Source organism: Lolium rigidum, chromosome 6 (genome assembly GCF_022539505.1).
Source record: "Lolium rigidum isolate FL_2022 chromosome 6, APGP_CSIRO_Lrig_0.1, whole genome shotgun sequence".
Classification (NCBI taxonomy): domain Eukaryota; kingdom Viridiplantae; phylum Streptophyta; class Magnoliopsida; order Poales; family Poaceae; genus Lolium; species Lolium rigidum.
Window position 1 is genome coordinate 91,376,116 of NC_061513.1, and position 72,089 is coordinate 91,448,204.

Below are 72,089 nucleotides of genomic sequence, written 5' to 3' on the forward strand. Positions count from 1 at the left end.
TCCACTTGGGACTCCACCCCCACTAGGGTTGGCCGGCCATGGAGGTGGAGTCCCATGTGGACTCCACCTTCCTTGGTGGTTTCTTCCGGACTTTTCTAGAACCTTCTAGAACCTTCCATAGAACCTTCCGAATCATTTTAATTCACATAAAATGACATCCTATATATGAATCTTATTCTCCGGACCATCCCGGAACTCCTCGTGATGTCCGGGATCTCATCCGGGACTCCGAACAAATATTCGAACTCCATTCCATATTCAAGTTCTACCATTTCAACATCCAACTTTAAGTGTGTCACCCTACGGTTCGTGAACTATGCGGACATGGTTGAGTACTCACTCCGACCAATAACCAATAGCGGGATCTGGAGATCCATAATGGCTCCCACATATTCAACGATGACTTTAGTGATCGAATGAACCATTCACATACGATACCAATTCCCTTTGTCACGCGATATTTTACTTGTCCGAGGTTTGATCTTCGGTATCACTCTATACCTTGTTCAACCTCGTCTCCTGACAAGTACTCTTTACTCATACCGTGGTATGTGGTCTCTTATGAACTCATTCATATGCTTGCAAGACATTAGACGACATTCCACCGAGAGGGCCCGGAGTATATCTATCCGTCATCGGGATGGACAAATCCCACTGTTAATCCATATGCCTCAACTCATACTTTCCGGATACTTAATCCCACCTTTATAACCACCCATTTACGCAGTGGTGTTTGGTGTAATCAAAGTACCTTTCCGGTATAAGTGATTTACATGATCTCATGGTCATAAGGACTAGGTAACTATGTATCGAAAGCTTATAGCAAATAACTTAATGACGAGATCTTATGCTACGCTTAATTGGGTGTGTCCATTACATCATTCATATAATGATATAACCTTGTTATTAATAACATCCAATGTTCATGATTATGAAACTAATCATCCATTAATCAACAAGCTAGTTTAAGAGGCATACTAGGGACTTCTTTGTTTGTCTACATATCACACATGTACTAATGTTTCGGTTAATACAATTATAGCATGATATATAAACATTTATCATAAACATAAAGATATAAATAATAACCACTTTATTATTGCCTCTAGGGCATATCTCCTTCAGTCTCCCACTTGCACTAGAGTCAATAATCTAGATTACATTGTAATATACCTAACACCCATGGCATTCTGGTGTTGGTCATGCTTTGCCCTAGGGAGAGCTTTAGTCAACGGATCTTCTACATTCAGATCAGTGTGTACTTTGCAAATCTTTACTTCTCCATCTTCGATGTACTCGCGAATCGAGTGGTAACGCAGCTTGATATGCTTCAGCCTCTTGTGTGACCTTGGCTCTTGTGCATTGGCGATGGCACCCATGTTATCACGATAAATGATTAATGGGTCCAATGCACTAGGAACCACACCGAGCTCTACAATGAACCTCTTCATCCATACCGCTTCCGATGAAGCCTCCGAAGCCGCTATGTACTCGATTCCGTTGAAGACTTCGCCACCGTGCACTTCGCTTCGAGCTTGCCCAGCTTACTTGCAGCACCATTCAATATAAACACGTACCTGCATTGTGACTTAGAGTCATCGGGATCGGTGTTCCAACTTGCATCGGTGTAACCACTTACAACGAGCTCTTGGTCACCTCCATAACAAAGAAACATATCCTTAGTTCTTTTCAAGTACTTCAGGATATTCTTGACCGCTGTCCAGTTGTTCCATTCCCGGATCACTTTGATATCTGCTAGTCAAACTAACGAGCATGTGCTATATCCGGTCTAGTACATAGCATGGCATACATGATAGATCCTACTCGCCGAGGCATAGGGGATATTACTCATCCTTTCTCTTTCTTCTGCCGTAGCCGGTCCTTGAGTCTTACTCAAGACCTTGCCCGGTAACATAGGTAAGAACCCTTTCTTACTTTCGTCCATTCTAAACTTCTTTAGAATCTTGTCCAGATATGTACTCTGTGATAGCCCTATTAGGCGTCTTGATCTATCTCTATAAATCTTGATGCCTAATATATACGATGCTTCACCAAGGTCTTTCATTGAAAAACTATTATTCAAATAACCTTTAATACTGCTTAATAGTTCTATATCATTCCCGATCAATAATATGTCATCTACATATAATATCAGGAATGCTACAGAGCTCCCACTCACTTTCTTGTAAATACAGGCCTCTCCATGACACTGTATAAACCCGAAGTCTTTGATCACCTTATCAAAGCGTCGGTTCCAACTTCTCGATGCTTGCTTCAGTCCATAGATTGAACGCTGAAGCTTGCATACTTTGTCAGCATTTTTAGGATCGACAAAACCTTTGGGTTGTACCATATACAACTCTTCCTCAATGTCTCCATTAAGGAACGCCGTTTTGACATCCATCTGCCAAATCTCATAATCGAAAAATGCAGCAATTGCTAACAAAATCCTCACAGATTTTAGCTTCGCTACAGGTGAGAAAGTCTCATCGTAGTCAACTCCTTGAATTTGTCGGAAACCCTCTGCGGCAAGTTGAGCTTTATAGACAGTAATATTACCATCAGCATCTGTTTTTCTCTTGAAGATCCATTTATTCTCGACAGCCTTTCGGCTATCAGGTAAGTCTACCAAAGTCCATACTTTGTTATCATACATGGATCCCATTTCGGATTTTATGGCTTCTTGCCATTTGTTGGAATCTGGGCTCATCATCGCTTCTTCATACGTCGCAGGGTCCTCATCATTGTTATCTACAATCATGACATTTAGACAAGGATCATACCAATCAGGAGTGGCACGTTCCCTTGTCGATCTGCGAGGTTCGGTAGTTTCCTCGTTCAAAGTTTCATGATCATTATCATTTGCTTCCTCTGTTGCCGGTGTAGGCGGTACAGGTACAACTTCCGGTATCGCGCTACTCCGATCAACGAGTATAGATTCATCAATCTCATCGAGTTCTACTTTTCTTCCGAGTCACTTCTTTAGTGAGAAATTCTTTCTCAAGAAAGGTTCCGTTCTTAGCAACAAAGATTTTGCCTTCGGATTTGTGATAGAAAGTGTACCCTATAGTTTCCTTAGGGTATCCTATGAAGATGCATTTCTCCGCTTTGGGTTCTAGCTTGTCCGGTTGTAACTTCTTTACATAGGCTTCGCAACCCCAAACTTTCAGGAACGACGAGCTTAGGTTTCTTATTAAACCATAATTCATACGGTGTCGTTTCTACGGATTTTGATGGTGCTCTATTTAAAGTGAATGCGGCTGTCTCTAATGCATAAATCCAAAATGATAATGGCAAATCGAGTAAGAGACATCATAGAACGAACCATATCTAAGAGAGTTCGATTACGACGTTCGGACACACCGTTACGTTGTGGTGTTCCCGCGGTGTCAATTGTGAAAGTATTCCGCATTTCTTTAAATGCATGCCAAACTCATAACTCAGATATTCACCTCCACGATCAGATCGTAGAAATTTAATCTTCTTGTTACGTTGATTTTCTACTTCACTTTGGAATTCCTTAAACTTCTCGAAAGTTTCGGATTTATGTTTCATGAAATAGATATACCCATATCTACTCGGATCATCTCGTGAAGGTTAGAACATAACGATAACCACCGCGCGATGCTACGCTCATTGGTCCGCATACATCGGTATGTATGATTTCCAATAAGTCGTAGCTCGCTCCATCATACCGAGAAAATGGAGTCTTAGTCATTTTTCCCATTAGACATGCTTCGCATCTATCAAGTGACTCAAAGTCAAGTGATTCAAGTAATCCATCGGTATGGAGTTTCTTCATGCGTTTCACTCCAATATGACCAAGACGACAAGTGCCACATATAAGTAGAATTATCATTCAATTTAATTCGCTTAGCATCAATGTTATGTATATGCGTATCACTACTATCGAGATCTAACAGAAATAAGCCATTCTTTTGTGGTGCTCGACCATAAAAGATATTATTCATAAAAATAGAACAACCATTATTCTCAGACTTGAATGAATAACCGTCTTGCATTAAACAAGATCCAGATATAATGTTCACGCTCAACGCGGGTACAAAATAACAATTATTTAGGCTTAAAACTAATCCCGAAGGTAGATGTAGAGGAAGTGTGCCGACAGCGATCACATCGACTTTGGATCCATTTCCAACGCGCATCGTCACTTCATCTTTCAGTAGTCTTCGTTTATTCTTTAGTTCCTGTTTCGAGTTACAAATATGAGCAACCGAACCAAGTATCAAATACCCAGGTACTAGAACGAGAACCAGTGAGATAAACATCTATAACATGTATATCATATATACCTTCTTTCTTCTTCTTGACAAGGCCGCTCTTCAGATCAGCCAGATACTTGGAGCAATTACGCTTCCAGTGTCCCTTCTCCTTGCAGTAATAGCACTCAGCATCAGGCTTAGGGCCGTTCTTAGGTTTGATAGGAGACGTGGCAGCTTTCTTGCCACCCTTCTTGAATTTTCCCTTAGACTTGCCCTGTTTCTTGAAACTGGTGGTCTTGTTGACCATCAACACTTGGTGCTCTTTCTTGATCTCAATCTCAGCAGCTTTTAGCATGCCAAAGAGTTCAGGTAACTCCTTGTTCATGTTCTGCATATTGTAGTTCATCACAAAGTTCTTGTAACTTGGTGGCGGTGATTGAAGGACACGATTAATCCCCGGTCCGTTAGGAATCACTATTCCCAAGTCACTGAGTTTCTTCGCATGCCCGGTCATGGCGAGCATGTGCTCACTAACGGAGCTGCCTTCTTACATCATACAGCTGAAGAATTGTTTCGATGCTTCATAGCATTCCACGGCCGCATGAGTCTCGAATATAGCTTTCAGCTCATTCATCAACTCATGAGGATCGTGGTGCTCAAAACGTTTTTGAAGATCGGATTTCAGACTGCACAGGATGGCACACTGAACTTGAGAGTACCGAGTTTTCCGAGTCTCGTAAACAGCTTTTACTTCATCGGTTTCAGTTTCGGCAGGAGGGTCACCTAGCGGTGCATCAAGCACATATTGCAGATTTCCGCCAGAGAGGAAGATCCTCACATGACGGAACCGGTCGGTGAAGTTGCTACCGTTGCTCTTAAGTTTTTCTTTCTCTAGGAACTGGTTAAAATTGATTGGGGACGCCATCTCTACAACATATATTTGCAAAAGTTTAGACTAAGTTTATGACAAATTGAGTTCAAATTTTAATTCAACATAATTAAAAATCTAGATGAACTCCCACTCAAAACAATATCCCTCGCATTGTCTTAGTGATCACACGAACCAAATCCACCGCACCTATGTCCGATCATCACGAGACAAGGTGTGATTTCAATGGCGAACACTCAAAGTGTTCATCATATCAACCATATGATTCATGCTCTACCTTTCGGTATCACGTGTTCCGAGACCATGTCTGTACATGCTAGGCTCGTCAAGGCCACCTTAGTATCCGCATGTGCAAAACTGTCTTGCACCCGTTGTATGCACTTGTTGATTCTATCACACCCGATCATCACGAGATGCTTCGAAACGACAAGTCTTGGCAACGGTGCTACTAAGGATGAACACTTCATTATCTTGAGATTTTAGTGAGGGATCATCTTATAATGCTACCATCGCGATCTAAGCAAAATAAGATGCATAAAAGGATTAACATCACATGCAGTTCATATGTGATATGATATGGCCCTTTTGTCTTTGCGCCTTTGATCTTCATCTCCAAAGCACGGACATGATCTCCATCATCTTCGGGCATGATCTCCATCATCGTCGGCGTAGCGTCAAGGTCAATGGCACCGCCTCCATGATTGTCCTCCATGTAGCAACTATTACAACTACTTTGAAATACTACTCAACATGAAATTTAAAGACAACCATAAGGCTCCTGCCGGTTGCCACAATACAATAATGATCATCTCATACATATTCATCATCACATTATGGCCATATCACATCACCAAACCCTGCAAAAACAAGTTAGACGTCTCTAATTTGGTTTGCATATTTTACGTGGTTTAGGGTTTTCGAGAGAGATCTAATCTACCTACAAACATGAACCACAACGTTGATACTAATGTTTTCAATAGAATAGTAAATTGAATCTTCACTATAGTAGGAGAGACAGACACCCGCAAAGCCTCTTATGCAATACAAGTTGCATGTCGAACGAGGAACAAGTCTCATGAACGCGGTCATGTAAAGTTAGTCCGAGCCGCTTCATCCCACTATGCCACGAAGATGCAAAGTACTCAAACTAAAGATAACAAGAGCATCAACGCCCACAAACCATTGTGTTCTACTCGTGCAACCATCTATGCATAGACACGGCTCTGATACCACTGTAGGATAACGTTGCATAGAAAACAAAAAATTTCCTACCGCGAACACGCAATCCAAGCCAAGATGCAATCTAGAAGACGGTAGCAATGAGGGGGTATCGAGTCTCACCCTTGAAGAGATTCCAAAGCCTACAAGATGAGGCTCTTGTTGCTGCGGTAGACGTTCACTTGCCGCTTGCAAAAGCGCGTAGAAGATCTTGATCATGATCGCTTCCGGCGCCACGAACGGGCAGCACCTCCGTACTCGGTCACACGTTCGGTTGTTGATGAAGACGATGTCCACCTCCCGTTCCAGCGGGCAGCGGAAGTAGTAGCTCCTCTTGAATCCGACAGCACGACGGCGTGGTGTCGGTGGTGGTGGAGAAGTCCGGTGGAGCTTCGCTAAGCGTGCGGGACGTGGTGGAGGAGAGAGGCCGCTAGGGTTTGGGGAGAGGGGGCGCCGGCCACTATAGGGGTGCGGTCACCTTGTGGTTCTTGGGTGGCCGGCCCCCTCCCCTTGGCCCCTCATTATATAGGTGGAACCCCAAGTGTTGGTCTCCAAGTCTTCGAATAAGACCCGAACCAAAAACCTTCCATATGGTGGGGAAACCTACCCAAGCTAGGACTCCCACTAGAGGTGGGAGTTCCACCTCCCATATGGGGGTGGCCGGCCCCCTAAGGGGAGTCCACTTGGGACTCCACCCCCACTAGGGTTGGCCGGCCATGGAGGAGGAGTCCCATGTGGACTCCACCTTCCTTGGTGGTTTCTTCCGGACTTTTCTAGAACCTTCTAGAACCTTCCATAGAACCTTCCGAATCATTTTAATTCACATAAAATGACATCCTATATATGAATCTTATTCTCCGGACCATTCCGGAACTCCTCGTGATGTCCGGGATCTCATCCGGGACTCCAAACAAATATTCGAACTCCATTCCATATTCAAGTTCTACCATTTCAACATCCAACTTTAAGTGTGTCACCCTACGGTTCGTGAACTATGCGGACATGGTTGAGTACTCACTCCGACCAATAACCAATAGCGGGATCCGGAGATCCATAATGGCTCCCACATATTCAACGATGACTTTAGTGATCGAATGAACCATTCACATACGATACCAATTCCCTTTGTCACGCGATATTTTACTTGTCCGAGGTTTGATCTTCGGTATCACTCTATACCTTGTTAAACCTCGTCTCCTGACAAGTACTCTTTACTCGTACCGTGGTATGTGGTCTCTTATGAACTCATTCATATGCTTGCAAGACATTAGACGACATTGCACCGAGAGGGCCCAGAGTATATCTATCCGTCATCGGGATGGACAAATCCCACTGTTAATCCATATGCCTCAACTCATACTTTCCGGATACTTAATCCCACCTTTATAACCACCCATTTACGCAGTGGCGTTTGGTGTAATCAAAGTACCTTTCCGGTATAAGTGATTTACATGATCTCATGGTCATAAGGACTAGGTAACTATGTATCGAAAGCTTATAGCAAATAACTTAATGACAAGATCTTATGCTACGCTTAATTGGGTGTGTCCATTACATCATTCATATAATGATATAACCTTGTTATTAATAACATCCAATGTTCATGATTATGAAACTAATCATCCATTAATCAACAAGCTAGTTTAAGAGGCATATTAGGGACTTCTTTGTTTGTCTACATATCACACATGTACTAATGTTTCGGTTAATACAATTATAGCATGATATATAAACATTTATCATAAACATAAAGATATAAATAATAATCACTTTATTATTGCCTCTAGGGCATATCTCCTTCATCGTGAGCAATGGTGGTGGATACTCGTATAATGCCTCAAAAGGAGACATTTTGATGGCTGTGTGGTAACTGCAATTGTACCACCACTCTGCAGCTGCTAACCAATTCATCCATTTTTTGGGTTCAGAGAAAGTCATGCAGCGGAGGTACTGCTCCAAGCATTGATTCACGCGTTCCGTTTGACCACCGGACTCTAGGTGGTATGCCGTGGAGAAGTGCAACTCAATCTGACGCGATGAGAAGATATCTTTCCATACCTTGCTCTGAAAAATTCTATCCCTATCCGAAGTGATCACTGTCGGGGGACCATGAAGCTTGATTATATTCTTTATAAAAATATCTGCCACTTCCTTCATTGTGTATGGATGAGATAGTGGAATGAAGTGCGAGTACTTGGTGAGCCTATCAACAACAACCAGGATTACATTTTTTCCTTTGGAAGTAGGCAGTCCTTCAACAAAGTCGAGACTAATCTCTGCCCATTTTCTGTGAGGAATTGGGAGTGGATCCAAGAGATCGGGATACGGAACTCGCTCCGTCTTGGATATTTGGCATACTGGACATTCTGCTATCTTGTCCGTGAGGTACTTCTTCATTTTTCGCCAATAAAAGAGTTGTTTGAGGCGGTGATATGTTACTCTGTTCCCTGAGTGTCCTCCAAACGCAGATGAATGGAAAGAGTTGAAGATCTTGGATTTAAGTTCGCCACTTGCGCCTTAATATGCCAGACTGGAGAGAAAAGTCAGTATGGCTTGTACTGTCAACTGCCAGCTCCTGGAGCAACTTTGTGCAATGTTCATCACCAACGTAGGACAGGGTTATGTCATGTGTCCATGTAGGTACAACCATGGTTGTAGCTTGACAGAAATAAGGAGTTGAGTCTTGTTCATCCTTGTCTTGATATTGTCGTGAGAGAGCATCAGCAACTTTGTTTTCGATGCCTTTCTTATATTGTATTGTGAAGTCAAACTCCAACAATTTCAGCATGAGCTTGTGTTGTATTCCTTCCAGCATTTTTTGGCTTGCCAAAAACTTAAGGCTGCTTTGATCAGTCTTGATTATCAGTCTGTTGCCAAGGAAATAATGTCTCCATTTTTTGAGTGCCTGCAGAATTGCCAAGGCCTCTTTTTCATAAATGGATTTTGCATTGGTGTTGGGACCCAAACTCTTGCTGAAGAAGGCAATGGGTCGGGCATGTTGCATCAGTACCGCTCCAATCCCGGTAGCACAAGCATCTGTCTCCAATGTGAATGGGAGAGAGAAATCAAGGAGAGCCAATACTGGAGGAGTGGTCATCACTTTCTTTAGTTCCTCAAAAGCTACTTGTTGTTCTGGACCCCAGAGGAAAGCATTCTTCTTGAGGATGCTATGTAGAGGTTGACATATGTGAGCATAGTTTTTTATGAATCTTCTATAGTAACCAGTCAGTCCGAGGAATCCTCTCAGTTTCTTAATTGTTTCTGGTACTTGCCACTTGATGATATCCTGAATCTTTGATGGATCAGTTTTAACTCCCTGTCCAGAGATGATATGGCCCAAGTATTCCACTTGTTTCTGCCCAAATTGACATTTGCTGAGATTTGCCTTGAGAGAGTGATTTCTGAAGGTTTCCATGACTTGAGTCAAATGTTGTTTGTGTTCCTCTACTGACTTGCTGTAGACTAGGATGTCATCGAAGAAAACTAAGACGAACTTTCTGAGGTATGGAGCAAAAATACAGTTCATGAGTTCCTGGAATGTAGCAGGGGCATTGCACAGGCCGAAGGGCATCACTACATATTCGTAATGATCGAGGTGCGTTGAGAAGGCTGTCTTGTGGATGTCAGACTCTTTCATTCGAATCTGGTGATAGCCAGACCGTAAGTCAAATTTAGAGAAAATAACAGCTCCATGTAACTCATCCAGCAGGTCTTCAATCACCGTAATCGGGAATTTGTTCTTGATTGTCAAGTCATTCAATCCACGGAAATCCACACAGAGTCTCCATGATTTGTCCTTTTTTTCTCACAAGTATTGCTGGGGATGAATAAGGACTAGTGCTAAGTCTGATTTCTGCATTTTTTAGCATTTCCTTAATCAGCTGTTCCACTGCGTCCTTTTGACTATGTGACATTCTGTATGGACGAATGTTTGGTGGTTTGGCGCCTGGTTCAAGAGGAATCTGGTGATCACAAGCTCTATGTGGTGGTAACCCGGAAGGAGCTTGAAAGATATCTTGAAATTGGTGGATAAGGTTGGCAATATCATCTGTGACTGCTTGCTGAACTGTGTCACTTGTTGCAGTGTCAGACTGAGTATAGAACAGAGCATATCCGGAGGCACCTTGCTCCAGCAATTTACTGCATTGCTCCGAGGAAATCAAGATTTTGTTTTTTGGAAACATGTGATCTTGGAAAGTGTGTAATAAGCCATCTTTGCCAAGTGTAAGTTGTCGACCAATAAAATCGAAGGTGACAGGGTTATACCTTTTAAACCAATTCACACCTAGGATTATATCCGATCCTTGCAACTCAAGAATACGGAAGTCAGTAGTGAATTTCTGTCCTTGGATTAAGAAGCTGCAGTTGTGTGCAATTTTGTTGGAAGAAAGAATACCTCCACCTGCCACTTTCACAGATCTGTTGGAGGATTTTGTTAGAGGAATATTGTTCTTGATGGCAAACTGCAGATCCATGAAGGTGTTGGTACTGCCCGTGTCAGCCAGAGCAATGCCATGTGTGTTGCCAATAAGCAGAGCTAACGAGATTGTCGATTCGCTCGGACATCCTCGGTAAGCGGCGGCAGATATGTTCATTAGCTTCTCCTGAGCTTCTTGTATCGCTGCTTGTACATGAGCCTGTGGATCAGCTGCCTGTCTTTGGAGGGTCAGGAGGGAATGCCTTATCTGGAATACAGAGTAATTGCAGTTGTTCTTCATCCAATTCATCATCAGAATAACACTGTGTCTGAATGAGGTTGATGGCTTTCAGCATCTGTGGACATTTGTGTCCCAAGACCCAATTTTCGGAGCAATACCAGCATTTCCTTGGGCCACGAGGCCTGTCATTTGCAGGTCTGTTTCCATTATCTCTTGTAGGAGCAGGTCTGTTAGGCTGGCGCTGGAAAATCCTATTAGGAGGAGGACCTGGTGCTGTCTTTTTGGTAGTAGAGAGGTGTGCCTTCTCATACTGACGAGCATACCAGTAAGCACAGAGGAGACTGTCAGGCTTCTGACATAGAACTGTATGCTTGATAGTATCCTTGAGACCGCTAATGAACCTATCAATGAAAAAGTCCTGGGGAAGATAATCCCTTTCTCTCTTCATTTGCGTCATCCAATTCTCATACTGGTCAATGTAAGCATTAACGGAATTTACTTGCTTAAGCATCTGCAACTGGTCCATTGGATCATTCGTCATAGGGTCAGGAAATCTATCTATCAAGACTTGGCTCAGTTCTGCCCAGGAGATTCTGTGTAGTTTCAGGCCGGCGCTGTTTAGCCAGGTCTTGGCTTGACCCCTGATGTGGGCAATGCCCCACTTTACTCTATTTTCTGGTGGAATCTGCACCAGGTTGAATATGTCTTCACATTCCAATAACCATGCCCGAGGAGCATCACCAGAAAAGGTTGGTAATTCGACATGAGGGGTTCTTAGGTGGGGTTCAGTGTAAGAATTTGTGTTATGGCTGGTATAGTAGTCATTGGGAGGGGGTTGGGTATGGGGAGGAGGCGAGGGTTGTGGATAGTAGGGTGCTGGGTATGGGTTTGGTTGATAAGGAGGTTGGTAATATGGGTAATATGGTGGTGGAGGTGGGTAGTAGGGTGGTTGGTATTGTTGCTGGTATGGGCCAAAGTTGGAAGGTTGATCGGTCATGGTGCTCGCTGGGGTATAGTGGTGCGGATGTGATGTTGGGTTCATGGTTTGTATCCGATGTGAGGTGGAGGCTGCTTGTGGCATGGTGGTGGTGGTGACGACAGCGGTAGTGTATATGGGTTGGGCATTTGTTCGAGCAGGTGGTGGGTGTTTGTGTAATGGTGGCACAGGAAGTTGGGATGGTGTTAATTGACCGAGGTTTGGCGGAAACGGTGGCGGTGGAGCAGGTGGTGTTGCTGCCGGCGTGGTACCCTCGAGGATGGGCGAGAGTGAATGTTGGGGAAGTGGCGGTGGAGTAGAAAAAGACTGGTTTTGGGGTGTGGATGGGGCAGGGGACGCTGCTGTAGGAGGGTCGGAAGGTGCTAAGCGACCAAGGACGGAAAACATCGATGACATCATGTCAGACATGCGTGACATCTCACCTTGGATGGCGTTGATGGCGAGGGAGGTGTCGGCGGCGGTTCTGTCCTGGCGATCCAGGCGATGCCGGAGTGAGCGGACTTCGCGGGGCAGGGCGGCGTGGCGTTGCTCGTCATCCAAGTCATCCTCCGTTGTCGTTGCTGTAGCGCCGTCGACCAGGGCTGTGCCCGATGCGGTTGCCGCTCGTGCCGCGCGCTCGCGCGAGGTGGAGCGAGATCGATCCTCGGGAGGCATGGGCGCGGAGGAGAATTTTGACGGAATACTGAGGGGATGGTGGCGACGGAAGGGGAGGGAGGGAGGATTTGACCAAGAGCGGATTGCTCTGGTACCACCGTGTCAAGACCCGATGGTCTTTGACATGCCGATCTGAGGGAGGAAGGAAGAGGAGCTCCGATGGCTCAATCTAAGCAACTAAGGAAATAAAAGGCAACAGATAAATTTAGGGATTGTATTCTGCGTGCCTCCCAGCCGCCCTCTCCTGCCCTCTTATAACAATAAGGACTCTCCTGCCCTCTTATAACAATAAGGACAGGACCACGCATTATTACAATATTTCATAATAGTTCTTAGTTCACTAATCAACAGAATTTAACAACTAAGAAGAAAGACATCCAGCCATTGAACTGTTACTTGTCATCCAGGCCGTTCACTAACTGACGGAGGAAGAATAGCAGATAGAGTCCTGACAACCGGGGTCTCCAGGAGGGCGCGGATTAAGTGCTGCGGCGCGCGGCCGAGTCGAGGAACTGCCCGCTGACGGCGAGCGGCGAGGGTTAGGTATGTCATGTGGTTGCATTCCCGGCGTGGCTCAGGTACCAACTCGCGCATACTCACATAGTAATACCACCGCGCTTAATTTTGTGATAAATGCTCGGTCTCAGAGGATCTGGTAAAAGGAACAAGTATACATTGATTTGCATCCACAACCTTGGTGGCGGAGTGATTGGGGAATTCTTAAGCAGCAGTGTGTAAGACCACTTGTTTTAGGATTGACAACACTTAAAAAGCACTAGTGGTGGTGACTAAATTGCAGTGTACAAAAACAACCAAATGACAGGCACCGGTAAGCAAAGATAACTTAGTAGGGCATTGGCCTTTCACCGTCCAGATAAGATGCTCATTTCTGACATCCCACCAGTATAACCTGACTGGGAGGTGCTCCCTTCGAGGTTGTTAGCTCCAGATATCATCAGCTGGAACTGCCTTCGAACTTCAGTATCCATGGGGCTCCCAGGTCGAGGGGTTGCAGAAACAGTCTGATTTTCGCTTGAAACTGCTGGCAACAACGCTTTGAGCCTTGACACTACCTCGGTCATGGTCGGCCTGCCGATGGCTGCGTTTTCGACGCAGTTCATGGCAAGGTCTACCACACCTTGCAGGGAATTGGCGTCGTACTGATCCAACAGCCTTTTGTCAACAATATCGTGAATGCTGCCCTTAGCTATCTTTTGGCGCACCCAGTTTGGCAGGTGGACGGTTTGAGGGTCCATGAATACCGGGGGTTGGCCGGTGATGATCTCCAAAAGCACGATGCCGAAGCTGTAAACGTCTGTCTTGACAGTGACTTGGAATGTTGCATGGTACTCAGGGTCGACGTAGCCAACGGTGCCAGCAGCAACAGTAGATATGTGTGTATGAGCATCATTGAAAGCACGAGAAAGCCCAAAATCAGATATTATCCCCACCAGATTCTTGTCCAGAAGGATGTTGGGGGTCTTCACATCTCTATGAACTATTGATGGGGTGCATGACTCATGTAGATACTCCAGTCCTGTAGTTCATTGAAATTACTTTTTCAACACACACATACATACATGACCTAAAGGTAAACACATAACTGAAACACAGACCTTGTGCAGCATCAAGTGCAATATGAAGTCGCTGTTCCCAATTCAAACTATAGTCATGTACTGCAGTAAGACATAATGACTTAATGTAAGTGCCGTTTCATATGTACATGAAAGCACAAATACTATGTTTACAAAGTTTTGAAATTTTTCAAGCTAACAAATGATTGGTACACAACCAATTAATCATAGCATCAATCCAAACCCTGCATACAGGCACTTTGATCTTTGAAAGTTCTTTGCATTTCCTTCTCTTTACTAGAGTGATTTTTATAAATATTTCCAAATCAACAAGAAAACAAAATTATTGTAGTATCCTTGGAATATGCACGTCTCTTGATGTTTATTCTTACTGGCACTGAAGGATGTAGACATTTCTGAATTCTGACTACCATTACATGGCTATGACTTGTAAGAACATGTAGCTCTAGGAATATAACTGTGGTCTTCCTAACTGTTGCCCCGATATCGATAACCATGCCATGGTTATCACAAGAATATGCAGTCTAAAAAAATACAGCTATCGTGGCCTCAGTGTCTCACTTGTTATTCCAATATCTGTACGGAGTAAATTAGGCCCAGCAACTCAACTGTATTGACTAGCAGCAACTATTATAATCTAGGCAATCATCTGAATATTTGACATGAAAATCTAGTTGTAACGAGAAAAAAAATTGTTTACACTAACATGCCAAAACCAGACCAAGTTGATTTTAAATGTTTTTTCTAATACTTTGGACTAGGTCCTCTCAATTTTTTATACCATTCTGAGAGGCACAGTGTATTGGTAAAAATGGAAAGTAGGTGATTCCCAAGTTTTTAATGAAAGCTGTCTGTGTATGGGTCTCTGAGTATTTGTTGGTTTTGTAGGAAATAAACTCTGAATCGTTCAGCTCGTTTCTTGCTGAATAGATTTTTGGCTGCGTTGATTTTATTGAATTACAAGTGCAATTGGGGTCTGTTAAAATTGAAATACAAGTTAGTGATCGTAAAAAACTGCACTATTCCCTATAGAAACTTTGAGAAATTTTTGAGAAAAACCTCCTCTTAACAGTTGTTGAAGATTTCCTCTGGGCATGAAGTCATAAACGAGTGCTAGGCACTTCTTGTTTTGGCAATATCCTTCCAAAGTTACAAGATTCTTGTGATGAACTTTTGACAAGGTTTGCACCTGCAGCATCAGACAAGGTTTGGCCCATTGCATCCTGTTTTTAGTTGTCGTGCAGATTTATTGTATTCCTTCTATTGACGAAAGTAAGGTTTTGCCTAGTTGTTGTATGGTATACCTCAGGGAGAAAGTCTGTTGACTCTGCTATTGATGTCTCCACAAGCACCTTAACAGCTACTTCATTGCCGTTTTCCAGTATGCCATGATAAACAATACCGAAACCTCCTTTTCCAATGATTGATTGGAAGTCGTTGGTAATGAGCTTCAGTTCTGCGTACGTGAATCTTCTGATGTCAATATGCAGGGGAGTTTCTTCTTCGTACATAGCATAATCCTCATGATCTCCTAGCTTGCCTGCAAAGTAAAGTTGTGTTTGACATGAAAGTAAGGTATGAAGCTGCTATCTAGTGTCTACCACCGCATTGATAGCAGGAATTTTAGAGTGTAGGGCTTTGTTTTACCTTTGCAATATAACTTCCAGAGTATGCACATCACTACTAGGATGGATACCAGTACCACGGGAACTATCACTATGGTGAGGGTGTTCTTCTTCTTATTTGAGCAGTATGCACCTTTGAATTTTGAGCATAAGGGATTGCCTTCTAATCTAGTGACCCAATTCCAGGATATGTAGAACATATCAGCACAGAATATCTTAGCTATTATACAATTGTAATTGTGGCATGCATCCATTTTCTGACATAACAAACCTTCTAATAGTGCTTTTGAACATCTATACAATGTAAAATGTTACCGTTGGAGGCGCGGAATTGATCATATGAGGACAAGCAATCACAACATGGCACCTATATTGGTTAACGAGGTTCAGCAATCTTACCTATATCCCCGGGGCATGCTTAACGAGCATTCCTCCCCACGTACTAATCAACATAGTACAATCGACAACAAACCTGTCAGGCTAACAGACACATTAGACCACCGCTGCCACGGCCGGTGCCCGGCCAACCCTGCCACATGCGTCACACCGTCCCCTCGTGATCTTGTGTCTCAACCTTTTGTGTAGTCAATTTTGGCTACCCCGCAGTGCCATTATATATTAGGCCTAGGTTACAATAGTTCGACTCGAACACGTAACCTACCGCTAATTACAACTCCAACTATAGCACAACTCGTACTCATATTCTTTTTTTTTACCGCGAAACCGTTGGGGAAACCACTATGGTATAATTTTCTATATTAATAAATGCCAAAAGGCAAAGTCAAAAGACTGTACAGTTATTTACACATGATTACTTGGGGGAGAAAAGAAACTCGAGGCGAAAAAACTACTATTTTTCTTTTTTTTGTATAACCAAAGTGGAATACTACAACGAACCTAGCCACTCAGCTAGGGGGCTTTATGCACACGCTTAACCCTGCAAATAACAAAGTTGAGATTTAACTTGAAGATTAGCTTCCACGTCTGAAAATTTGGCATTTTCCTTTCAAATATTTTTTGCATTTCTGCTCTTCCATATCCCCCACAACGCATAAGTAGCAACTTCAAAAAAACTTCGGTCCTTGGAAATTGTGCTTCCAAGGACACATATCTAGTAACTCGTACACATATTCGGCACATATCTCAAAACAAAAGAAGAAATTAAGATGTTCATAAATCACATGCAGTTACTAATAGAGACACATCTTCCTCTCATGGTTAAAGCTTATAGATGATAGATCATTTACAGTTACTAGATGCTAGTACATGTAACTGAGGACATGTTTGGATTAATACATCGTACCACATACCTGTGGTTGACACACTTATTCCGGCACCCAAATTGGCCCCATGACTTAGTCAAAATTTGGCAAGAGTTCAGGGCTGTTTGGTTTGAGGCTAAGTTTGCCTAAGGTTACCACACCTATGGTTAGGCAAGTTTGACCAATTTAGGTGAGTGTTTGGTTCAAGCCACACTTTAGATAAGATGGTTTTTGCCACTATAAGGGCCCACATTGCATACACTCATATCGTGTGGCAAAATGCTGTTAGGCTTGCCAACTGGTGGCTCTAATTTTCCTGAATTAACCTTAGTAAACTTTGGCAAACAATCTGTGGAAAGGTATATCATTTTTAGCCCTGTAACCAAGTGGCTCCAATATTGACAAGTGGGGTTGTTGTGGCATGGTGCTACAAGAGTACATCAAGTCACAAATATTGCACAAACCAAACAGTGGCCAGAGAAATTCGAACTTGTGTAATTCTAGTTTGGCAAAGTGTGGGTATGGATCAAACTTTGATTATCAAAGGTTTCTTAGCCTATGCATTTGTGTTATATGCTTAAAGGGTGTTGCATTTCAGACTTTTCATTTCTGTTGTAGTTGTTTAGTTTGATCAGAGAAACAAAGACAGCAAGGAATCGTGCAGTTGCGCATGCCAAACCTTAAGTCAAGCAGACCGGCCTGAGATCTTCGAATAATAGAATTAGGGATTGGTCCATCGAGATGGTTATTTGACAAGTTGCTGTAAAATAATAGTTAAATCATTCATCTAAAATTTGTATCAGCAACCGAAGATGTAATCAGCAGACTTACAGAACTTTGAGTGAGTTTAGTTGATAGTCTGGAATAGCTCCTGTCAAATTGTTATTTGATAAATCCCTAAAAATGATTTATGCTTAGGGTCACAAGAGATGTCAACAGAATCTCATTTAGGGCACTAATATCATGTGATAGGCATCACTTACAAGTTTTCCAGTGATAACATGTTCATGAATGATAAGGCTATTACACCTGTCAGTCCGTTGGTAGACAGATTTCTGCAAAACAACTAATTTTAATAAAGGTCTTACTAATTTATTGATAGCATGGAGATAACAAGTACTTTCAAGATCATGTAAATATCTTTGTGTGGTTCAGTTTTACACTAAATTACCTGTGTTTTATACATCTAAGCCAGTATGACATGTGGCTAAGTGTCTATAGTGATTTATGTATAAAGCAAGCACATGTGTTCAGCACCATTTAATCCAAAATGGCGCTTTTGTGGAGCATTAGATTTCTTGGAGTTGGTACAATGCACTTCAAAGGTTAAAAAATATTGAAGTCCTGGTTATGTCTTACATTGTTACAATCCTTGGATTCTGGTTGCTCTTGGAGTAGTCGCAAGTCAAATCTTCCCAGGAATACTCTCTTGGGGAGCATGGATCTCCTTTCCAGCTTGTTCGTGCCAAATTGTGGTGCGTCTTAATTCGTTCCATGTAATTGACTACAACAGCAGAAGACAGCGGGAACAAATATGGACAGCATAAGGAAGCTGTATAAATTGGGTATGGCTATTTATATGTATTTAAAAGATGAAAAGATCATCTTAAGAAGTTGCACCATCATCTGCAAGTATTATATTTTCCTGTAACTGATTAAATTGTACTGATTCATTTATTCACAATGGTCTTCCCATGGCACACTAGCTTAGTTGATATTTAGAAGATTGTTTACTCTGGAGTTGATTCTGCAACTGAATTAGTTGGTTTATAAACTTGGTCCTATTACTTTAGTGAAGATCGTGACAGTGTCAAATGGAGTTGGGAATCTTCAGGTGTCTAGATAGTGAGACCTCGGTCATTAGCATTGGCAACTGCATCATCATCATGTGAACATGCTACATACATACATGACAAATGTGTAAAACATGTGGGGTATGTACATTAATCTTACCATCGTTAGGGTCAGTGGTGAGATTCTCCATTCGAACAGGCGAGTACACCTCCAACGCGTTGATGAGCGGTGCAAGACTCGAGCTGGGCGTCCTGTTCAAAAATACGTATGAAGAGGCGTTCTCCATGAACTGTCCGCTATAGTACTTGCTCTCCACCTGGAATAACGATGGGGAGAAGTCCGAGAACATCAGAACATTGTTGATGTAGATGCTGAACCTCCTGTTCGGGTTTCTATCGTTGATCTCGGCGAAGTGAAAGATCGGGAGAAAAAGCTGCAGGTTATTTGTGAGATTGCGACCCTCTGCTATGCTGAAACTCATGAAGGAGTAGTTCGTGTCTAGGGTTGAGGCCTTCTGCAAGATGTCTGACGGCACACTGAAGGCGTTGTTGTTGGGGGGACTCTTCACTACGTTGTTGGTACTCAAGCTGAACCAGGGGTAGGAGTAGTCGATGGTCAAAGACCAGCTCTGCCAGAAGCGGTCATAATTGTCCATAGGGTATCTGCATCGCACACAAAGAAAAACAGATAAATAGCTAGCACAGTACACTACTCTTTTGATCTTTACTAAAAGTTATTTGCTGTGGGATCTAGAAATCCCAAACTTCTTGTCGCCTTTGAGATTTACTATTACTCTGCGTTAGAAGCAATTGCAGGATTCAGAAACAAAGTAGCAAACACTCTAAAATGCAAGCTAGCAAAAGGAATTAAAACCATTTATAAGCATAATTCAAATCTAATCCAAAACTACAACAGATGACAGCCTTGACTGACCTTGTGATAAAGTCTGCGGTGTTGCCAAATCTGTACCGTTGAAAGCAGTTGATTGAAACAGAAGTATTCACAAAAGGGTACATTGCATCTTCAAGTGGCCTCAGCTCCAATGAAGATATGAAAGGAATCCCTGAACCGAAGTTTATCAGGCAGACGGACACGGAGTCACTCGGAGCAATGGTGAGCACCTCCTTCCATATCATGTTTGATGGATCCGAATTTGATAAGTTTACCGCCTCCCAGAAATTGACGCCGATATGGAGCCCAAACAGAAACAACGACCCATCCAGAGTCTTGTTCAACCTATCATAGTTGCCGTAAGTAAAAGTGGCCCTCAATAAATACTTCTTACTGAATTTGGATGGCAGTGTGTAGCAATTCCTTGAGCCGTCAGGGAAGCTCCTCAGGGTTTTTTGTTGGTGATTGACAACACCAGCCATGAACTCTGGTAAAATCTCATGGTTAAGACCACCGCTGACAAAGTCACCGTCAGAATTGTAGAGTAATTTTAAGGTGTTGTCGACATAGTCACTACTGTTTGTCCATCCACAATCGATGCTTACGAATCCTGCATAATGGAGAGTATGTATCAGTTTCATGTGCTTCAAGTTTATGCAATGACCACGATATGTGCCACATGCAGCAGTTAATTATTTGTTGATTTCCAAGATTTCAGTGTTGCGAGATCTATTAAGTTTTGTGCTGAAGTAAACTGAACTGTGCACGCAGATGAAGCAGAGAGCTTAAAGAGGCTCAGGATCCTAGTAGGATATGCATTACCAGAAGCAGACTGGCCATGGACTTGAATCGTCGTGACCAGGATGACCAGCAACGCCAATATGCATGCCAGTTTTGTACTTGCCGAGCAACTGAAGCTGATCACCATGGTACTCCGGTTCCTGCAATGTTTGGAAGCAAGGACACCCTACCTACTATGAGCGACTTGTGCAGTTATATATCAGAGAGAAACAACTAGCAGAGTTTGATTTGTATATTTTACAAAAGATTTTTTTTTTCCGAACAGTGATTTTTTTAGTAATGGGTTGAATGGCAGAAGCAGAGAAGAGACATAAGGATTGCTTCTTCATTTGGTAATTACCTGGTTCTGAAAACAAATAGGCGAGTTGCATTTGTTTAAAGAAAATGAATTCAACTTTCCAAGGAGCTTGCATGTCAACTATCGCGCTATCGGGCAACTACGCATAGCGCGTACTACCATCAGCGTGATAACGAAGTCCGCTGTGCTAAACTTAAAAGAATCCTAGCGAGGTGTAGTTTATTATTTAGTAGAGGAAGAAGGACAAGTAGTACGGACAATTTGCACGCGACCATTTCGACGATGCTGCGCCAAAGTCCAGCATGACCAAACAGGCTGACATAAGAACGAGAGAGAGACCACGCGCGTTGTAAATCAAGAAGTAGCCCACAGTTCCCACAGTGCCCCGATGCTCCAAAAAAAAAAAAAAAGAAGGTTCCCACAGTGCCGCCGATTGTGAAACCCAATCTCAGGCTTCCGCTATTCCCCTGCGGAGGCGGAAGAGGCACTGCAGCGAGCGGCCGAGGAACTGCTTGCTGGCGGCGGGCGGTCAGGGTTAGGTATGTCATGTGGTCGCATTTCTGCCTTTACATTGCATCAGATTCCCCATAGCATGATTTTTTATGATAGTGGATGAACTCCGCAATGATTTGATTTGGTAAAAGGAACACGTATTTTAAATCTAACTCCGCAGCCTTGCGAGAGAGATTGGGTAGTAGAAGGCGGAATGTTTAAGCAGACCACTTGTTTTACGGAGTAGGAATTAGGATTGGACTACTAGTATAGACCGTACGAACAATGTATACATCAACCGAGTTCTCACATGGAAGAGGATGCTTCATGGCTGAAATCTACTTGAGCTAAATGCCGAAGCTCACACAACAAATACCCCTAGCCCATACAATCCCATAATACTCCAAGAAAAGTACATAAGAAAATTCAGAAACTGAAAATGACTGCATTGCAGTTTATGAACAATTAATCTCAACACACTTGAGCAAATTGCCAAACTTGTCTAAGCAGCTGCAACAATAAGTTGGGTCGGCCTTTTCCTTTCACCGTCCAGAAAACCTGCTTATTTCTGTCAGCCCACCACCATAACCAGACTGGAAGGAGCTCCCCTCGTCGCTTACACCAGAAACCATCGACAGTAACTTCTTTGGAATTTCAGTGTCCATGGAGTACTTACGAGGGGTCCCAGAAGCAGACAGCTTGTCGCCTGAAACCGCTGGCAGCCACACTTTGAGCCATGAAACAACCTCAGTCATGGTCGGCCTGTCGATGGATGCCTTTTCGACACAGTTCATGGCAATGTCTACCACACTCTCCAGGGATTTGGCATCGTACTGATCCAACAGCCTCTTGTCTACAACATCGTGAATGCTTCCCTTAGCTATCTTTTGGCGCACCCAATTTGGTAGGTGGATGCTTTGAGGGTCCAGGAGTACTGGGGGCTGGCCAGTGATGATCTCCAAGAGCACGATGCCAAAACTGTAAACATCTGTCTTGACAGTGAGTTGGAAAGTTGCATGGTACTCAGGGTCGAGGTAGCCAAGAGTGCCGGCAGCAACAGTAGATATGTGTGTGTGAGCATCATCAAAAGCCCGTGAAAGCCCAAAATCAGATATTATCCCCACTAGATTCTTGTCCAGAAGGATATTGGGGGTCTTCACATCTCTGTGCACTATTGATGGGGTGCATAACTCATGTAAATACTCCAGTCCTGTAGTTTATGAGAAGTTATAATTTGTCAACATACACATACATACATGGTCTAAATTGAAACACACAATTCAATTGCGGACCTTGTGCGGCATCAACTGCAATATGAAGTCGTTGTTCCCAATTCAAACTATAGTCATCTCCTGCACCAATAAACACCAAATTAAGTGCCAATTGTTACGTGCATGGTAGCATAAATATTAGATACCAGTTAGTTTTGCAGAAAATTAGCCTGACAAATGATGGTTACACACACAATGATTGGTGAGGACATTAAGAATGTGCATATCTAAGAAGAAATTAGGTCTGCCAACTCAAATATAGACTAGGAGGAATACCAGTTTAGGCAATCAAATAAACCAAACCTTTAACAAGGAAATTCAGTTTAACACGGAAATCCTGATTACAGTACAATTTGAAAGCTACAGTAGTTTGATTTTAGAATTTATTTCTTAAAATTAAGACACATGTCAAATTTTATGTTATGCAGTGGAGCACAGTATATTGATAAAATTTTAAAAGCAGGTGATTCCCAATTGTTTAATGAAAGCTGCTGGCATCTGAGTTTCTGTGTAGTTGTTGGTTTTGGAGGAGGTAGAACCCGAATTGGTCAACTTGTTTTGAAGATTGAGCCGATTTTGGGTTTAATTGAATCATTCGATTTTATAGAATTAAAGTGCTCCCTCCTATTCATAATAAGTGTCACGGTTTTAGTTCATTTTTAATTAAATTTGAACTAAAAACACAACACTTATTATAGATTGGAGGGAGTACAAATGATCTCTGTAGCATCAAAATACAACTTAGAGAAAACTAATTGCAACTTCAAGTTGGATTTGTTGTATAAGTCAGCTATGCTTGACAGAAACATTAATAAAAGTTAAGAAATAAACCTCCTCTTAGAAGTTGTTGAAGATTTCCTCTTGGCATGAAGTCATAAACAAGTGCCAAGCACTTCTTGTTTTGGCAATATCCTTTTAAAGTCACAAGATTCTTGTGATGAACTTTGGACAAGGTTTGCACCTGCGATAGCAGTTATAGTTATCAAACATCCTCAAGATGAAGCTTGCTGCATCATTTTATTGAATATGGAATGTGGAAATGTCTTTATATGTCTTTGCGGACTTAACTTTGTCTTGAAGAATGTAATGGTGTGGCCTAATTGGTTTTATGTTATACCTCAGGGAGGAAGTCAGTTGACTCTGCTATTGATGTCTCCATAAGCACTTTAACTGCCACTTCATCATGATTGTCCAGTATGCCATGATAAACAATACCGAAACCTCCTTTTCCAACAATTGTTTTGAAGTCATTTGTTATGTGCTTCAGCTCTGCGTACGTGAACCGTCTGATGTCAATATGTAGGGGAGTTTTCTCTTCATACAGTGCATAATCCTCATTGTCTCCCCACTTCCCTGCAAAGTGAAGAGGGTGTGTTTCCCATAAATTTTTTTGGTTTGAAATTGCAGTCTAATGTCTACCACCCTTGCATCTATGGAAGTAAATTTAAAGTGTATAATTTTGTTTTACCTTTCCAGCATAATTTCCAGAGTATGCACATCCCTACTAGGAGGGATATCAGTACCACAGGAACTATCACTGCGATGAGCAAGATATGTGTGGTGTTCTTCTTCTTCTTCTCATTCTTGTATGAACAGTACGTATCTTTGACGTTTGAGCATACAGGATTGCCTTCTAATCTAGTGACATATTAGAAAAAACATACATAAAAATCAGCTGTAAAGATATCAGTTTCTCTACAAAGTTATGATTATAACACGCCTCTGTTTTTGTAACACGACTAACCTGCTAATAGTTCTTCTAAACAAATATACCCTCCACGTGAACAAACCACATTGTTTTTAAATCACGTGCAGCTACTAGGTCCTTATCATTCTCTCATTTTGAAAGCCCATAGATGATAAAGCACTTATAGTTACTAGCTGCTAGTACATATGATTAAGGGCATGTTTGGATTGATGAAAATGCATGCAAAAGTGCGTCAAGAGCATCATTTTGTGTCCTCGTTACAAGATGGTAGTACATGTTTTTAAGGGCATGTTTGGATATTAAATGCAGGCAGAACTGTGTGTATTGACAGGGAGAACCATTTTGGCTCCGGGTTACTTGAGCCTGATATCTTTTTTAAATAAAAATGATCCTTCCAAGGTTTTCAATATTTCAAATTAGTATGCATGGATATGTATGGATATGTCTAAATATATATAATTTTTTATTAAATATTACATTAATTTGTAGGCTCTGCAAAAAAGGCAACTCTGCTGTTTTGCAAAAGCAAAAAAGTACTATTTTGATCAGTGTACTTGTCTTTTGTTAGTCTACACAAATGATGCAGTTATCTACTGGTGGAAATTGGCATGTGCATACTACCCATCCATATGTACTTATACATTTTTTTTCAGAGTATTTTGAGATCTCAGATTATCTTTAAAATTAAAGGGCTCCAAGTGACCCAGGATCCATTTCCACTTTCCAGTCTTGACATACTTTTTGTGGCACACAAATTACCCATAATATTGTAAAAGTTGCCAAGAGTTTATGTATATGACAAGCAGGGCTGCTGTGGCATGGTTCTAGAAAAGTGTGCCATGCCACAAGTATGTTTTTAACCAAGTAGTGGCTAGAGAAATGCAAATTCAGATGCGTTTAATCAAAGCACTTCCAGTGTATTATTGCTAAACCTGGAATTATTCCTATGATAACCAAACTTAGCTTGAACCTATGCCTTTTAGGTATACTTGTTTAGTTTGATAACAAACAATGTAGTAAGGAACTGTGCAACGAAGAATGCCAAACCTTAATTCCAGCAGACCGGCTTGAACTCTTTGAAGAATAGAATCAGGGATTCGTCCATGTAGCTTGTTATTTGACAAGTTCCTGAAAACAATAGTTAAAATCCTTCATCTAAAATGTATATCATCAAATCACAGATGTAATCAGCACAGAAACTTACAGAACTTTAAGTGATTTTAGTTGATAGTCTGGAATAGCTCCCGTCAAATTGTTGTGTGACAAATCCCTGTATATGTTTTGTGCTTAGAATCACAAAAGACATCAACGTGATCTCACTAGCCCATCAATATTACGCAGCAGAAACTACTTACAAGTTCTCTAGTGATGTCATGTTCATGAATGATATGGCAAATCCACCTCCGAGTCCACTGGTAGACAAATTTCTGCAAAAACAAGTCAATTTAATACAAGACATCTTAGTTAAGTGGTAGCATCGAGCTAACATGTATATTTAAGATTTTGTAAACATCATTCTGTGCTTCAGGTTTATACTAAGTTACATTTGCTTTCAAGATAAGTAAATTAGCTGTGTTTTCAAGATCTTAGCCAGTAAGACACATGACTGAGTTTCTCCATAGAGAAAAAACAAGAACATATCTGGAACAACATGTAAACCAAAAGTGAACTTCTGTGGAGCACTAAATTGCTTGGGGTTGATTCAATGCACTACAGTGGTTTAAAAGATTGAGTTGCGAAGTTCTGGTTATGTTCTTACATCATGACAATCCTCGGATTCTGGTTGCTCTTAGAGTGGTCGCACGTCAAACCTTCCCAGGAATACTCTCTTGGGGAGCATGGATCTCCTTTCCAGCTTGTTCGTGCCAAATTGTAGTGCGCCTTGACTTCTTTCATGTAATTGACTACAACAACAAGAGTCATTGGAAACGAAATGGATGTCATAAAGTAGGTGTATAAGATTACCTTCCGAAGTTGCAATATCATTGATTATATAATAGCTTATTATATACCCCCTTAGTAAAATAGTACAAAATATAGTAAAATTGTGACCTGGATGTTGAAACAAATCTATAATTACTACATTTTGTGACGATTTTACTATATTTTTTACTGTTATACTAGGGGGTGCGGAACAAGCTATTCTAATCTTAGGCTACGGTTTCCTATAGCACATTGGCATTAGTTGACAAATGTGAATCTGCTACTGACAAAATTGTTAATGCGCATGCAGTATATACATTAATCTTACCATCGTCGGAGTCAGTGGTGAGATTCTCCATTCGAACAAGCGAGTACACCTCCAACGCGTTGATGAGCGGCGGAAGACGCGACCTGGCCGTCTTATTCAAGGAGAAGTACGCGTAAGTATTTTTCAGGAACTGCCCACCCTTGTACATGCTGTCCACCTGGAATCGCGACGGGGAGAAGTCTCGAAACAACATATCTTGGGCGCTGTAGATGTCAAACCTCCTGTTCGGGTTGCTTCCGTTGATCTCGGCGAAGTGAAAGATCGGGAGAAGCTGTAGGCTCTTGGCATCTAGATTAGGACCCTGTGCCACGTCAATGGCCATGAAGGAGTAGTTTGTGTCTAGGGTTGAGGCTTTCTGCATGATGGCCAACGGAACGTTGAAATCGTCATTGCCAGGGAGGCTCTGCACTGTCCTGCTAGTGTTCAGGTTGATCCAGGGGTATGTCGTGTAGCTCCAGCTCTGCCAGAAGCGGTCGTAGTTGTCCGTTGGATATCTTCATTGCACACAAAGACAAGGAAAATTAGATAAATGGCTAGCATAGTACACTAATCTTTTGGTATTTACTTAAATGCACTTGATATGTTGTATAGCAATCCCAACTTCTTAGCGCCTTGAGATTTACTTATAGTTTTCTTTAGAAGCAATTGCAGGATTCAGAAAACAAAGTAGCAAACACTCTTAAATGCATTAAGCTAGCGAACTGAATTTAGAACCATTGACGGGCATAATTCAGATCTAATCCAGAACTATTATGGATGGCAGCCTTGTCTCACCTTGTGATAAAGTCAGCCACGTTGCCAAATCTGTACCGTTGAAAGTAGCTGACGGACACAGAAGTATTGACAAAAGGGTACATCGTATCTTGTAGTGGCCTCAGCTCCAATGAAGATATGAAGGGAGTCCCTGAACCGAAGTTTATCAGGCAGACAGACACGAAGTTGCTCGGAGCAATGGTGATCACCTCCTTCCATACCGTGGATGATGGATCCCAATTTGACAAGTTCACCGCCTCCCAGAAATTGACACCGATATGGAGCCCAAACAGAAACAGCGACCCATCCAGAGTCTTGTTCAACTTATCATAGTTTCCGTAAGTAAATGTGGCCCTCAATAGATACTTCTTGCTGCTGTTGGATGGCAGTGTGTAGCAATTCCTTGGGCCGTCAGGGAAGCTCCTCAGGGTTTTTTGCTGGTCATTGCCTGCATCAGCCATGTACTCTGGTAAAATCTCGTGGCTCAGGCCGCCCTCAACATAATCACCATCAGAGCTGTATGGCATTACTAAGGCGTTGTCGACATAGCCGCTACTGTTTCTCCATCCACAGTCGATGTTTATGAACCCTGCACAACAGAGAGTATTCAATAGTTTCATGTGTTTGAAGTTAAAGATCTACTAAGCAATGATCGTGGCATTTGCGACTAGACATGCAGTAGCTGATAACTTGTTGATTTCTAAGATTTCAGTAAAAATAGACCTGCAGTAGATAATAATTTGTTGATTTCTAAGATTTGAGTAAAGCGAGACCTTAGAAGGTGCACGCTGAAGTAAACCGAACTGTGTGTGCAGATGGAGCAGAGCTTAAAAAGGCGCAGGATCTAGAAGGGAAAAGCTAGGAGGATATGACATGCGTTACCTGGAGGAGGCTGTGCTCGGACTTGAATCATCATGACCAGGACAAGAAGCAGAGCAAAGGTCCATGTTAGCTTTGTACTGAAGCTGATCACCATCTGGTGTTATTTGGTGCTTGCGATGTCTGAAGCAAGAAACAGACGACTTGTGCAGTTATATAGCAGAGTATGACAACAACCACGGTTTAGTAATGGGTATTTTGTTAGTGTTTTGGTTGACACAGACTCGGCGCTGGATTAACAATGCAGAGAAGAAAAAACCGTTTTGCTCATCATTCGATGACCATCTCAATTGTGAAACAAATGAATGCATCTTGCATTCATTAAAAGGAAAGAAAGTGCAGCTGTCTGCACGCCAGCGCGATAGCGGAGTCGCAGCTCCAGCCGAGGAATTGGTGTTTGTTTGGGCGAACCAAGCACGCCATGGCCGTCGATGCTTCTCTGAACCGGTTTGCCATCCCAAACAAAAAAAAAAACGTAGCAAATGTGTGGTCACAGGATAAACATTGCAATACCAGTTCCATGACGCTGCGCATACCGACCGAACTAGGTTGATATGAGAATGAGCAAGACGCACGTCTACCTCAGTCTCAGTGTCCAGACATCGATCGACAGGATGGTTTTAATTTCTCAAGCAACCTCATCAGCACGTACGTGGTCGCACGTCGAAGCTGACGCTCGGTCGCATGCCAAATTATCGCAAACAAAATATTAGGATATGGGCATAGAATAGCTTACGGCAAGGATTGGAAATCTAAGGAAACCGGTTCGCTCCCTCGCGTCGCCCCCTCCAGGCGACCGAGGGGCGAAACCCTAGCCCGCCGCCGCCGCTCTCTCCCCCTCATCCTCCCTTCCTTGCCGTCTCCGGAGGCGCCGCCGGTCAAAGACCACGATGCCGGTGAAGGGGGCGGCGGGGATCTGGGCCCTTGGCTCCTCAGGGCGGCGATCGGTGGAGGAACGCCGCTCGGGGCTTGCCGGTGCTGGTGCGGGCGCGCGGTAGGCGACCCCGGCTCCGATCTGCTCCTGCCGGAGTGGCGTCGGTCCAGGGCAGTGTCGACCGGCGCTCTCCCCAGTGGGGGCCGGGGATCTGAGGCGGCGGCCTCTCGCAAGGTGAGGGCGGCGCGGCCCCGGACGGCGGGGCGTTGGCCGGTGCTGCCGACCGCCTCCTCGGTCGCGGGGGCGGCGTGGAGGCGGTGGAGGTTGCTCGCGTCGCGGTGGTCGCCCCGTCGACCTCCGAGTCTGTTCTGAAGACGGCGGCCTGCTCCGCGTGGTACCCATCCCTAGGGCAACTTGACGTTCTCGTCTAGGTGTTGTGTTGGGGTGGCAGGGTCCGGGGCTCTGGCCGGGAGAGATCTTTGGCCGGCGGTGGCGGCCACGGCGTCGGCGACGTTTCGGACGCCGTCTTCCTCCTTGGAGGCGACGCTGAGGTACATCCCCTTCCCTCCTTCCTCTGCGCCCGGGTGAAAACCCAAAATCTCTGGATTGGGCGGCGACGGCGTTCGAGCGTCGTGTTCTCCTTGGAGGCGTTGCCTTGGGCCGGCGGAAGGTGGTTGTGCTGCGTGTGTTTCCAGGCCCGCAAGTGGCGGCGTTTCTGGTGGCGAAGTGTGGTGGTGCTCGGCTGGTGCGGTGGCTTGTCGGCGGGTCGGCGCCCTCGGCCTGGGCGAAAGGGGAAAGTTGTCCCCTTTCCGGCAGCTATGGGTGCCCCAGACGTTCACGGCGACATGGATGCCCTTTTCTTGCCGTGTCTTCTTCGGCGAGCGATGTCCTGAAGCTGAAGTCTTTTGGGTGGTCGGTGTGTTGGCCGGCGGTGATGCCCGTGGTGTTTCGCGTGCGGTGCTCGTGTTTGGGGATGGTCCTTGGAACGTTGGCCCAGGTGTCTATGCGCGCTCTGGGGAGAGCTGCTCTGCCTTTCGATGGTTCGGCGCCCTACGAACCAGGGTGAGAAGGTTGGGGCCTTCTTCGAAGGCGGAGGCGGATGGCATGCTGGTGGCGACGCGCCAGGTCTTGATCATGGCATGAGTCCGGTGGTGAGCTTCACGGCGTTTCCGCTCCTCCGCTCTGTCCATTCCGTTGGATGATGGCATTGAAGACCAAGCTGTGCTCTTTTGTTTTTTCTCTGTTTGCTTGTTCCTTGATGCTTGTAAGCTGTTCATTCAGCACCTTGTAATTCTGCCGTTTATGGCTTTATTAATTTAAAGCTGGGCCTCTGGGCCTTACCTCTAAAAAAAAAGCTTACGGCAAGTAGTAGAATAGAATGCCCGAGCAAGCGGAGACTATGCCAGAATTGAACTCGGTCTCGATCTGCTAGGAGGACGTGTGTCTGATTGCCCACACGGTCATCTTAAGAAAATAGAAAATGCAACTTAAAATGGAGTTTAGATTGCACTCAACTGTCTAGATACATACAAATTGTAACAAATCTAACATAACTTTCGGTGTGACGTATCACATGCGACCAACGAATTGCTCGTCACCAACTCGCGAGCACTTGTTTGATTAGGCGAACCATGTACTCAGCTCTCACATATACAAAGTCAGGGAGGTTGATGTTTCTCTAAACCTGTCTGGTATGCAGGATTAATCAACCGTCACATTCTGCAGTTACAAGGCACTAGTACAGATCAAGCCATTTAATCTCTCAATCGCACATGGAAGAGATAGACTATGTGCGACAAATCACTTACTGACACAATTTAAAAAAATGTGTGTACCTGTTCCATCTATGTGCAATAGCAACAACATCGCACATACATTTTGTTATGGAAAACATCTCACAACATATTTCGTATGGAAAACTTGTTGCATTCTTTATGTTGGAGTTTTTAATGTATGGAGGTTCCAGTCCACACCTCTATATACTTGACATGAAAGTTCTTGTAGTTTTGGTTTTAGCTATTTTCTAGACTTTTAGTGCAGAGACTATGGTGCCCTAGATCAGAGACTCCAGTGTGCAAACACCGGAGAGTCCGGCCTAAGGAGCCAAAGACATTGGCCCGAAAACTCCGGCCTTACTGCTCAGCGTAGCGCCAAGTCACTCTTCGTTGTGTCTGGAGACTTTGGTCCGGATTCTCCAACCTACTTCAGCCAGGCTGGGGACTCCGTCCTCCCTAGGCGAGACTCCAGATTAAATTATTGCAACAACTAGTATTTGGAGAGACCTATATAAAGCATCCTTCTTCCGCGAGTGGAGTTAGATGTTCTGATTTTTCTCTCCTCCATTGTTGACCTTAAATAGCTTGCCCTGACTCTCTATTCCTCGTATAGCTTGCCTTGGCTCTCTATTCCTGGTATACTTTTTTGAACCTTTTTTAGGGAAAATAGAGAGGATATCTACATCTACGTTTTAATCAATCTGGATCTTGGAGAAATTTGGTGTTCTCCCCTTTTGTTCTTCCTCTTATATTCCTCCATAGCATTAGTTGTTGTGGTGGATTTGTGAGACAAGGGCTTGAACACTTCTAATGTTCTTTCCATTGCATATGGTGCATCGATTTGAGTTCTCCGCGGATATTCGGTTGGTGAAAATTCGTGAGCTTAATGCTCTCACGTGCTTGTACCCCGAGCTTATTCCTCTTGAGTTCTTGGAACCCTAGAAGACTTTTTGGATTGGTGGTGCCATGGAGATCAATCATTGTGGCATAAAGCTCATGGTAGATTATTTGAGAGCCTCCAATTAAGTTGTGGAGACTGCCTAATCTTGTACGGGTTTGGTAACCGATGTCAAGGGTTCCATAGTTGATTGAGGACTTTCCTTTTAATTTGGTAGGAAGGTTCGAGGAAAATATAATGAGTCATTGTGGTGCTTGGGAGCATTATTGTGCCTCTATAGCGCTCCAGCGGAGAGTAGCACCCGCAAGGGTGCAAATTTTATGATACACATTTGTCTTTGCGTGCCTCAGATATTTCCGATACCTGAGGTATTTACTTATGAGCTTTATTGTGTGATAGCTTTAGTGCATGAAGCCCTGAAGTTATATATCTTTCTATCACATAGTTGCCAATCTTGTTCAACAATAGTATATAGTTAAATTCTAGATTTATTTTGCATTTTTCAAACCCATATCGTAAAAGTTCTAAACCCTTATTCACCCCTCTAAGCGACATTGCTGCCCTTTCACATGTACACACCATTACCTAACAACTTTTATGAGATTCTTTGCAAATATCAACATCATGCCACACCAAATTTTCCTAGTAACATGAAATGCAAGTAGTATAAAATTAGTCCATATAAGTACACGTGCATCATCCGATCGTGCCCATACTAAGAGAAATTGAACCGGGAAAATGAGTTCACGAGTTGAAACCACTCAAGCTAAACATTTCTTGTGTTTCGACCGACGCCCTGGGAGGGGGGAGGGGGACTGATACCGTGTGGTCTTCTCCTTCCTTTAAACCATAGAACCCCCCCCCCCCCCTCGTCCAGCGGCCATGGTGGCCAACGGCGAGTGGGAGGGGGTCTGGCTCCTTGTATTTTTAGGTTTTATTTTCCTTGGGTTTCCCCACGCAAATAAAGAGGTGTTTGGATCCGGATCCACCTCAAATCCTTCATCGATCTTCTTTCCCTCAAACTCATGGCGGTGGCAAGGTGAAGGGATGTAGCTTGGTTGAGTGGCTCTTATGCCAACACCTCTCAGCCTGATCCATGGCGAAGCGCTGCTTTGGCGTGATCGCTCCCACATGCTCTCCTTTCTCCTTCCTTAAATAAAGTAGTTTTTCTGTTGCTAGATCATTCGTACTGGTGCTACCTGGAACCACTAGGGAAAGGCCTATCCCCACCACACCAAATTCCTCTACCGTCGGCGCACCAGCGCGCGCTAGCGGGAAAATGCCGGTGGTAGTTGCTTATCGCTGGGCACCGGCGCACCAGCCTGGTGCGCCGGCGGGAATATTTTTCAGATACAAAAAAACTAGATCTAGCTCTAGATCTGATTTGGTCGTGTGCGTCGGGAACCATGGCTATCGCTCCGAAAGTCGACATTGCGGAGAATAGGTGGTCGCCGGAGGGGAGATGATAGTCGAGGAGGAGGTGGTAGCCAGAGAGGAGGTGGTCGCTGGAGAGGAGGTCGCTGGCTTGAGGAGGTGGAGGTCGCCGGGAGGAGTTGGTCATCAGCTCGAGGAGGTGGTCGCCAGAGTAGCTCGAGGCGGCGCCGGAAGGAGGGGCTCGAGGCTGCGGTGGTTTCGTCGTCGTCATCTCCCGCAACATGGAGGAGGAGTGTTCATCAAATGGAAGAGGAAGAGAAGTGATGTTGTGCAGGGTAATGTAGTTGGGAAACCCCAAGAGAAGGTATGATGAGCACAGCAGCAAGTTTTTCCTCAAAGAAAAAAAAAGTTAATCGACTAGTAGGAGAAAGAAATCACTTCTGAAGGTTGTTGTTGGCTGACTTTGACATATTGCACTACCGGTGTCAGCAACAACGTGGAACTTGACACAACACAACCAAAATACTTTGCCCCAACTTACAGTGAGGTTATCAATCTCACTGGTTTTGCTGACAACAAAGGATTAGACGTATAGTGTGGGAACAGATGTTTGTTTGAAGTGAAATAAAGAGAACAATGCTTGCGGTAAGGAAACAGAACAGGTATTTGCAGTAGATGGTTTTATCAGTGTAAAAGAAAGGACCGGGGTCCACAGTTCACTAGAGGTGTCTCTCCATAAAGATAAATAACATGCTAGGTAAACAAATTACAGCTAAGCAATTGACAGAATAAAGACCAAACATGACAAGATGGTTACTATGAGATTCATTTGGGCATTACAACAAGATTCATAGACCGTAAGCGAACTGCATCTATGACTAATAATCCACCCTCAGGATATCATCCGAACAACTTTGGGTATTAAGTTGCAAGCAACAGATTATTGCATTAAGTAAAGTGTGTAAATTAAACAATAAAATTATCCTTGGATAAAGCATTGATGTTTTCTCCCTAGTAGCAACAACACATCTACAACCTTAGGAGTTATTGTCACTCTCCCATATTACTAGAGGCATGAACCCACTATCGAGCATAAATACTCTCTCTTGGAGTCACAAGCACATACTTGGCCAGAGCATCTACTACCAACGGAGAGCATCATGCAAGATCACAAATAATATATAAAACATATCTATAATCAACTCAATCATAGTACTCAATATTCATCGGATCCTAGCAAACACAACTAGCATTACATAAAGATGATCTTGATCATATTAGGAAGCTCACAAGATCTATACATTAAGCATAAGGAGGAGAAGACAACCATCTAGCTACTGCTATGGACCCGTAGTCCAAAGATGAACTACTCACGCATCATTTCAGAAGCGGGCATGGTGATGAAGAGGCCTCCGGTGATGATCTCCCTCTTCGGTAGTGTGCCGGGAAGAGCTTCAGAACCATCCTGAACTAGGGTCGACGATGGCGGTGGGTGCGGAAATTTTCGTGGATGGAGGCTCGGGTATTTAGGTTCCCCCGAGGATGTTAATTTGTAGGTGAAAAGGGAAGGTCGATGGGTGCCCCGGGGGCCCACACAACCCCTAGGCATGGCCAGGGGGCCCACGCCTAGGCATGGTGTGCCCTCCCTAGTGCACATCTTCGTCTCTCCTTCAGACCCCGTCTTCGTGACAGAAAAATAGGAACTTCGGCTTTTGTTTCGTCAAATTCCGACAATATTTTCAGAACAACTAATGCTATGAGCTAAAACAGGAACACAAAACAGGTAATAATTTTTGAAGGTTTTAAATGTAGCACATAAGCAATTTTACTTTAGAGTGGCGGTGAAATACCATATATAGGTAGGTATGGTGGACACAATTGGCAAACTTTGGTTTTTGAAAGTTGGATGCACGAGTAGAGCTCACACTCAGTAAAGGTGAAGGCTAGCAAAAGACTAGGAGCGACCAACTGATACGTCTCCAACGTATCTATAATTTCTGATGTTCCATGCTTGTTTTATGACAATACCTACATGTTTTGTTCACACTTTATATCGTTTTGATGCATTTTCTGGAACTAACCTATTGACGAGATGCCGAAGTGCCAGTTCCTCGTTTTCTCGCTGTTTTTGGTTTCAGAAATCCTAGTAAGGAAATATTCTCGGAATTGGACGAAATCAACGCCCAGCATCTTATAATTCCACGAAGCTTCCAAAACACCCGAGAGGCACCAGAGGGGGGCCACAGGGCCACCAGACGCCAGGCTGGCGCGGCCAGAGGGGGGCCGCGCCCCCCTATTGTGTGGCGGCCCCGTCAGCCTTCCGACTCCGCCTCTTCGCCTATTTAAAGGTCCCTGACCTAAATCTTCGATATGAATAAGCCACGGCACGAGAAACCTTCCAGAGTCGCCGCCATCGCGAAGCCAAGATCTGGGGGACAGGAGTCTCTGTTCCGGCACGCCGCCGGGACGGGGAAGTGCCCCCGGAAGGCATCTCCATCGACACCACCGCCATCTTCATCACCGCTGCTGTCTCCCATGAGGAGGGAGTAGTTCTCCATCGAGGCTAAGGGCTATACCGGTAGCTATGTGGTTAATCTCTCTCCCATGTACTTCAATACAATGATCTCATGAGCTGCCTTACATGATTGAGATTCATATGATGAGCTTTGTATCACTATTAATCTATGTGCTACTCTAGTGATGTTATTAAAGTACTCTATTCCTCCTCCATGATGTAATGGTGACGAGTGTGTGCATCATGTAGTACTTGGCGTAGTTTATGATTATGATCTCTTGTAGATTATGAAGTTAACTATTACTATGATGGTATTGATGTGATCTATTCCTCCTTTCATAGTATGATGGTGACAAGTGTGCATGCTATGTTAGTACTTGGTATAATTGCAATGATCTATCATGCACTCTAAGGTTATTTAAATATGAATATCGAATATTGTGGAGCTTGTTAACTCCGGCATTGAGGTGCTCTTGTAGCCCTACACAATTAGTGGTGTTCATCATCCAACAAGAGAGTGTAGAGTGGTTTTATTATGTGATCAATGTTGAGAGTGTCCACTAGTGAAAGTATAATCCCTAGGCCTTGTTCCCAAATACTGCAAACATCGCTTGTTTACTGTTCTACTGCATCTGTACTGCCTGCAATATTCCCACCATCAACCACACGCCAGTTGTAGCAGCAAGCTATTTTCTGGTGCCGTTACTACTGCTCATATTCATTCATACCACTTGTATTTCACTATCTCTTCGCCGAACTAGTGCACCTATACATCTGACAAGTGTATTAGATGTGTTGGGGACACAAGAGACTTCTTGTATCGTGATTGCAAGGTTGCTTGAGAGGGATATCTTTGACCTCTTACTTCCTGAGTTCGATAAACCTTGGGTGATCCATTTAAGGGAAAACTTGCTGCTGTTCTACAAACCTCTGCTCTTGGAGGCCCAACACTGTCTACAGGAATAGAAGCGTGCGTAGACATCAAGCTATTTTCTGGCGCCGTTGCCGGGGAGGAAAGGTAAAAAGGCACTCACACGCTGGCCCCAGGTAACTAAGTTATTTTCTGGTGCCGTTGTAAGTGCTCGAAGCTATTTCCTTTAGATCCTGCAATTGCATCTTTTTGTTTCTTGTTTTTATTTCACTAGTTAGGCATAATGGAAAGTAACATGGAGCTTTTTAATCTATTTCCTGAGTTAAGACATGGATGGTTTGATGCGAAAATTAAAAAACCTATGGAACATATTAGTATGAACGCTTTGAACACCATTGTTGCTAATGATATGGAAAATTCTAAGCTTGTGGAAGCTGGTTTTGATGAGCATGATATTTTTAGTCCCCCAAGCATTGAGGAGAAAATTTACTTTGATGATACTTTGCCTCCTATTTATGATGATTATAATGATAGTAGTCTTTTGGTGCCACCTACTATGGAGAGTAAATTTTATTATGATTATACTATGCCTCCTACACTTGATGAGAATAATAATGATAGCTACTTTGTTGAATTTGCTCCCACTACAACTAATAAAATTGATTATGCTTATGTGGAGAGTAATGATACTTTTATGCACGTGAATAAGAATGTTTCATTTGATAGTTATATTGTTGAGTTTGTTCATGATGCTACTGAAAATCTTTATGAGAGAGGAAAATATGGTTGTAGAAATTTTCATGTTACTAAAACACCTCTCTATATGCTGAAATTTTTGAAGCTACACTTGTTTTATCTTTCTATGCTTATTGCATTATGCCTATATGACTTGTTTATTTACAAGATTCCTTTTCATATGAAGTGGGTTAGGCTCAAATTTGTTTCATATTTGCTTTTTGATGCTCTCTTTTGCTTTAACTCTTATTTCTTGCGAGTGCATCATTAAAATTACTGAGCCCATCTTAATGGCTATAAAGAAAGCACTTCTTGGGAGATAACCCATGTGTTTATTTTACTACAGCAACTTTGTTTTATATTTGAGTCTTGGAAGTTGTTACTACTGTAGCAACCTCTCCTTATCTTTATTTTATTGCATTTTTGTGCCAAGTAAAGTCTTTGATAGTAAGGTTGATACTAGATTTGGATTACTGCGCAGAAACAGATTTCTGTCTGTCACAAATTTGGGCAGTGTTCTTTGTAGGTAACTCAGAAAAATCTGCCAACTTACGTGCGTGATCCTCAGATATGTACGCAATTTTCATTCAATTTGAGCATTTTCATCTGAGCAAGTCTGGTGCCTCTAAAAAATTCGTCTTTACGGACTGTTCTGTTTTGACAGATTCTGCCTTTTATTTCACATTGCCTCTTTTGCTATGTTGGATGGATTTCTTTGTTCCATTAACTTTCAGAAGCTTTGAGCAATGTCCAGAAGTGTTAAGAATGATTGTGTCACCTTTGAACATGTGAATTTTGATTATGCACTAACCCTCTAATGAGTTGTTTCGAGTTTGGTGTGGAGGAAGTTTTCAAGGATCAAGAGAGGAGGATGATACAATATGATCAAGGAGAGTGAAAGCTCTAAGCTTGGGGATGCCCTCGTGGTTCATCCCTGCATATTTCAAGAAGACTCAAGCATCTAAGCTTGGGGATGCCCAAGGCATCCCCTTCTTCATCGACAACTTATCAGGTCACCTCTAGTGAAACTATATTTTTATTCCGTCACATCTTATGTACTTTACTTGGAGCGTATGTGTGCTTTTATTTTCGTTTTGTTATTTTCATTCTCTGAATAAATGCTTGTGTGGGAGAGAGACACGCTCTGCTGGTTCATATGAACACATGTGTTCTTAGCTTTTAATGTTCATGGCGAAGGATGAAACTGCTTCGTTAATTGTTATGTGGTTGGAAACAGAAAATGCTACATGTGGTAATTGGTATGATGTCTTGAATAATTTGATACTTGGCAATTGTTGTGCTCATAAGGATCATGTTTAAGCTCTTGCATCATATACTTTGCACCTATTAGTGAAGAAATACCTAGAGCTTGCTAATATTTGGTTTGCATGATTGGTCTCTCTGAAGTCTAGATATTTTCTAGTAAGGGTTTGAACAACAAGGAAGACAATGTAGAGTCTTATAATGCTTGCAATATGTTCTTATGTGAGTTTTGCTGTACCGGTTCATACTTGTGTTTGTTTCAAACAACCTTGCTAGCCTAAGCCTTGTATTGAGAGGGATTACTTCTCGTGTATCCAAATCCTTGAGCCAATAACTATGCCATTTGTGTCCACCATACTGATACGCGTACAGCACGCGTCCGTCGGGAACCCCAAGAGGAAGGTGTGATGCGTACAGCGGCAAGTTTTCCCTCAGTAAGAAACCAAGGTTTATCGAACCAGTAGGAGCCAAGAAGCACGTTGAAGGTTGATGGCGGCGAGATGTAGTGCGGTGCAACACCAGGGATTCCGGCGCCAACGTGGAACCTGCACAACACAACCAAAGTACTTTGCCCCAACGAAACAGGTGAGGTTGTCAATCTCACCGGCTTGTCTGTAACAAAGGATTAGATGTATAGTGTGGATGATGATTGTTTGCAGAAAACGAGTAGAACAAGTATTGCAGTAGATTGTATTCGATTAAAAGAATGGACCGGGGTCCACAGTTCACTAGAGGCGTCTCTCCCATAAGATAAATAGCATGTTGGGTGAACAAATTACAGTTGGGCAATTGACAAATAAAGAGGGCATGACCATGCACATACATGATATGATGAGTATTGTGAGATTTAATTGGGCATTACGACAAAGTACATAGACCGCTATCCAGCATGCATCTATGCCTAAAAAGTCCACCTTCAGGTTATCATCCGAACCCCTTCCAGTATTAAGTTGAAAATAACAGACAATTGAATTAAGTATGGTGCGTAATGTAATCAATAACTACATCCTCGGACATAGCATCGATGTTTTATCCCTAGTGGCAACAGCACATCCACAACCTTAGAACTTTCTGTCATTGTCCCAGATTTAATGGAGGCATGAACCCACTATCGAGCATAAATACTCCCTCTTGGAGTTACTAGCAAAAACTTGGCCAGAGCCTCTACTAATAACGGAGAACATGCAAGATCATAAACAACACATAGGTAATAGATTGATAATCAACATAGCATAGTATTCTCTATCCATCGGATCTCAACAAACACAACATATAGCATTACAGATAGATGATCTTGATCATGTTAGGCAGCTCACAAGATCCGACAATGAAGCATAATTAGGAGAAGACGACCATCTAGCTACTGCTATGGACCCATAGTCCAGGGGTGAACTACTCACTCATCACTCCGGAGGCGACCATGGCGGTGAAGAGTCCTCCGGGAGATGATTCCCCTCTCCGGCAGGGTGCCGGATGCGATCTCCTGAATCCCCCGAGATGGGATTGGCGGCGGCGGCGTCTCTGGAAGGTTTTCCGTATCGTGGCTCTCGGTACTGGGGGTTTCGCGATGAAGGCTTTAAGTAGGCGGAGGAGATAGGTCAGGGGGCCACACGAGGGCCCCACACGACAGGCCGACGCAGCCAAGGGCCAGGCCGCGCCGCCTTAGTGTGTAGGCGCCCCGTGGCCCCACTTCGTGACTCCTTCGGTCTTCTGGAAGCTTCGTGTGAAAATAGGCCCCTGGGCGTTGATTTCGTCCAATTCCGAAAATATTTCCTTACTAGGATTTCTGAAATCAAAAACAGCAGAAAACAGCAACTGGCTCTTCAGCATCTCGTTAATAGGTTAGTGCCGGAAAATGCATAAATATGACATAAAATATGCATAAAACATGTAGATATCATCAATAATGTGGCATGGAACATAAGAAATTATCGATACGTCGGAGACGTATCACATACCTACCTACTACATGGTATTTCTCCGCCATTCCAAAGTAAATTGCTTGAGTGCTATCTTTAAACACTTCAAAATTTATCATCTCTGATTTGTGTCAATGTTTTATAGCTCATGAGGAAGTATGTGGTGTTTATCTTTCAATCTTGTTGGGCAACTTTCACCAATGGACTAGTGGCTTCAACCGCTTATCCAATAATTTTGCAAAAAGAGCTGGCAATGGGATTCCCAGTCCCAATTAATTAACCTTCATAATTTTACAAAAAATAGACACTCCTCCATGGTATGTGATTGTTGGACGGCACCCGAGGATTCGGTTAGCCATGGCTTGAGAAAGCAAAGGTGGGGAGGAGTGTCATCTAAATAAAAATAAAGTAAAAAAGGCACTCCTTCATGGTATGAGATTGTTGGCAGGCACCCGAGGATTCAGTTAGCCATGGTTTGTGAAAGCAAGGTTGGAAGGAGTGCCACCCAAAAATAAAAATGTTTCATGGGAGCCGCTCTTTGAAGGTTTTTCTGGCAAGGGGGTTAGAGTACCCACTACCATTCGTTGACAACAACAAACACCTCTCAAAACTTTACTTTTATGCTCTCTTTATGTTTTCAAAATAAAAGTTCTAGCACAAATATAGCAATCAATGCTTCCCTCTGCGAAGGGCCTTTCTTTTACTTTTATGTTGAGTCAGTTTACCTACTTCCTTCCATCTTAGAAGCAAACACTTGTGTTAACTGTCATTGATTCTTACATACTTGCATATTTGCATTCATCATATTACTTTATGTTGACAATTATCCATGAGATATACATGTTACAAGTTGAAAGCAACTGCTGAAACTTATATCTTCCTTTGTGTTGCTTCAATGCATTTACTTTGAATTTACTGCTTTATGAGTTAACTCTTATGCAAGACTTATTGATGCTTGTCTTGAAAGTACTATTCATGAAAAGTCTTTGCTATATGGTTCAGTTGTTTACTCATTGTCTTTACCATTGCCTCGAATCGCTGCATTCATCTCATATGCTTTACAATAGTATGATCAAGATTATGTAAGTAGCATGTCACTTCAGAAATTATCTTTGTTATCGTTTACCTACTCGGGGACGAGTAGGAACTAAGCTTGGGGATGCTGATACGTCTCCAACGTATCTATAATTTCTGATGTTCCATGCTTGTTTTATGATAATACCTACATATTTTGTTCACACTTTATATCGTTTTGATGCATTTTCCGGAACTAACCTATTGACGAGATGCCGAAGTGCCAGTTCCTGTTTTCTGCTGTTTTTGGTTTCAAAAATCACAGTAAGGAAATATTCTCGGAATTGGACGAAACCAATGCCCAGCATCTTATAATTCCACGAAGCTTCCAGAACACCCGAGAGGCACCAGAGGGGGGCCACAGGGCCACCAGACGCCAGGCTGGCGCGGCCAGAGGGGGGCCGCGCCCCCCTATTGTGTGGCGGCCCCGTCAGCCTTCCGACTCCGCCTCTTCGCCTATTTAAAGGTCCCTGACCTAAATCTTCGATACGAATAAGCCACGGCATGAGAAACCTTCCAGAGCCGCTGCCATCGCGAAGCCAAGATCTGGGGGACAGGAGTCTCTGTTCCGGCACGCCGCCGGGACGGGGAAGTGCCCCCGGAAGGCATCTCCATCGACACCACCGCCATCTTCATCACCGCTGCTGTCTCCCATGAGGAGGGAGTAGTTCTCCATCGAGGCTAAGGGCTGTACCGGTAGCTATGTGGTTAATCTCTCTCCCATGTACTTCAATACAATGATCTCATGAGCTGCCTTACATGATTGAGATTCATATGATGAGCTTTGTATCACTATTAATCTATGTGCTACTCTAGTGATGTTATTAAAGTACTCTATTCCTCCTCCATGATGTAATGGTGACAGTGTGTGCATCATGTAGTACTTGACGTAGTTTATGATTATGATCTCTTGTAGATTATGAAGTTAACTATTACTATGATGGTATTGATGTGATCTATTCCTCCTTTCATAGTATGATGGTGACAGTGTGCATGCTATGTTAGTACTTGGTATAATTGCAATGATCTATCATGCACTCTAAGGTTATTTAATTATGAATATCGAATATTGTGGAGCTTGTTAACTCCGGCATTTAGGTGCTCTTGTAGCCCTACACAATTAGTGGTGTTCATCATCCAACAAGAGAGTGTAGAGTGGTTTTATTATGTGATCAATGTTGAGAGTTTCCACTAGTGAAAGTATAATCCCTAGGCCTTGTTCCCAAATACTGCAAACATCGCTTGTTTACTGTTCCACTGCATCTGTACTGCCTGCAATATTCCCACCATCAACCACACGCCAGCTTGTAGCAGCAAGCTATTTTCTCGGTGCCGTTACTACTGCTCATATTCATTCATACCACTTGTATTTCACTATCTCTTCGCCGAACTAGTGCACCTATGCATCTGACAAGTGTATTAGGTGTGTTGGGGACACAAGAGACTTCTTGTATCGTGATTGCAGGGTTGCTTGAGAGGGATATCTTTGACCTCTTCCTCACTGAGTTCGATAAACCTTGGGTGATCCACTTTAGGGAAACTTGCTGCTGTTCTACAAACCTCTGCTCTTGGAGGCCCAACACTGTCTACAGGAATAGAAGCGTCGTAGACATCACCAACTAAGAGAGCAATAATGGCCATAATCATGCATAGCAACAAAACTTTATTAATCAAAGCATAAAGTGATATTATAGTTAAAAATTAAATGATCATAGAGGCTTGAGGTGACTGGTTTGTAGTCATAACATGGTGTTAGCATGTGCCAAGTTAACCCACATAAAGTATCAAAGGAGAATACCACAATATTATGCTTTTGTATGATGGAAACAACACATGATTTTTTCAGTGACACATTAAACACTCTCAGCTATTTGAGACAAGTCATGCTACAACAATAACTACTAAGCATACAATTAAAATAACATCTAACATGACATGCTAAAGTCTAATCCACAGTCTAAACAAGCTTCCTTTTGCACCACTATAAGCATGAAATATTTTACTCTTCTCCAACACCAATCAATTTATTTGAAAAAACTCTCATAGATAATAATCAACAAAGACTACAGAGCTAATCATACCTAACTAGAGAAAACAAACAAGATTTGAACAAAATATGAGTGGAAAACAATAGCTAAACGCGGTACTAGCAAAAGAGAACACTCGTAGAACAATAAGAGTAAAAACTTGAGTGTTTTATGCAATGAAAACGGAGTGTGTCATTCTCCAAAAAAAGTATGTTGGGATCCAACCATATACTACAGCAAACAAACAAAATAAAACTAAAAACAAAAATAAAGACGCTCCAAGAACAACACATAGCATATGAAGCAATAAAAATATAGTGTCTTGAAAGATGACCTGATATTTTTGTTGATGAAGAAGGGGATGCCTTGGGCATCCCCAAGTTTTAACGCTTGTACCTCTTGGATATATTTTGGGGTGACATCGGCATCCCCAAGCTTAAGCTTTTGTCCATCGTTCATCTCATCACATCATTCTTCTCTCCCGATACTTGAAAACTTCCTTCATACAAAACTTCACATAATTTTCATTAGTAACATTAGTGCAATCAAAATAACAAATCCACTTTGGTTCAGTTCTAACATAAGTCAAACATCCATTAAAACATTAGATACTGTAGAAACTTCTTTTAAAAGCACTTTCTCTCAAAAGAAATCAAAAGAAAAACATTAAGAGGCAAATGCAAATAGTGGCAGAAATTTGTCAATACAGAACAATAGGTAAATATCGATTTTTTTTCGAAAATCCTATGTTGCTCAAATCGAAAAGTGCAAAACTAATGGAAGTTAGATAATAACCCAGGGCAGGTGCTCAAAAAATTTCAGATCAATCCAACGTTCTGGCTGAGAGAATAATTTTTTTGGTGGCAGCACATAATCTAGTTCGGGGCAGCAACTTCCCCAAATCTTACCTTCTTCATATCAGAAGCTATCCTTGGTACAAAAACAAAATAAAAAGGATAAGAAGAGGTTGCTACAGCGGTAACAACTTCCAAGACTCAAGAAGAAAAATTACAGAAATAAAACATCGGTTATATCCCAAGAGTGATTTTCTTTAACGTCTTTCAGCTAGGCGCAGAAAGCTTCAATCAAGTATTTTCAAGTGAAGAAGCATCGAGATTAATGCCAGAAGTATTTTCAACAAGGAATTGTATTTTATCCATATAAGTTTTAGAAGACCCTCTCTCAACACTCTTGGATTCACTACTTTCATCAAATGAGTTTTCACGAACAATCCGATTAATTTTTTTCCAAAACTTCATGCATTCCTACGAGTTTAAAAAATAAGTCTTTCAGAACGTACTTAGGAATCAACATAACTAGTTGATACCCCGCGCGTTGCTGCGGAACAATGTGTGAAATATGGACAATGAATTGCCAAAGTGAAAAATAAAAAATGTTTCATCTTATTAGGAATGATATGAACAGTTCATTTTGACATGCCCTTACAAATTTGAAGAGATACAACTTGTTTATAAGACTTCTACAGGTCATGCCTCATTTAGAATCTCTGATGATAAATCCCATAAAAATATATTAATAGAAAACTACATATTATACAACTTCCAATACTATCTAAATGTGTAATTGTGCAAAGTTAGAACATAAATTGTAAAAATAGAAGGTCAAACAACTTTGTTTTCTATTGCATAAATCAGAAAAGAAATCCTCAGATGAGGCTGTGGTAAGGAAGTCATCTCCATTGCATCTGTATTGCTTTTTTCCTTACTAACCTGCATGACGAAATAAAGGTATCTATGACAATCTGAATGGAACCATTTTGTATCTATGGATCACTGTATGTTTTACACACTTTGCATGTGTAGAAAAACTGAGGCAAATAATTGATTTCCTTCCGACCAGCTATGAGGCGTACACACACACCTCCAAAGATGTGTTAGCATAGCAACATTGAAATTGTTCATTCTTCCTTTATCCGCATAGTCAGATAGATGAAAATGAGCAAAGCCATATATATTCAGAACTCAAGATCTGTAAATATCCTTTGGGATCCTAACCTTAGTAGCAGGAAAAATTAGATGGTGTGGCATGGATGGTTAGTTTTTTTAACACGTCATTTAGATATGGTTCAGCTGCCCCAAATAATGGCTCTGCGGCAGGAATAGGGCATTTTGTTTCTTAAGTGTCGAGCCTCGTGAAAACACCCAATTGCTAAAATTTCACAGGAGATAAAAAATCTTCATATAAAGTTTATTTCAAATGGTATAAAATTGAATTCCTCTATTAACGTACACAGTATATCTGATATAGGGTCCAGGAGATAGCCTCCGCCAGGCTCCTGGCCTGAACCGACGGAAACACCATCTGCAAGAGAAGAAAAACCATAGAATACCGCGGTCAATCACCAGCAACACCCAGACATGCATTTGGTGGTCAGAATAAAGGAAGTATATTACATTACCATGACACATGCCAATGGAGAAATTAGGCAGTAGCCAGACAAAAGCAATTTTCGGAGAAACAAAAGAGCATTGCAACACCCAAATTGCCGAGCACCAAGGAAGGTGGAGAAGCTCGCATCGTCCAAACTGTTCAGTACCTGACGAAGTGGAGAACTCAGATCATGCCGGAACAATCAAATAAAAGGGAAGATACCCCGATACTTAAGCAACCAATTTAGAATGTATATGTAGTGGGATAAATGAAAAAACATTTCATAGTGCCAACTTGATCGACATAAAAATACGTGCTTGTTGATTCAAAATTGGGTTGCACATTTGTTCTATAAAAGGTAACACCAAATTTTCAAGAGATAATAATATAACTAAAATTGAAAGAGAGGGATAGGTATGGCCATAGCAGTTTGGTGAAACTCACTGAATAGGCAAGCCTTGAATTTGATGGTCACCTATGGCGTTGTCGAGAAAATAATGTAGTCGGACAGCAAAAAAAATTATGCAACCTAATCACCTGAAAGATATACATTCAGAGAGACATAGGCCGCAGAAACATTGATTGAAGGGAAATCTATATGCTACCATGTGATACCAACCTGCGACAACATTAGAATCATATATAACGATTTTTCCATCCACTTGAATATTTTGTTGAACACCTGCAATGCACCAACGATAAATATCATATTGGTTGATCTACCATGTACCATATGAAGAAGAAAAATTAGACTGCTTGATCTAACCACAACACAATCAAAGAATATTAGCAAGCATAGATGCTATGAAATATTCTGCAACCTTGTAAATTAGAAAAATAGCACCCATCCATTGTAATCATATTTTTAAACAACAATCTCTTAGAGCTATACATTAGTTGGAGGGGGCGTCGTGTGCCTTGGTTGACGCCAAAGCACTTGTGGGGGCTGTAAGCACGGATGAAGAAGCTTCTGTCCAGGAACTTGAATGACCAACTATGATTATTACTACTTTTGTCATATCCGTAGGAAATGGGAAAAGAAAACCTATTTGGCCTGACTGGATTGATTCCTTGGAGGTTAAAGCAGTCTTGGAATGTTTTGTTTTCCGCTGCAGCTCAGGTCGATTGATCCCCCAGATATATATAGGAAGGATGCAAAGAACCGGAAAGAGAGATCGACCATTTAAGCGTAAAGGTAGTGACCAAGAAGATAAAGAGTTGACCGGCTGTTCGCATGCCTTTTCAATCAAAGTCTGGTCGTTCTTCTCCAGGATAGGCTGGTGATGATAGAGGAGATGGAAGGGTAACAATGTGCCTTTAATTAGAAGTAAACTGAACTTGTAGTTATTTGCTAGTAGTGGGATGTCACGGACATGGCATGCTAATGGTTGATAATGGGATCGTGCTTGGGTCAGTGGGATACTGGGATGTACGTGAAGCTTGAAAGTACCTAAAAAATTAGTTGTTTGATGCACGGTGTGGCTGCATGGATAGGAAGATCTGACGGACAAAAATAATTGTGATGATGTGGCTACATGAGATTTCAGCTTGCAAACATTAAATGCATTTTAGTGGAGATGAACTTTATAGATATTATAGATAAGATAAAAATAAAGAAACAAAATAACAATATAAAAGAAATTATTTTTTTGTGTGTTTTTGATAAAAATAAGCAAACAAGACAAAGTAAAATGAACTAAGCAAAACAATAACACACTAAAGATATTGGAGATGAGAGACTCTCCTTGCAGAAATCCTCTTTCTCCCCGGCAACGGCGCCAGAAAATCTTGATATTGTGCAGGGTAATGCAGTTGGGAAACCCTAAGAGGAAGGTATGATGGTCACATTAGCAAGTTTTCTCTCAGAAAGAAACCAAGTTTAATCGACCAGTAGGAGAAAGAAATTACTTCTGAAGGTTGTTACTGTCTGACTTTGGCAGGGCGCACTACTGGTGTCAGCAACAACGTGGAACTTGCACAAAACACAACCAAACTACTTTGGCCCAACTTACAGTGAAGTTATCAATCTCATTGGTTTTGCTGAAGACAAAGGTTTAGACGTATGGTGTGGGAAGAGATGTTTGTTTTCAGTGAAATAAAGAGAACAATGCTTGCAGTAAGGAAACAAAACATGTATTTGCAGTAGATGGTTTTATCAGTGTAAAAGAAATGTCCGGGGTCCACAATTCACTAGAGGTGTCTCTTCATAAAGATTAATAACATGCTGAGTAAACAAATTACAACTAGGTAATTGACAGAATAAAGACCATACATAACAAGATGATTACTATGAGATTCATTTGGGCATTACAACAAGATTCATAGACTGTAATCCAACTGCATCTATGACTAATAATCTACCCTCAGGATATCATCCGAGCAACTTTGGGTATTAAGTTGCAAGCAACATATTATTGCATTAAATAAGTATGTAAAGTAAACAATAAAATTATCCTTTGATAAAGCATTGTTGTTTTCTCCATAGTAGCAACATCACATCTACAACCTTATGAGTTATTGTCACTCTCCCAGATTATTAGAAGCATGAACCCACTATCGAGCATAAATACTCACTTTTAGAGTCATAAGCATATAATTGGCCAGAGCATCTAGCAACAGAGAGTATGCAAGATTGCAAATAACATATAAAACAGATCTATAATCAACTCAATCATAGTACTCAATATTCATCGGATCCCAATAAATACAACATGTAGCATTACATAAAGATAATCTTGATCATGTTAGGAAGCTCACAAGATCTAGACATGAAGCATAAGGAGGAGAAGATAACCATCTAGGTACTGTTATGAACCCGTAGTCCATAGATGAACTAGTCACGCATCACTTCAGAGGCGGGCATGGTGATGGAGAGGTCTCCGGTGATGATCTCTCTCTCCGGCAGGGTGCCGGGAAGAGCTTCAGAACCATCCCAAACTAGGGTCGACGATGGCGGCGGCTGCGGAACTTTTCGTGAATGGAGGCTCGGGTATTTAGGTTTCCCCGAGGATGTCAATTTATAGGCGAAAGCGCAAGGTTGGTAGGCGCCCGGGGGGGGGGGGGGGGCACACCACCCCTAGGCGCGGCTAGGGGGGCGCGCCTTGGCATGGTGTTCCCTCCCTGGTGCACCTCTTCGTCTCTCCTTCGGACTCCATCTCCGTGACAAAAAATAGGAACTTCGGCTTTTGTTTATCCGATTCTGAGAATATTTCCAGAATAACTTTTCGGAAATACAAAAACAGCAGAAAACATGAACGGGAAACTATGGCATCTTGTTAATAGGTTAGTTTCAGAAAATGCATATCATGAAGTGTAAACAAAACATATAGCAATTGATGTAAAACAAGCATGGAGCATCAAAAATTATAGATACGTTTGCATCGTATAAAGAATCTAGATAAAAAGGAGAAGAGGAAGGAAAGAAACATGAAGATGGGGAACGGGTGAGGAGAAGGGGTGCGGGCTGGTTGTTTTGAATATATAGCATAGGTTACCGCCAGCGCACCACTATGCCCGTGCGCTGGCATTAATTTTTTCCTTTTTGAATTTTTTCATCAAACTCTTAAATGTAGAACTTATATTTCCTTTTTAGTTCCGAGGAATCTAAAATATCTCAAAACACCCGTAGGAAGTTGAAATCGGATGTAAAATTTTCAATATATATATTTCCATATAAGTTTTTTTTATCGGAGGTTGTATGCAACAAGAAAAGCCGTTTTACCGAAACATGACGTTATTTTGCATAATATATCGAAATTCATGTTTGTGAATTTTCCAAGTTTGGCTAAATTTTTACCAAAAATCATTGCAAATACAAAGTCAATACTACATTAGATAGATAATGAAATATATTTTCATATGATATCTACAAAATATCATATTTATAAACATATTCTTCTAAAAGTTTAATCAAAATTTATTTGGTTCGACTTTTTCAAAAAGATATAAGCCTTAGGTTTTAGGTGGGAGGTACACCCTCAGTCTAAAAATAAGTGTCTCACTTTTATCTAGATACAGAGATATCTAGATGCATTTTAATTAAAGATATATCCTTATCTAAATAAAATATAGATACCTATTTTTTAGACGGAGGGAGTAGTATATATCTAAACATGTTTATGATGTTTATTAACTAGATACATTTATGGGGGAAAGTTTCATCAAACGATGACCAACTCAATAGCTATGGTGCTCCCGAACAATCAGATGAGCAATTCAAGATCCAAATAAAATTGAGTTATGAATGTACACGTTTTTTTAAGGCGTTAATTGTACTCCCTCCATACTGGATTAATGGGCAATTACGCACTTCGAGAAACAAGTTTGACCACAAATTTAGTTAATAAAATATGAGATATATGCCACAAAAATTATACCATTGGATTCGTATTTAAAAAAGTTTCCAATAATATATTTTTTATGATGTATATCTTATATTTTGTTAACCAAATTAGTAGTTAAACTTATTTCTTAAAATACGTAATTACCCATTAATCCGGTATGAAGGGAGTAGTATACATGTAAGCGATTGGATGATTGCATCCCTATCGGCAAGCAGGCCATTGACCGGTTGACCCTCTCTGTTTGGGCGGCGTCTGTTTGGGCCGCGATTTCTCCGTGCTCAAGGGTCACCCGGCCCACTTTTTCGCCTCCCACGCTCCCACTACACAAAAAAAAAGGCCATCGCACTACCGCCACACTACCGTCGATTGGGGAACCACTCGGTCTGCCGCCAATCTCAGTGCTTCCCTTGTTTTTTTTAGATAAAGGAGCAAAAGCTCCGGCCTCTGCATCAATTGATGCACACGGCCCTTTATTAAAGATCTCAAAGTATCGAGTACGAAAGCAACAGTATAAAAAGTACAGTCATGGATCCGACAAGGTTGCTACATGAATCAACCAACGGAAAAACAGACACCTAAATAGGCTAGCCATACTCTATCCTATTACTGTGTCGCCATCCAGTAGCCCGGTAGTAGAAATCCTGAGTAACCAACAACAGCTTGTTGCATCCAGTATCCATATCTTTGCGCTGATCGTCCGGTAGCAGGAAAGCCCATAACTGTATCCAATGCACAGCTTGATGAATAACCTGCAAAAAGTTAGTACCCTTCGGATTATTAAAAATCATATCATTTCTAGTATTCCATATTGTCCAGCATATAGCAGATATACCAATCCGAATTTTATTTTTATCTTTCTTCGGAACTCCATACAACCAGTTCCCAAACATATTATTAATACTCATTGGAGGCGGAATATTATAGGAAAAGTAAATCATCCTCCAAATGATAGTAGCAAAAGGACATGCAATGAACAAATGTTCAACAGTTTCATTTGTGTCACGAAACAACACTTTTGAGATCCTGTCCATCTACGTTTTGCCAAATTATCCTTAGTAAGTAAGACCTTGTTGTTAAGAAACCACATGAAAATCTTTATCTTTAAAGGGATTTTTAGTTTCCACAGATATTTGCGTAGAAATCTAGTATGTCCATTCATATAATCAAGATACATAGATTTAACTGTGAACAAACCCGAATCCGTAAGCTTCCATACAAACTTATCAGGTTCGTCAGTAAGATTGATGGTAATAAGTCTTTGACACAAATGCAACCACTCAGTATATTTGTGATCATTTAGTCCTCTCCTGAAGCTAATATTCAACGGAGTTTGAGCCAACACTCGTGGATACCGAACATCTCTATGCTGCACTATATTATACAAGGAGGGATATTGTTGTGCTAAAGGGACATCCCCTAGCCACACATCTTCCCAAAAACGTACCGAACAACCATCACCAACTTTGAAAAACCCTCTACCAAAAAAATCAGATTTCACTTTCATAAGACCTTTCCGGAAAGGTGAATCGAGTAGGTTTAGCCTCAACTTTCGCTAAAGTTTTAGAATGTAGATACTTGTTATGCAGAATTTCTTGCCACATTCCTTGTTCATTAAGGATTTTGAATAACCATTTACTAAGTAAGCATTTATTTTTTAACTCCAAAACTTCAATACCGAGGCCCCCCTGATCTTTCGGCCTGCAAAGCATGTTCCACTTAGAGAGCCTATATCTTCTCTTTTGTTCATCAGATTGCCAGAAAAAATTGGACCTAAAAAAATCTAATCTTTTCCTAACCCCCACTGGGATTTCCAAGAACGATAACATAAACATTGGTAAACTTGTTAAGACCGAATTAATGAGAACTAATCTATCCCCATAAGAAAGCATTTTGCTCCGCCAGCAACCTAATTTTGAAGCAAAACGACTCTCAACCGGATTCCACTCAGCATTTCTCAAAATTTGGTGATGGATAGGAATACCGAGATATTTAAAAGGTAAAACTCCTGCCTCACAACCAAAAATTTGCATATATTGTTGTTCAGTATCCTTTGCTTTACCAAAACAGAAGATCTCGCTCTTATGAAAGTTAATTTTCAACCCAGATAGTTGCTCAAACATGCATAATATCAACTTCATATTAAGTGCTTTGGCAATGTCATGTTCCATGAATAAAATTGTGTCATCGGCATATTGTAATATTGAAATGCCTCCATCAACTAAATGTGATAAAAGACCCCCTATTTGACCCACTTCCTTAGCCCTAGCAATAAGAATGGCTAGCATATCGGCGACAATGTTAAAAAGAATCGGAGATAAAGGATCTCCCTGTCTCAAACCTTTCCTAGTTTGGAAATTATGGCCAATATCATCATTCACCCTAATTCCCACACTCCCTCCTTCAACATACTGTTTAATCCGATTACACCATATTTCATCAAACCCCTTCATACGCAGAACTTGTTGTAAAAAAGGCCATTTTACCTTATCATATGCTTTTTCAAAATCAATTTTGAAGAGAACACCGTCTAGATTTCTCCTATGCAATTCATGTATAGACTCATGAAGCACGACTACTCCCTCAAGAATATGTCTACCTGGCATGAACGCGGTCTGAGTAGGTTTGATCACATTATGAGCTACCTCGAGCAATTCGAATGGTAGCCACTTTAGTAAAAATTTTAAAAATCACATTGAGTAGACATATTGGGCGGTACTTGTTGAATTTGTGTCGCATTATCTTTTTCGGAAGCAGAGTAACAACCCCAAAATTTAGCCTATGCAAAGGTAATTCTCCTTTTTGGAACGAAATAAAAAGCGCCATCAAATCCACTTTTATTACTTCCCAAAAGGTTTGATAAAATTCTGCCGGAAACCCATCCACTTTTATTATGTTGCATCTGTGAAATTGCCTCATAAACTTCCTCAAATGAGTAGTCTTTGATCAGAGTCTCATTTTCAGCCGCGGAAACTTGAGGAATATCATCAATTCTATCCTCTTCCATTACTACTGAACTGTGTTGCGGCTCACCAAAAAGTTTTTTGTAATATTCAGTAATATAAGTTTTAAGATTTTCATCCCCAACAATCGTACCCTCTTCTTGTTCAAGCTGAAAAATTTTCTTCTTCCTGTGTTTCCCATTAGCAATTAAGTGGAAGTATTTTGTGTTGTTGCCTCCTTCTTGCACATATTTAACTTTTGCTCTCTGTGCCCATTTTGTCTCCTCGGTCCTCCTAAGTTTGTTCAAATTATCATTAGCCAGTCTTAACTTATCCCTCTCAACAGTAGATAGAGGACAAGTCTCCGCCTTAATGTCTAGGAATTCAATAATCTGGATTAACCTCTCCTTCTCTAGTTTATATTTCCCACTTAAATTCTTCGCCCATCCCCTTAAAAATCTTCTTAGGTGTCTAATCTTTTTTTGCCATGTATCAATTGGAGAGACCCCTCTGGGACCTGCAGCCCATTCGGCTGCCACCATATCATAAAACCCCGCCTGTTGAAACCAAGACAACTCAAAAGAAAACCGAGACTTGTTGCCTAAATGCGCATGATTACCCGAATCAATAAGAAGTGGTGTATGATCAGACCCAGACCGTGGTAAAGCCCTCACCGACACCAATGGGAATTTTTGCTCCCACTCCACGCTAGCCAGAACACGATCCAATTTTTCATAAGTAGGGGTCTCACGCCGACTAGCCCAAGTGTATTGACGACCGGAGAGCGCAATTTCCCTCAGGTTTAAGCTCTCAATGATGGCATTAAAAATGAAAGGCCATCTAGGATTATAATTATTATTACTCTTCTCTTCTGGTTTTCGGAGGATATTAAAATCACCAGCTAGAAGTAAGGGTAGAGGCTCGCCCTCACATAATCGAACCAGCTCAGCTAGAAATTCATGTTTGAGAGAATCCTGGGCAGCACCATACACCGGCACCAAAACCCACTCAAAACCATCACTTTTTGACTTCAAAGATAGCTTGACACAAAAATCACCATTAACTACATTATTAACTTTTAAAGTATTAGTATTGATGCCAACCAAAATACCTCCCGATCGACCCCGGGGTGGTAAACAAAACCAGCAAAAATCCTTTCCACATGATAAATCTCTAAGGAAAGGAATTGTAAAATTTGATTTCCCGGTTTCCGAAGTGCAATATAATCTAGCTTGTGTTCTCTAATAGATTCCTTCACGAACAGATGTTTACCCGGATCACCAAAACCCTCACTATTCCATGTCAAACCACACAAAGAATTCATTGCCATTTACTTGTAATTTTTATTACGAATTCTGTTACTTCGTCTAACTTTGTTCTTATCATAAGATTTTTTCTTTTTATTTCGTCTTATCTTGTTTGCTACAGGGGAGGTGCACACCACATTATCATCAATTAGGTGGTCCTCATCATCTAGATCCACCACTAAATCCGAAGCATGTGAAACAATAAGACATGGCATCATATCCCCACAATTATCGGAAACAGATTCATTTTTCTTCAGGATAGTTAAAGTCCTTTGTAGTTCATTGTCCTTAATTTTATGGGCTGCACTAATCTGTTCCGTATGTGAATTACCCATAGAAATCCCTAACACGAGTAGCATTATGGATAATATCCGCATCAGAAAAATTAAGTAACGAGTGTGATTGGGAAATACCTTGCGCAAAGCTCTCATTACGCCTTTGTGCAAGCATCATAGCCTTTTCAAGCTGGGTCGCATCTGCATTAGGCTGAGCTCGGAGTCTTCCACTCGACCTCACACCTGTTACCTCCTGTGACTTTATGCCGCCAAAAGCAATCACCTCTTCGGTAGAGAAGGCTTTAGATACTCGGAGTATTAACTGTAACCGGTGTCATGTTATTCTTGGTAGCACCATCTGCCTGAGAAGCACAAAAGTTTGGACTAGTTATAATAGTAGTATTATCAGGCATATCAGTAAAGCAATCATCACTACTACTAACCATATGATGCACCGACACTGGCAAAGGAGACACAGTAGACTTGCTCCGTTTGGGTTTTACCATGTGAACGCATGTGCGTTTTGAGGACTCCATAGGTAAACTGCTACTGCCTTTGGACATAAAATGCTGTGATGACACTTTGGCCAGCGGTGAAGAGACCAAAGTCGGCGGCAAAATCGACTTGCCTGGTGCGATCGGCGCACCGGTCGACGTAGTGCCGCTGCCTGGGCTGCAAGCACCATGCACAGGCAGACTTGGCGCACCAGTCCGAACAGCGATCGACATGCCCCTCGCGAATGAGCCATGCATGGGCGTCGCGGCCTCCCCGGCCTCCGCACCATCTCCCTCCAAACCGCGATCAGCTCGCTGAACCAAAGGAAGAACCACACCCGGCTCATGAAGCATGGTCATACCCAACTTCGAATTAGCCAAAAGCCCATCCGCCGGTTCCGAAACAGCCACATCTCTAAAATAAGGATCAAGTCATTTAGGAGTCGATAAAACAAAATCATTAGCTGGCGATATAATTACATTATCATACCTAGGTGAAACATCAAAAGCCGTAGTACTTTTTTCTTGAGAAACAGTAGTTGGTAAAACAGAAAGAGAGGTGCCCGCCGAAGTAACTCGGATGCGACGGTTCATAATCGGTATCATTGCCTCCCTCTTCATTTTTCTTTCTCTTAATCTCTCTCGTCAACATCATCTCCCGAGTTGTTACTAGGACCATCATGATCCATGTCATCATCCTTATGCATATCCTCCGACAAATTATCATCATGTGTCGTTGGAGCTTTGAAACCCTCCACTTCAAAACGGAGTCGAAAAAAATCATTGCGAATCTTCACATCAAGACTAGCAGGAATAAGAGCCGGGTCCAAACAACTAATGCGAATTCTTAGCACATTATTAGCCCTTGTAAACGGTAAATCAATATCTGTGGTCTCACCAAAAATATCACCAAAAGCCCATAACGCCAGAATTTCATCAAGGGCAAAGGGAGGAAAACCATGAACTCGGACCCACACCTCTTACGCCGTCCAAACTGGTTCAACATCCTTTCTCCGAAATCGAAAGACAAAGTAATTTGTGTCTTTGGCACACAAAATTTACCGAAGTGCTGAGCCTTGACCAAATCACTTCTGCTTGGAAAATTAACCCTGAACACATTATTCTCCATCTCGCCGAACATCCCATTGATAATGATCATCGGGCATCAAAAATTGTAATTGTGCTATTAACTCAGGTATGGTCATGATCCCACCCTCAACTGCCACTCTACCCAACCTTGTATTCTCAACACGAGGCCGAACATCACCAGAAAGGGGTATCTTCCAAAAAGTTAAATCCGCATGTCCAACTCCATAAACAGCAATTCTTGGTTTTGGAGCACGCAGAATTGGGCAATCTCGCGTTGCATGATCCGCACTTTGACAACATTCACATAGTTCTGATTTACAATCATTGATACAATGGCCTGTTTTGTCACATCGGAAACACTCTGGACCTTTCTTCTTTGCAACCAAAGCAGAGTCAGTGCTCTGATCTTGAGTGCCAATATGTGAGTGTACCCAAAGGGCATATCCCCATGTGTCTGCCCTTGCACAGTAGCCCCGGCCGTATTCACAACAGAGGGTTGCTGCACATCAGCTTGTCTGGCAACCTGTGTCTGCCTACTCACAGACGGTACTGCCCGCACAGATTCTCGAACTGTCGAAGTGTTAGCATTATGAGTACCCGAATCTGAGGTAGAAGAAGCAAGAAGCTGTTTTGCAAAGGCCTCAGCCGCCTCTTTAACTAGATGCTTCTGGGCATCATTGAGCCTACTGAGATCAGGGCCATCTCTAGGCAAATTATCCCGACGAACATAAGTATTGGACGGTCTTCTATTGAAATTATTACCTCCGAAACTCCGATTGTAGCCTCTGTTGTACCCTTGCTGGTTCCGATATGCACCCCCGGCATTATTGGGGCGCCCAGACCCAGCACGGAAAATTCCATCTCCGAACACATCATCAGCACGCTCCGCGCCATTACCAGAGTTGCCCCCATGACCAGCCGTGCCACTTGGGCCACCTTGCTCGAAGCGAGATCTCCCTCCCGGCGGCGGACCGCTTCCGCCACCGTCCCATCTTCCACTCCCCCGTCCTCCCCACGACGAATTCCCTCCACCGCGGTTCATGACGGCGGCGGTACTAGGCGATAGCGAAGGAATACGGGGAGCAGGGAGAAACGATCTCTTAGAGAAACCTAGCCTACACCGTGGACTACGATCAAAACGAGTCACACGGTTGGCTGATCGGGACGTGATCATAGGTTCAGGGCCCATACTGCCCTTATTCAGAACCAAACGATTCACCCCAGATGGACTTGACACAGCCCGGCCCAATTCATCATCATGAGATTTGAAATTTAACGAAACCCGTTGATGGATCGGTGCAGTAACACGCACAGATGATGAACTCTGCCGGCGATCGAAGGGGAAGTCGCGCAACCACCGGCGCTCCACCGGTCCAGCCATCCTAGCCCGCCGCCTCCTTCTTTGCACAAGAACCCATTCACTAGCGTCAAAGGATTCGAGCAAAAATGTTGATGGCGACAGAACAGACATGGGAATCTTCGATCTTCTTCCGATCTCTCTGCATTCATGAATAGCAGCAGTTGGATCAGAAATAGCTGAATTGAAAAACTCACCCGATCTGAGAGTAATCGCCGCCAAACGTTGCCTCCTCTTCTTCTCTTCACGTCGTTGCAGCGTTGAATCTCCCGCCTCCACCATCGTGCAAACTTCTGCCGCCGGCGTACACATGAATGGAGAAACTCCGGTGTCAGGCTCCTCATCCTCGACGGAGATCTCCGACGCCTCGTCGTCAGCAATCGCCCAGAATCGCCCGAGTATCGCCTCCAACGGCTCTCCGTCTTTCACGGTCATCGACCCACATACCAACTAAGTGATGTCAACTCAAGTCGATCGAGTGCTTCCCTTGTACAGCTCGGGTTTCCAAGCGGAGGCGGCAGAGGCTCTGCAGTGAGCAGCCGTCGGCCGAATCTAGTAACTGCCTGCTGGCGGCGTTCGATCAGGGTTAGGTATGTCATGTGTTCGCTTTTCTGCCTTTACATTGCATCAGATTTGCTCATAGCATAGGTGCCAACTTGCATAGGGGCTCCATCTAGTGCTATGCGTTCGTGATAGTGGCAAGAATTCCGGAAATGATTTGGTACAGGGAACGCTATTTTTAAAAAAATCTAATTCGCGAGAGATTGAGGAATAAAAGGCAGAATGTTTAAGCACACCACTTGTGTTTAGAATTGGTTTATACGAACCATAGTGTACGCATAGTCGCATACCATTTTCTTTTGCCAGTAACCAATATATAGATCAACCGAGGTCTCAGGTGGAAGGAGAGGCTTCATGGTCAAAAACTACTCGAGCAAAATACCAAAGCGCGCACAAAAAAATACCCCTCACTGAAACAACCCTCTGATAGTAAACGGGCAATATTACAAACTTCAGATAAAATCACTGAACTGCAAGTTATAAACAATCGATGACAACGCAGTTGAGAATATTAGCAAACTTGTCTAAACAGATGCAACAATAAAACGGTGGGCTTTTTTCCCTTTCACCGTCCAGAAAACATGCTTATTTCTGTAAGCCCACTGGTATAACCAGACTGGAAGGAGGTCCCCTCATTGCTTACTCCTGAAATCATCATCTGGAACTGCTTTGGAATTTCAGAATCCATGGAGTACTTACGTCGAGGGGTCCCAGAAGCAGACTGCTTATCGCTTGAAAGTGCTGGCAACCAGACTTTGAGCCTTGAAATAACCTCGGTCATGCTCGGCCTGTCAATGGCTGCGTTTTCAACGCAGTTCATGGCAAGGTCTATCACACTCTCCAGGGAACTGGCATCGTACTGATCCAACAGCCTCTTGTCTGCGACATCGTGAATGCTGCCCTTAGCTATCTTTTGGCGCACCCAATTTGGTAGGTGGACGGTGTGAGGGTCGTTGAATACTGGGGGTTGGCCGGTGATGATCTCCAAGAGCACGATACCGAAGCTGTAAACGTCCGTCTTGACAGTGAGTTGGAAAGTTGCATGGTACTCAGGGTCAAGGTAGCCAAGAGTGCCAGCAGCAACGGTAGATATGTGTGTGTGAGCATCGTTAAATGCCCGAGAAAGACCAAAATCAGATATTATCCCCACCAGGTTCTTGTCCAGAAGGATGTTGGCGGTCTTCACATCTCTGTGCACTATTGATGGGGTGCATGACTCATGTAGGTACTCCAGCCCTGTAGTTTATTAAAATTCATACTTTGCTAACACGCACATACCTACATGACATCAAAGGTAATATATAATTGAAATGCGGACCTTGTGCAGCATCAAGGGCAATATGAAGCCGCTGTTCCCAATCCAAACTATAGATATCTCCTGCATCAACAGTACCAAATTAATACAAGTGCCATTTGGTACATGCATGGTAGCTTAAATATCATTCTGTAACCTTTGGACATGTTATCTTGCTCGACTATTTTCACATATTTATGCTAACGAAAGCTGGTTACACACACAATGATTAACCATCGCATCATTTGGTATGTTATGATTTAAGACCTGCGTAAACATGCATTTGATCTTTTAGAGGTCATTTCTTTTCCCTCTCCTCACCAGAGAACTTATATACAAATCCAGTTAACAAGCGAATCAAGTTATTGAAGTATACTATGAGTCTATTAACAAATCTCTCTAGTTGCTCCTTTTCTTACTTTCTTTGAAAGATGTACATGCTTATAATTTGTGACTCATGCCTTGGTTATATCTAAGATTTTAACTGTGGTAGTCCAAGTTTTTTCTGAATATCTATGACGATGCCATGGTTAGGACTTAGAACATACAACTCTAAGAATGCAGCTATGTAGCCTCACTTGTTAATCCAATATCTGTACAGCGTAAATCAGGTCTACCAACTCAGCTGTATTGACTAACGGTAGCAATAACAGTTTAGGTTATCAACTACAACTTGAACGGCAAAATTATATTGCCACACAGAAATCCTGATTGCAGTACGATCTCAAGGCTAGAGTAGTTTAATTTTAGGATTCCTTTGTTATACTTATGACTAGGTCCCGTCAAATTTTGTATTATGCTGCTAAGCTCGATATATTGATAACTTCGGAAAATAGGTGATTCCCAAGTGGGTAATGAAAATTGCTGACATCTGGGTTTATGTGTAGGTTTGACTGAATAATTCAATTATATTGAGCTAAGGTACAAATGATCTCTGTAGGAAATTCGAGTTGGCGATAATAATAAAAACTACAAACTTAAGATTGGTTGTTTGTAACTAAGTCAAGTATGCTTGATAGAACATTAAGAAAATTTAAGAGATAAACCTCCTCTTAAAATCTGTTGAAGATTTCCTCTGGGCATGAAGTCGTAAACGAGTGCTAGGCACTTCTTGTTTTGGCAATATCCTTGCATTGTCACCAGATTCTTGTGATGAACTTTGGACAAGGTTTGCACCTGCGGTGACAGATAAAATTACCAAACATCCTAGAGCTGAAGACAGTTGCATGATTTTACTCAATATGGACTGTGGAAATGTTTTTGATCTCTTGCTGACTTATACACTTCACTTTCTATCAATTGAAGTAATGATGTGGCGTAGTTAGTTTAGTGTTATACCTCAGGGAGGAAGTCTGTTGACTCGTCTATTGATGTCTCCATAAGCACCTTAACAGCTACTTCATCACCACTTTCGAGTTTGCCATGATACACAATACCGAAACCTCCTTTTCCAATGATTGACTGGAAGTTGTTTGTTATGACCTTCAGCTCTGCGTATGTGAACCTTCTGATGTCAATATGTAGGGGAGTTTCCTCTTCATACATAGCATAATCCTCATTGTCTCCTGAGTTCCCTGCAAAGTAAAGATGGTGTTTTTTCCATGTAAGTTTAGGTCTGGAAGTGCTGTCTAATGTCTACAACCCTTGCATCGATGGAAAAAAATTCAAAGCATATGGTTTTGTTTTACCTTTCCAGTATAACTTCCACAGTATGCACATCCCTACTAGGAGGGATATCAGTACAGCAGGAACTATCACTGCAATGAGCACGGTAGGTGTGGTGTTCCTCTTCTTATTATTGTTCTCTGAGCAGTATGTATCTCTGTTGTTTGAGCATACAGGATTTCCTTCTAATCTTATGACACAATTAAACAACATATATAAATAAACAGCTCAAAACATCTTAGCTGCTCTAAAAAAATTATGATTATAACATGCTTCTGTTTTTGTAATACGACTAACCTACTAATAGTTCTTCTAAACACCTCTACTCTCCACATGAACATATTACTTCCTCCCCACAAATATAAGTGTTTACGAAAGCTAAATTAGCTTTCCAAAATGTCTTATATTAGTGAATGGAGCGAGTACATGATTTCTAAATTCCGTGCAGTTACTAATAGGTTCTTATCATCCTGTTATTTTGAAATCCCATAGATGATAAAGCATTTATATTTACTAGCTGATCGTACATGTGATTAAGGATATGTTGGATCGATAAAAATACATCATATATATGGATCATAAACACAGGTCAACCACTACTACGGGTGCTTCGATTGTATGCCTTCAAGACTAAACTAGCGATTGCAACTCATGCTATCATAGTGGAAACGCTAGGCGTGGACTTTGATGCTTACTTTTGCTTGTCGGCTATCGATACGTTTGTGTGGGGTGATCGTGGCCTAGATTAGCAGGATGGTGCAGTTTGATAGCATCCACATTGATGCCTAACAACGTCACATCGAAGGTGACCCCCTTGGGGGGTGGGGGGGAGGGGGTGCTGGTTGCCTTCCTTGCCGAGTTTCGCGACATCCGTCCAACTCGCCCGGACCATGGACCCTCTGCGGGGATTTTAACATGATCTACCGCGACGAGGACAAGAACAACATCAACCTAAGCCGAAAGACGAGGCAGATTTTGGATGATTGCGAGCTTAAGGAGGTTTACTTGCACGAGAGGTGCTACATGTGGTCGAACGAGCATGAGACCCCGACCCTCGTCAAGCTCGATAGGGTCTTCGTCACTATTTGGTGGGAAGAGTTGCACAACAGCTGCTCATTGTGTTTCCTTGCGATGGTTGTGGTGGATCCCGCCCCTCCTCCTTAACTACACCACACTGTCGCTGGGTTGGAAACGGTTTCAGTTTGAACACTTCTGGCTGAAACTGGATGATTTTAGCGAGGTGGTGCAATCCGCCTAGCGTGAGATTGGCGGTGACCCGTAACCTTTCCGGCGGCTCAGTGCCAAGTTGAAGCGCATGGCGCGCAACTTTGAGCTGGAGCGACAAAAGGATATGATGTGTCAAACTGCAGCTGATGATGGTGCGGGAGGTGGTGCTTAGGCTGGACATCGCCATGGAATCACGACAGCTATCTCCGGACGAGCATCGACTCCGGGCCCATCTTAAGGATGCCTATTTAGGGATGGCCTCTAGTGCACGTTGGCCTGTCAGCGGGCCAAGATTGCATGGCTGAGAGAGGGGATGCGGACCTAGCCTTCTTCCACCAGCACACGACCTATCGCCGTCAAAAGAACATGATTCATAGCCTCCCGATCGACGGTGCGGTCATATCTGACCATGCTGCCATGGCGGAAGCTTTTTTACGCACTTCGAGGGCCTCTAGGGTATGTCAATGAACAACCAGTACTAGGTGGATTTGGAATTCCTAGGTGCACATGATGTTAGGCGTTTGCGTCATGGCAAAGTGTCGGGCCCCGACGGGTTAACAGTTGAGTTCCTCCAGAGCTGTTGGGGGACATGTTGGGGACAGTGAAGGGGGGCTTTATGGTAGTTTTTAATAAGCTGTTCATGACTTGTGGGCACGGGTTCGAGAGCATGAATCATGCACTGTTGATACTATTGCCTAACAGACCGGATGCGGCAGAGCTAGGTGACTACCGGCTGATCAAACTGATCCACATCTTCGCCAAGTTGCTGGCGAAGAATTTTCCATCTCGCCTGGCCCTTGGATGGAGTTGCGGGGGATCGCAACCAATGAGCATTAATTTGCAAATGGTGCATCCATGACAACTTCATGTTGATCCAGCAGACGGCTAGATTCCTTATTCGGTTGAAGGAGATGGCTAGATTCCTTATTCGGTTGAAGGAGCGTGCGCCTTCGACTCTATCTCGTGGGGGTTCCTTGTCGAGGTCCTCCGAGCTGGTAGCCATCCTCTTGTCCACGTTGAGTACTAGGGTGATGCTCAACGGCGAGCCAGCCCCCCCATTTTTCAGAGGAGTGACATGGTCCTCTATCGCCATCGTTACTCGTGTTAGTCATGAACACGCTTAACAACGTGTTGGCTAAGGCAATCGAGTTGGGGATCCTTCGGCGCCTGGCGCGAAGGGAGCTGGTGACGTCACGCTCATATTTTCCCATCCAGATGAGACAGAATTGCATGCTATTCGCAGCATTCTTGAGCTCTTTGCATGTTCGGAGGAGGAGGCCAACGGTGCGGCGGCAGTTATGGAGTGTTTTGGCATCCTACTCTCGATCATACGGATGTCGAGTGAGGCATTCCAGCATGTGGTGGATCTATTAGCGGACAAGCTGCTTACTTTGAAGGCATCGATGATGCCTAGGACTAGGCGCTTGGTGCTCGTCCACTCGGTGCTGGCGGCCATAATGATGTACTAGCTCATAGTGCTTAGCTTTAACAAGAAGGCACTTCGGTAGGTGAACAAGATCCTACGTGGATTCTTCTGGGCTGGCAGTGCAACTGCTAATGGTGGTCACTGCCACGTCAACTGGTCCAAGGTGTGCCGCCTGCTACTTGGCGGTTTGGGGATCCCATACCTTGCCCGCACGGGCATCAACCTCAAGGTGCGCTGGCTCTGGAGGATGCGTACTGACCCTGCGTCCTTGGAGCAGGCTCGATATGCAGTTCTCCAAGGTATATCATGATGTCTTTGCTGCCTCCACCTTCATGGCGTTAGGCGACGGGATGTTCGCCCTAGTCTAGGAGGACAGGTGGGTGGATCCGAAGTTCATAAGAGAGATAGCGTCGGAAGTATACACGTTGATCCCTAAGCGCTGCAGGAGGTAGCGTATGGTAAAACATACGCAGGTGGAGCACAACTGGATATCGAACATAGTTGGCGCACCTAGCGCAATGGCCCTCTGGAGTACGCCTAGCTGTGGAGCATGCTCAGGGGCGCGCAACTATCCAAAGAACCAGATAGGATGATTTGGCGCTAGATTACGAATGCACAATACTCCTCCCGTTCTTGTTACGATACCCTCTTCCAGAAATCCTAGGAGCCACCTAGGGAGAAGTTCTTTGTCTAGCTGGCTTGTCTTGATAGGTGTTGGACTAGCGAGCGGCTCGTGCGACGTAGCTTACCACACGCGGCGAGATGCCCGTTGTGCGACCATTCTGAGGAGAATATGTTGCACATTCTCTAGGACTATCTGGTACGAGGTCTTGTCGTGGATTCGGACCACCTCAGGGCCACCCACACTTGACGTGGAGTGGTGGTTGCTAGTAGTGCGGACCGCACTTCTCTAGTTGCGCAAGGGCACCTCGTCACTAATCATGCTCACCGCATGGTGGATACGGAAGCATCGGAATGTTGCAGTCTTCGACAATGCATGTCCTTCAGTAGCTTCCCTGTTGTGTGGGGCGAGGCGCGACAGTGGGCGGACTACTCCCCTAGATTAGGTTTTTTGGGTCGAGTTGTGTGCGGCGGTGTTGGTCCTTCTTTAGGCTTGTATATATAACTTTATTTTTTTTATCAATGCATCAAAACGTAAGGCTTTTGCATTCCTTGACACTTCGGGCCGGTGTCTAAAAAACATCGAAACCATACTTCCAAGTAAAGAAACGATTATGCTTTCCATGGATACATATAGACATGTTATACAAACATAATTTTTTTATTTGAAATATGTTAATTTGTTGGCTCCACAATAAGACAAATCCGTGGTGTCAAAAAAGCAAAAAGTAACTATTTTGACAAGGGTATTTTTTCGAGAAAATGCTAAAAACATTTGCGTTTCATTTCATTGAAAATATAGAAGGTTTGAGGTTACGTGCCCTCTAAGTGTCTACGCAACAGAGAGCCAAAAACAAAAAACAAAAAAATACATCAAGCGACAAGCGAGAACACCAGGGGCTAATCAATGGACATCCCAGGTCTGCAGCATGAGCACGCGTAGGCCTTGAGCTCCGGCCCTTGCCCAGAGAGCGGCTTCTTCCTTGATCTTGTTGACGACGTTGTGATGGAGGGTTGAGCTCCATTGAACACGCAGTCGTTGCGGTGTTTCCACAGCATCCACGGGATGAGTAGGGCAATGGAGGCCAGTCCCTTGCGAAGGGGTTTCGGGGTGTTCAGCTTGGCTTGATTCCACCAAACCTGGAGTGTGTCGTCGCGTCCTGGGGGCCTGCACGTAGCGCGAAGCTAGGCCAGGATCTTGAACCAGACTTGGCGAGAGAAGTAGCAGACTGTCATAAGGTAGACGACTAAGCTCATTGGCCCCAGCCAACAGCCACAACCCGGCTTCATCAAGAATGGAGAGCGATAAGTCAAGGTGGTTGGGTGTGGTGTTGTTGAAGACGGCATCGTTGCGTGATTTCCACGGTCTCCAAAGTAAGAGGATGATGATAGATCTTGAGGCTTTCTGGAGATGGGGGGCAGCTCTCATGGCAGCAGATTCGAACCAAGAGTCGAATTCCTCATCAGGCCCTCGGATACATGCTTGGAGGCCAAGCTTGGAGAGGGTATCAAACCAGATTTGTTTGGCAAAGGGGCATTGCAGCAGAAGATGGGTGATGCTCTCACTGCCTTGGTCACAAACAACACAAATGTCGTCATCAGCAAGACCATGTCGCATGCGTCGCTCAGCAGCAACAGCGATCAGCAGCTGCTAGCCATGCAAAAACCTTGCATTTGAGAGGAGCCCAGCAGTCCCAGGTAGCCTTGCAATGAGGAGAAAATATCATACCCTCAAACAAGGCACTGTATGCATATTTACTTGAGTAGGAACCCGAGCTGGTGAGGTTCCAGGAAAGCTCATCCGCATTGTCAGGGGAAAGTTCTTGGGCATCAATAATTTCGACCAGGTGCAAAAACTGCATTATGCCGTCGACCGAAAGGGGGCCAGAGATATCTTTAATCCAAGAATTTTCATGAACACCAGCAGCGACAGTGCGGGCATTAGCGATACGTGCACTGACAGCAGCGAACACAGCCGGCGCAAGGCTAGAAATACTCTGACTAGCAAGCCACCTATCAGTCCAGAAGTAAATCGTGGTGCCATCTCCCAGCTTGACACTAGTGGCTGCATGGATCAGGGCGTTGATGTGGCGGTTAACCTTAATGGGGAACATTGCCCAAGGTTTTCCAGGATCGACACGCTGAAGCCAGGACCAACGTGCACGGAAAGCCTAGCTCATGCATTTGAGATCAAGTATACCCAGGCCACCCATCTCAATGGGACGACAGACATCACGCCAGGCAATGGCACAACTTCCACCTCCATCATGACGACCAGATGACAAGAAGAAATTTCGTTGGCATTTAATTATTGCCTCGCTGATAGGCTTGGGGATTTCAGTTGCAAGCATGTCATGAATCGGGACAACAGCAAGCACAACTTTCACAAGAACTAGCCGGTCTCCTTTTGACAGCAAGTTGGCATGCCAACCTGAGAGCTTGTGGTGCAAATTGTCGATGAGGGGCTGCAAATCTTGAGCACGAGTAATGAGGCGCGGCAGTAGGTAGATACCGTTGTTGCCCCACTTCCAGGTGCGGGTGTTGGCATGGTCCGAGAGTTGCAAGGGCTCGAGCTGGAGCCATAACATCAGCTGTTCACCAATCTCTGGGACGCCGATCGTGCCATGAATGTCGCACACCCAAGATTGAACAAGTAGGCCGTCGGCAACCTTTCTGATGCATCGTCGGAGACCGCGGGACGCGTGCCGGTGATGGAGGCGTCCATGGCGCGACGCAGGATGCCCTTCGCATGCTCAATCTCGACAGAACGTGTAACGATGACGCGCACCGGATCCTTTGGGATCGACGGTGGGTCTGGTCATGGCCATCGACATCGCGTTCAGGAGCGCGCGGAGGGGCGAGGCCGGCGGCACATCTCGCAGCCCTAGAATCGTGCCCGGAGACGAAGTAGAGGCGGGACGGACGTCGTTGGTGTAGTCCCGCACAAGGTGGTGCGGCGACAGGCAACGGAAGCACATTGCATGTTTCTACATGTGTGCACCACCGAGCGCGGGCCATGGCGGGCTTGCATGGACACCCTGGTTGTGGGGGCGGAGGTGGCGCGGAGTGCGCGCGGCGTAGTGAGGTCGAGGCGCAGCTCACAACCTCGCGGTAGGAGCGCGAGGAGGAGCTGGAGCTGTTGTCAGATCCCAACCAGCGGCTGGCGCCGGAGCTGAAGTGGGCGTCAGAGGCGGACATGGCAGGGAGGGAGGGCTGCCGGCGAGGTGACGGCGGCGGGGCTCGAGGTGCGGCTACGCTAGGCTAGGGGCGGGGAGCATGGCGCCAAACATGGAGGAGCATTCCTAGCACCCTGACAAGGGTATTTGCCCTTTTTGTTTACACAAAGGATGAAAATATATAGTGATGAAAATTGGTACTCCCTCTGTTCCAAAATATAAGACGTCTAAGATTATTAAAAAGTCAAATCCTACTAACTTTGACTAAATATTTAGAAAAAATTATCTACCTCTATAATATTGAATAGACATATTGAGAAAATATATTTTATGGTGAATCTATTGATATTGATTCAGTATCATGAATGCTCATATGTATGTGTATCAACTTGGTCAAGCTAAAAAAACGTTGACTTCTGACTAATCTAGACGCCTTATATTTTGTGATGGAGGGAGTATGTACGTACTACCCATCTTTATATACATGTATAATTGTTTTCCAAATATTTTGATATCCTAAATTTATTGTTTTCACATTATATATATAAAGGGCACCAAATGACCCAGTTTCCATTTTGGCCTTTTGGTATTGACATACTTTTTGTGGCACCCTATTAGCCACCACAACTTAGTGAATTTGCCACCAAGAGTTTATGTATATGACACGCGGGGCTGCTGTGGCATGGTGCTAGAAAAGTGTGGCGCGCCACAAGTACGACATTAACCAAACAGTGACCAGAGAATGGCAAAGTCAGATGTGTTTTACTCAATGCACTTGCAGTATGCGTGCAAAGATTGTTGCTAAACTTGGAATTATTTCTATGATAGACAACCTTAGGTTGAGCCTATTCCTCTTAGCCTTCGAGGTATAGTTATTTAGTTTAATAACAAATAATCTAGTAAGGAATTGTGCAACGAAGCATGCCAAACCTCAAGTCCAGCAGGCCGGCCTGAACTCTTCGAAGAATATAATCAGGGATTGGTCCATCTATCTTGTTATTTGACAAGTTACTGGAAAATCATAGTTAAAATCATTCATCTAAAATTTATATCATCAACCACAGATGTAATCAGCACAGAGACTTACAGAACTGTAAGGGACTCTAGTTGATAGTCTGGAATAGCTCCCGTCAAATTGTTGTGTGATAAATCCCTATATATGTTTTATTCTTAAGTGTCATAAAAGATGTCAGCATAATCTCATTTAGCAATATTATGTGGTAGGCTCCACTTACAAGTTTTCTAGTGATGTCATGTTCATGAATGATATGGCAAGTCCACCTCTCAGTCCTCTGGTGGACAGATTTCTGCAAAAATAACTCAAGTTAATACAAGTCATTTTAATTTAGCGATGTCTTCGAGCTAACATCTATTTTCAAGGTTATGTAAATATCTTTCCGTGGTTCAGGTTTACACTAAATTACCTGTATTTTTTAAATATTAACTAAATTACCTGTGTTCTCGAGACGTTAGCCGGCAAGACACATGACTGAGTTTTTGTCCCTAGTGATATACTGGCTCAGTTCTAGATTTGTCCTATGTCTATAGAAAAATATATCAACAACTACAACACCAAATTAGTTCCATTTGATTCGTTCTGGAATATACTTTCGCACTATATATATTTGATGTTGTAAATATTAGCATATATTAATGTAGACTTGGTCAAGATTGACTTAGCACAAAGTTAGAAATTCAGTAAATTTGGAATGGATTATTATATAACAAGACCATATTTGGATCAACATGTAAATGAAAACTCTGGCAGAACGTTTAATATCTTGTGGTTGATTCGACACACTTCGGCTTAAAAGATTGAACTATGATGTTCAAATTTTAAAAAGTATATGATTCAAGTCCTTGTATGCTCTTACACTGTGACAATCCTCGGATTCGGATTCTGGTTGCTCTTAGAGTGGTCACAAGTCAAACCTTCCCAGGAATACTCTGTTGGGGAGCATGGATCTCCATTCCAGTTTATTCGTGCCAAATTGTAGTACTTCTTGACTTCTTTAATGCATTTGACTACAACATAAAAAGACAATGAAAACAAATATGGATAGCATAAAGTAGCTGTATAAGTTGGGTATGGGGGCTTATATGATTTAAAAGATGGAATGTTAGCTTAAGAAACTGTAATATCATTGCATTATATGCAGTTATTTTCTTATTGTACAACTGATTAAATTGTACTAATTCATGTATCAACTATGGTTTTCCATTTGGCACATTGACATTAATTGACCTTTGGAAGCTTGGCAAGCACGAGCTGATTGTACTATTCATGACTTGATTGATAACCATGTTTTTCTCACTTTAGTGAAGATCATGGCAATGTCAAAGGGAGTTGCAAATCTTTAGGAGTCTACATCGTGAGACCTCAGTTATTAGCATTGGCAACTTTATGATGATCATGTGAATCTTCCGCATACAGGACAAATGTGTAATGCACGTGCAATATATATACATGATCTTACCATCATCGGAGTCAGTGGTGAAATTCTCCATCCCAACAAGTGAGTACACTTCGAAAGCATTGATGAGTGGTGGAAGACTTGAGGTGGCTGTCTTGTTCAAGGAGAAATATGTGAAGGAGTTTTGCAAGAACTGCCCGTTCATGTACTTGCTATCCATCTGGAATAGCGACGGGGAGAATCCTGGGAACAGCAATTCACCGGCGTAGATGTCGAACCTCCTATTTGGATTGCTCTCATTGATCTCGGCGAAGTGAAAAATTGGGAGAAGCTTCTGGTTATTGCCGAGTAGATTGGGACCCTGTGCCACTGCGAATTGAATGGAGGAGTAGTTCGTGTCTAGGGTCGAGGCCTGCTGGAAGATGGCTGACGGCACGTTGAAGACATCGGTGCCAGGAAGACTCTCCACTTTATTGCTGGTGTTCAAGCTGATCCAAGGGTAGGAATAGGATTTGCCGTAGGTCAAAGACCAGCTTTGCCAGAACCGGTCATAAGGGTCCATCGGATATCTTCATTGCACACATAAGGAAAAACAGATAAATAGCTAGCAAAGTACACTAATCTTCTGGTCTTAACTGAAAGGTATTTGCTATGGGATCTAGCAGTCCAAAACTTGTCGCGTTTGAGATTTACTATTACTTTCTGTTAGAAGCAATTGCGGCGTTCAGAAAACAAAGTAGGAAACACTCTTAAATGTGTTAAGCTAGCAATACGAACTCAAAACCATTGACTGGTACTAAACTAGTTTAGATGGCAGCCTTGTCTCACCTTGTGATGTAGTCTTTGATGTCGGTGATGTTGCCAAATCTATACCGTTGGAAGTAGCTGACTGACACAGAGGCATTGACAAAAGGGTACATCGTATCTTGTAGTGGCCTCAGCTCCAACGAAGATATGAAGGGAGTCCCTGAACCGAAGTTTATCAGGCAGATGGACACGAAGTTGCTCGGAGCAATGGTGATCACCTCCTTCAATACTGTGGATGATGGATCCCAATTTGACAAGTTCACCGCCTCCCAGAAATTGACACCGATATGGAGCCCAAACAGAAACAGCGACCCATCCAGAGTTTTGTTCAACCTATCATAGTTGCCGTAAGTAAATGTGGCCCTCAGTAGATACTTCTTACTGATGTTGGACGGCAGTGTATAGCAATTCCTTGAGCCGTCAGGGAAGCTCCTCAGGGTTTTTTGCTGCTCATTGGTTGCACCAGCCATGAATTCTGGTAACATCTCATGGTTCATGCCGCCCTCGACATAATCACCATCAGAGCTGTACGGTAGTATTAAGGCTTGGTCGACGTAGCCACTATTGTTTTTCCATCCACAATCGATGTTTATGAACCCTGCACAAGGGATTGTATGTATCGGTTTCAAGTGTTTGAAGTTAAGGATATACTAAGCAATGATCATGGCATATGCGACTAGACATACTGTAGCTTTAATATTTTGTTGATTTATAAGATTTCACTAAACTGAGATTCTTCAAGTTGCATGCTGAAGTAAATTGAACTTTAAAAAAAAAAACTGAACTGTGCGTGTAGATGGTGCAGAGCTTAGAAAGGCGCGGGATCTAGAAGGGAAAAGCTAGGAGGATATGACATGTATTACCAGGTGGAGGCTGGGCTCGGACTTGAATCGTCATGACCAGGATGAGAAGCAGCGCAAAGATCCATGTCAGCTTTGTAGTGAAGCTGATCGCCATGTGGTGTTCTTTGGTTATTGCAATGTCTGAAGCGATAAACGAACTTTTGCAGTTATATAGCAAAGAAAGACAACTACCACGGTTAAGTAGTGTTTTTTTGTTTGTTTGTTTTTGCGTTTGGTTGACTCAGCCTCGGTGCTGGATTAACAATGCAGAGAAAAC

General features: G+C 42.9%; 3 protein-coding genes across 3 annotated transcripts; all 3 read right to left on the reverse strand.

Moving 5' to 3' along the window:
- Positions 1–13,502: 13,502 nt before the first annotated feature.
- LOC124667865 (senescence-induced receptor-like serine/threonine-protein kinase) lies at positions 13,503–20,734 on the reverse strand. The gene is made up of 12 exons (XM_047205102.1): positions 20,629–20,734; positions 19,849–20,416; positions 19,075–19,577; positions 18,481–18,625; positions 18,105–18,176; positions 17,953–18,018; positions 17,801–17,881; positions 15,882–16,027; positions 15,539–15,774; positions 15,294–15,423; positions 14,256–14,315; positions 13,503–14,176 (listed from the first exon to the last, which is right to left on the reverse strand). The coding sequence occupies exons 1-12, from the start codon at positions 20,732–20,734 to the stop codon at positions 13,503–13,505; spliced, it is 2,787 nt and encodes a 928-aa protein (XP_047061058.1).
- A 1,205-nt stretch (positions 20,735–21,939) lies between these two features.
- Positions 21,940–28,356, reverse strand: LOC124668675 (probable LRR receptor-like serine/threonine-protein kinase At1g51810). Its single transcript, XM_047205770.1, has 12 exons — positions 28,263–28,356; positions 27,402–27,969; positions 26,628–27,121; positions 26,136–26,280; positions 25,732–25,803; positions 25,581–25,646; positions 25,424–25,504; positions 24,137–24,306; positions 23,786–24,021; positions 23,500–23,629; positions 22,690–22,749; positions 21,940–22,607 (listed from the first exon to the last, which is right to left on the reverse strand). Exons 1-12 carry the CDS (start codon positions 28,354–28,356, stop codon positions 21,940–21,942), a joined length of 2,784 nt encoding a protein of 927 aa, XP_047061726.1.
- Positions 28,357–58,869: 30,513 nt separating this feature from the next.
- On the reverse strand, positions 58,870–71,927 carry LOC124667212 (probable LRR receptor-like serine/threonine-protein kinase At2g28960). Its single transcript, XM_047204523.1, has 12 exons — positions 71,834–71,927; positions 70,992–71,568; positions 70,227–70,732; positions 69,624–69,774; positions 68,985–69,056; positions 68,837–68,902; positions 68,680–68,760; positions 61,323–61,489; positions 60,973–61,208; positions 60,681–60,810; positions 59,659–59,718; positions 58,870–59,576 (listed from the first exon to the last, which is right to left on the reverse strand). The coding sequence occupies exons 1-12, from the start codon at positions 71,925–71,927 to the stop codon at positions 58,906–58,908; spliced, it is 2,811 nt and encodes a 936-aa protein (XP_047060479.1). The 3' UTR covers positions 58,870–58,905.
- Positions 71,928–72,089: the final 162 nt, after the last annotated feature.

Bases quoted from the DNA above. Each gene is read 5' to 3' on its own strand.
- LOC124668675 (XM_047205770.1), bottom strand. From the start codon at position 28,356: ATGGTGATCAGCTTCAGTACAAAGCTAACATGGACCTTTGCTCTGCTT. The intron at 27,122-27,401 runs GTGAGACAAGGC...TGTGCAATGAAG, and splicing joins GTGGCTGACTTTATCACAAG to ATATCCAACGGACAACTACG. The intron at 24,307-25,423 runs GTTTGGCATTCT...ATATGTCACTAG, and splicing joins GCCGGTCTGCTGGAATTAAG to ATTAGAAGGCAATCCTGTAT.
- LOC124667865 (XM_047205102.1), bottom strand. From the start codon at position 20,734: ATGGTGATCAGCTTCAGTTGCTCGGCAAGTACAAAACTGGCATGCATA. The intron at 18,177-18,480 runs GTAAGACATAAC...GTTGTTTTGCAG, and splicing joins AATCCAAGGATTGTAACAAT to AAATCTGTCTACCAACGGAC. The intron at 15,775-15,881 runs GTAAAACAAAGC...TTTACTTTGCAG, and splicing joins CTGGAAGTTATATTGCAAAG to GCAAGCTAGGAGATCATGAG.
- LOC124667212 (XM_047204523.1), bottom strand. From the start codon at position 71,927: ATGGCGATCAGCTTCACTACAAAGCTGACATGGATCTTTGCGCTGCTT. The intron at 68,903-68,984 runs GTAAGTGGAGCC...AAACATATATAG, and splicing joins ATGACATCACTAGAAAACTT to GGATTTATCACACAACAATT. The intron at 59,577-59,658 runs GTCCGCATTTCA...AATAAACTACAG, and splicing joins TGCCCTTGATGCTGCACAAG to GGCTGGAGTACCTACATGAG.